Genomic DNA, 72,089 nt, shown 5'->3' with positions numbered 1-72,089 from the left:
AGACGTGAAAAAGAATAGAAAGGTTTCGTAGGCGCGGAAGCAGAGCCCTCTGGATCGAGAGGCTCTGATACCAACTTGAAAAAGGGTATTATGATATATTTTAGAATTGTGAAATAATATGATACAAAGAGGTCTCTATTTATAGAGACCAAAAAACCCTAATTCTTGACCTAATGGGCTTGGCCCAATACAACAAATACTAATAATAATAAAAGACCTAATATTTACAACATTATGTTATTCAGAATTTGCATTAGAATCTTTGAATTGTTATTTCTACTATTGATTTGCTCATCTATCCTGCAGATGTGGATCTTTGGTTAGTTATAAAAAGGGAACCATATTTTCCACTTGACGTTAGCCAAAGTTTGCCATAAATTATAGTTTCTCGTGTGAAAGCTCAAAAGAAGGAACAATTTTCCGCAAGTTCTAATAATTATTCACATTTTCTCAACTCTCTTTTCCCTGTGTTATGTTTGGTTATTCTCTTGAAAAAATCATGGGATCTTCATGATCATGGAACTATGTGTTGTGAGAATTTAAGTGCGAGTGGTGCAAGTAGTTAAAAATGAACTAAACGAGGACCATATAAGTAAAAGAATCCATCAACTTAACACCTTAAGGTTTAAAGTTGAGATATGTAAATATGTAAATGTAAAGCTGCGTATAAGGATTGCCCTCATCTCTATCCTCGCTAGTTGGGATTAAATGGGGATTGTTTTTTGTTTTTTTATTTATTTATTCTTCTTGTTGGGTGTTGAGGTGGGAGGGGGAGGGCAGTAGGTTATGAATAATGTCTCATAATATGGAAGTGAAATGTGCTGAACAAATGAACAACAGAGCATGTGTGCGCATACAAAATCACAGGTGTGACGACATATGCTAAAATGTTTCATAGTGTGCTGCACTAATGGAAAATGGGCACAACCCCTTAATAAATAAACTAACAGCAGATTACTCGCACTAAATAGACCAAATGGTTTCAATTAAAGCCTTCATACTTGCCAAGATAGTCAACAGTCATGCCTAACTTCCAACCCTGACCCATGCTTGTTTTCTTTCCCCACACACATACACCAACCTAAAAAACAAGAAAAAGAAAGAAAAATTGGACCCAATTACCCAACCCAGCTGATTCTTTTTCAACACCAATTTCCCAAAATAAGATTCATAATTGCTAGAAATATAAGCATCATGCAAAAGCATCAATCAAGAAAGATAGGGGAAATTAATTATTTTTCTCTCTTTACTCATTATTTTTCATTTTTATTTATTTAAGTGAAATTTTTTATATTTTGACCATTTTCATGGATAATATCAACCTCATCCCTGAATATTTTTTCAAATCTGAATTAAAAAAAAAAAAAAAACCTTAATGTATTTAAAGTACCAGTTTTTCCTTATACAAAAAATACCTTTGATGCTTTCATACATGAAACACAAATTCCACTAAGTAGTTGAATGAAAGGCTTGTAATAAAAAAAAAATTCATATTATTTAAACCCTTAAAAATTAATAATTTTGTGATATTTGAAAGCATATGTTAATCTCAAATATAAACTATATTACCATCAGCTATAAGCCAATGCTAGGAACAGTGATATTTTATCACGTTTGGACAAAAAAATTACCAGACTGCCACGCCAATAGTAAATTTTGTCAAAATGTCATGCGGCATAATTCGCTACACAGTTTAGCGAATTATGCATGCAAGTAATTCGCTACACAGTGTAGCGAAATATGCCACGTCAGAACCAAAAATGCCACATGTCAAATTTTGAGAAATTCGCTACCCTATGTAGCGAATTTCTCAAAATTTGACATGTAACATTTTTGGTTCTGTGCATTCTGACGTGGCTTATTTCGCTACACTGTGTAGCGAATTATGTCGCGTGGCATTTTGGCAAAATTTACTGTTGGCGTAGCAGTCTGGTAATTTTTTTGTCCAAGCGTGGCACTTTGGTTACAGCCCCCCAATGCTAGCTCTGATTGATAATGAGGCTTTTTCACCTTTTTGCCCCTCATTAATTATTTAATAACCATTTTGCCGCTTATTGCAAACTATCTACCCCTCTTTAATCGATTAAATCAAAAATTTAATCGATTAAATGATCAAATGAAGATTTAATCGATTAAATCTTCAACTTAATCGATTAAATCTCCCTCTTTATTAGAAGAACAACCTTATGTATGGGAGATTTAGTCAATTAAATAGGGAGATTTAATCGACTAAATCTTCAAGTCAACGATTTTTGCCTATTTTGATCATTTAATCGATTAAATTTTTGATTTCATCGATTAAAGAGGGACAAATTGGTAGATAGTTCTGAATAAGGGTTAAAATGATTAATAAATAATTAATGAGGGGGCAAAAGGGTGAAAAAGCCTTAATAATGAGGTGAACAATTATTGTCTATACTCTACTTTTTTTTCTTGTTAGTATCCATATCAGCAAGTGTTTTGGCATGCAGGGGGTTTGTGTCAAGAAATTTTTTACTATTGAATCTCAGAGTTAGACTTTTAAAAAATTGCAATATCTTTTTTCAAAAGAATGTAATATCTGATTAGAACAAAAATAAATAAATTAGGATGACAATTCTTTTTCGGCCATTTAGGATGACAATTAAAACATGACCATAATATATGGTCAGAGTTTTTTGTTTGTTAGGAAATTATTCTCTCATATAGTAAGAGAGAGTTATCTTATATTATAGATACATTGATAAACATGTCTTGTTATTTTTTATTTTATTTTTTTAACACATGATGAAACCCACCATGTCTTGGAGTCTATTGCATGAGAAGGAGTGTCTCTTATAACATGAGATTAGACGCTACCTTGTTTGTCAAGATATCATACTGGTGTGTTTAACTCCTTTCGATTATGGACCTTGTTTCTCTGTTCTGAAAGGACTATTAGTAGGAGATTTTAAAATATGAAGAGGAAAACTGGCAATGTGAAATGGGCCTCCTTCTGGACTCATTCATATCATAGTCTATCAATTTTAAGGCTACTACTTGGCCCAACTAAAAACTTAAAATGTGATTCTACTTATAATACTGTACGCAATTAATTAAGTTGCTGATTGTAAGATTAAGTAATTTCATTTAAACTTGTTTTTCAAGGTAAAGTATTTTAAACTTATTTTCAAACTCAAGTTACTTACTTGATTAACTAGTGAGAAATTCCTGTACTGATCATCTTTCAAAGTTGATATCTTCTAATCACCTTTTTGCTAATTACAAGCTCCTTCACATAATCTTGATGCAGTTAGTTGGTGATGTCATATTACCGGTATTAACTTTGGATAATGTTTTCTTCCTTTTACATGAAACAAGTAATTTTTCTACACAAACACAAAAATAGGCCCATCAATTCTTTTATTTTTCTTTTATTTTAAAAATAGTGGACCCCACAATTAGTTGTCTCTATGACATGACCTAAGAATTTTCTTACAACATAATATTTATTTTTCCCATTAAATTTTCTTTCTTTCTATTGTATATAAAAAAAATTAAAATATAAAAAAATGTTCAAAATTGATTCAGAGTTTAAAGACATGGTGCTGTTGTTTTATTACATCATTAAAGACATGAGAGATAATCTTGTATTTGAAACTCTCGCACAAATTTAAATTGGTGGCTAAGGCTACATTAATTGTTTTTATATATCTATAAAGGGTGCGCAGGTCCGCCTACTTGTGCTAAGAAACTCTACAAGACTTAATTAATTATTATTAAATGAGAGGTGGTGAAGATCGAATCTATGATACCAAAACTTTGATATAATGTAAAGAATTAATTTAACCCAAAAGTTTAAATTGTTAAGTAAAATTATATTAATAATTTTATACTTTTATAATACTCCTCATACTACGAGACTTGAAGGGTGAATAAACTTTGACAATGATATATTTAAGGGCAATGATTGTCTCCTTTTATAGGAGAGAAGAAATACTTTCTACACTCACATTGAATTTTGTGTCAAATATTTTTATTTTATTTTTTTTTAAAAAGAATGATGGCCCCACATCTTTGTTTGAGTAGGAGATAACTTATTTTTTCCTACAAAATGAGAAAAGTTTTTCTCTATATTTAAAAGGGTGAAATTTAGTGCCTAAACTAAAAATGGATGCTGTATCTAAATCAATATCCTGTAAGTCGCGGCATCAGTTTGTCGATTACCCTCCCATTGGACATGTTTAAAACCAACTTGTTCAATGATGCTTCTCAGTGACTGAATATTATGTGGTAGATTTCATAACTAAAAGCCACATGTGAATCTGACTCAATGATTATTCTTGAAAAACTACTCAAACAAGAATTAAAGCTAACCTAATGGCAGATATTCCATATGTCATGTTTATTGTCTTTTTGCTAAATTCATTTAATACTTTACAAAGAAGTGTGAGGCACCACCTTTGGGAGTTGAGACTTGAGACCATAGAATAGGTCTTTGTTTTAAGATTTGTCTCATATGCTAATGCACCTACCACTAGCACCTCACCAAACTTTGGACTTAGGATAGTAATGGGATAGAAAACCTACTTTCATTTTTTATTCCTATTATTTATATTTATAGGAATATAGTTTTTTACGTTACATGAGATAATTTTATACAATATAAAAAAAATTAATATGACTTACTTATTTTCTTTCTCTTTTTTTTTTTTGGTAGGTCTCACTTACTTTTTTTTAAATATTGTTTATCTAATATAAGATGAGAAGCAAATTTAATATGTTCCCAGCACACATAATCCATGAAAAGAGAGAGAGAAGAATTACTGAATTAATTTTCGAACATGAGAAATATATCCCCGTTATTTATTGGTGAATGAGGAAGATAAGGAACCTTTTGCTTTTCTATACCCATTACTCTTCCTTTTTCTTCTGTTTTTGTCCTTTTTTCATTGCATAATCAATCATTGATGTCATGTTTCCAGCCTATTTTCATCTCATTTAGCTTATTCAAGATTCTTTCTAAAAGAATTACGGAAAATATCATAAAGTTAGGCTTTTAATATTTCTAAAGTGAATGTAGATAAGTTATTTACATTCGCTCCTAAAACGACGTTATTTTGGATTGAAAATTTAAAAAATTATAATGAAAAAGACTATTATAACTTGAAATAAATTATAATTACAAAAATATCTTAATTTCTGCCTCAAAATAACGTCGTTTTGAGCTCAATGTAGATAAGTTATCTACATTGATTGACAGTAGAAAAATGAACCCTAAAAGTTATATCAAATTTGAAATTTTCACAAATGAACCATTTGATTTTTAATTTATTTTTATTTTTTTAGAAATATTTCAATCGGTCCATTGCTTCGCAACTAATCCGATTCGAGGTGGATCCAGGATTAAAGTTTTAAACCCCTCCCAAATGTGGTACTGAAGAGATTCAAACACATACTCTCACCTCCACTTACTTAGTTCTCATACGCCAACTGTGCTATCATTATTTGGTGATTTTTAATTTTTATTGACGTTCATAAAAGCATCTCAATATTCATTTTTTTATTCAATCAATCTTTACTACCACCCACATACTTGTTTTATCCAACCACTAACATTGACTAATTGATTCTCTGAGGCTGCGCATTATAAAAGACTAATCAGCGTATTCAACATGGAAATTGGATAATTGGGTGCTAGTCCTTTTCATTCAGAAGTTCAGTCACGACTTTCGATCCATATGACATATCAAGGGTTGTATCTGAAAGGTACATAATATTTCTAAAGGATCTGTTCGACAACACCACAATAATGGTATTGATGCTTTGCAGTTTGCAAGACCAAGCAACAAAAGATGGGTGAATGAAATTAGTAATTGAGGAATAATTATCTCAAGTTGCATGAAATAATTATCTCGTACAACAGAGACAAAAGAGTAAGTTCACTATTTTTTCTTTTTTTAAAAAAATGATGAACCCCACAATTTTATCTCTATTGCAACATGAGAGTAATAGATCTCTTAGTAATTTACCTTTTTCCTTTGTCATTGTAACAAACATGTGGTAGAAATTTTTGGCAATCCTTTTTGCTCTTAGTTACCAACAGCAGTAGCCTATACATAAAGTTGGGACATTCAAACACTTCAATGCTTGAGCAACTTTTTGTGGTAATTTTAACACATCTTAAAAAAATGAGAGAATCGTCCAACAGATAGTCATATAAAATGGGATGTGAAACAAGGATGGTGAGTCTAAATTGGATTGATGATCCAACTAAAATTTACCTTCATCTTTTAATCGCACCAATTATTGGATTAATGCTGTGATGTTGTTTTTATTCCATAGTTGCTCTTGTCTTTTTTGTTTTACTGCACCCAAGAATAGAAAAATCAAGGTCGTGGAAAATTTGGGTGATGTCATAAGTTCGTTTTGTCGTTGTAATAAAAAACTACAGAAATTAAAATGCTTTCAGAGACTGCTAGGACTTAAAGGTTAATAATAAGTTAATAACATAGGAATTATTCCATTTCTCTAATTTGTAAGGATGAACGGTCCTTTATTTAGTATGGAAAAAGTCGTGAGATGATTATTTTACTTTTTATATAATTTTATAATCAAATTAACAAAACAAACAAAAATAAACGAGATTTCATCCTTCCCTGTTTCTCTCCACATCTTAATTTTACTATTTAATTTAAAGCTTCAGTCTTCTCAGGTCTCAACCAAGAATATATACATTATTATCAATAGCACCTTTAACCCAAATTAATTAAGATAGGTGATAAATAAATTCAAATTAATCGGCGAAAAACATGGTTTAAATCATTAACGTAAAAAGCTCAATTTAAATATATTAGTAGTATAAATTTTAGCATTATGTTAACGTAAATAACTTATCTATATTGAGTCCAAAACGATATCGTTTTGAAACAAAAATCAAAAAAAAATTGTAATTATAATTTATTTAAGAATTATAATCATCTTTTTCATTATAATTTTTTAATTTTTTAATCTAAAACAACGTCGTTTTGAAAACGAACGTAGATTTATCTACGTTTACTTTAGAAACATTAAAGTCTGCTTTTTATCATAGAAAACTCTTCTAAATCATAGTATAAACGACGAAAATCCTTACTCAAATATTTCTAGTAAATAAGTCAAATAGCAACATCATAAAAAATAAAAATAAAAATGAACTCAGAATCTATTATTAGTGCAAAACTATTATTATTATAAAATTTTTTGCTTTAGCATGATCATAAGCTCACATAAAATCATTTAATTCCCGTGTAACTCATGTTTTTTTAATATGGCACATGCATTTAAAATAATACTAGCAAAATTTGTATTCATGCCTAGCCATTAGCTGAATCTAATTATTCCCGGATAATTAGGTCCGAATTGTCAGGTATGTGAATACTGGATTATAAGGATGAGAACTTTTTTTTTCATTTTTTCTTTTCTTTTGATATATTAAAGGTGGAGCCGTGGAGAGAAACACAAATTTGAGCTACCAAATCAGAATGCACACAGCCCCCGACCAAAGCCTTATTCAAACCCATTTGGTCTCATTGAAACCAATAGATTGCCTTGCTCATACCTGACCCACCCACCAGAACAGAAATTCTAGGAAAATCAAACACCTAAAGTTCCTTCCACCACAAATCTCAAAAGTCTAATAACAAAAATCCGAAAATGAAAATGAGAACCAATCAAGCCGATGCATAAAACAGTTTTTCTTTTCCCTAGATCTCATCACCCCTTGATTATCATCTCAGTACCTGTAGGCAGCAGGCTTGTAAGGACCCTCAACGGGCACACTGATATAATCAGCCTGTGATTGGGAAAGCTTTGTGAGCTTAGCACCAAGCTTGCCAAGGTGGAGTGCAGCCACCTTCTCATCAAGATGCTTAGGCAAAACATAAACCTTCTTTTCATACTTGCCAGTAGCCTTCTCCTTCCACAACTCAAGCTGAGCAATGACCTGGTTTGTGAAAGAGCATGACATGACAAAACTGGGATGCCCTGTGGCACAACCCAAGTTCATCAAACGACCCTCTGCCAAGACAATGATGCCAGTCTTGGTCTCAGGGAAAACCCACCTGTCGGTTTGAGGCTTGATGGTGATGCGCTTCACGCCAGGGTAATTCTCAAGCCCAAGCATGTCAATTTCATTGTCGAAGTGACCAATGTTGCAAACAATGGCATTGTTCTTCATTTTCCTCATGTCGTCAACCATGATAATGTCCTTGTTACCAGTGGTGGTAACAAAGATATCAGCATAAGCCACAACATCTTCAAGGGTCAGAACCTGAAGACCTTCCATGAGAGCCTGAAGGGCACAAATAGGATCAATCTCAGTCACAATCACACGAGCCCCAGCTTGCTTCAAGGCAGAAGCACAACCCTTGCCAACATCTCCGTACCCACAAACAACAGCAACCTTCCCAGCAATCATAACATCGGTGGCCCTCATCAACCCATCAGGGAGGGAGTGACGGCAGCCATACAAGTTGTCAAACTGTTACAAGCCATAGATCAAAAGATAAAAACACACAAACTTTATTGTCAGACCAGAAAATGACACACCAAGCAAATTCGAATCATAATCACCAGCAATCCCCACCAAGTAATATATATATAAATTCAATGACCCACTTGTTGTTTTCAAGAACCTAATCAACACTAATAACTACTACTTATTACACAACCTGAACCCCAGACATATCAATAGCACACCAAACCCAGTCATTAAGTAATACCCAACACTCCAAACTTCTCTCAAGACATAAATCAAACAGTTGACAGATTCAAAACCCAAAAGTCAAAATTTAACACATTCAACTAATGCTAAAAAAACCCACAACACAGGACAGATCTGAATCCAACCCAAAATCTTAACTAATAAAAATCAACAACTTATACCCAAAAATCAAACCAAAACCCCAGATCCAGAAACAGATCTAGCGAAAAAAAAAAAAAACTAACCTTGCTCTTGGTGACAGAGTCATTAACATTGATAGCAGCGAACAAGAGAGTTCCATTAGCTTGCATCTGATAAAGCCTCTTAACTCCAGTGGTAGTCTCTTCAGAAACCCCAACGAGCCTCTCCTTCATCTTACGGTACCTCTTAGGATCGGTCTTCAGCCCATCCCTGATGATGGTAAGCACGATCTGAAACTCAGCGTTATCCGTTGAAGCCGGGTCGGGCACCTGACCCGTTTTCTCGAAGAGCTCCTCGGCCTTAACACCCTCATGGATGAGCAACGTGGCGTCGCCTCCGTCGTCGACGATGAGGTCAGGTCCGCCGCCGGGACCCCAGTCAAGGGCGCGTTCGGTGCACCACCAGTACTCCTGGAGGGTCTCTCCCTTCCAGGCGAAGACGGCGGCGCTGTCGCGAGCTATGGCGGCGGCGGCGTGGTCCTGAGTGGAGAAGATGTTGCAGGAGCACCATCTAACCTCGGCGCCGAGCGCGGTTAGGGTTTCGATGAGGACGGCGGTTTGGATGGTCATGTGGAGTGAGCCGGTGATCCTGGCACCCTTGAAGGGCTGGGCCGGGCCAAACTCGGCCCGGCAGGCCATAAGGCCCGGCATCTCGACCTCAGCGAGCTCGATCTCAAGGCGACCAAAGTCGGCCTGAGAAAGGTCCTTGACCTTGTACTCACGGCCAGTTGTGGTTTTCTCTACCGACAAAGCCATGATGCTGATGAAGAAGAAGAAAGATACAAGGTAGAGAGAAAGAGAGAGAGAGAGTGTAGAGGGGATATAGTGATATGTGTGAGTGTGTGAAGAAGAAATGAGTGTGTTTAAATAGGGACTTTGGGAGTTGGTGGTGTGTGTGTTGTTGAATGTTGATTACTTATTTTCTCCACTAAACATAATTCAAATTATGTTCAACTCCTTATTTCTCTTTCTTTTTTCTTTTTTTCTTACTTCTTTCCTTAGTACTTTCAAAGAAAATCTAAAATTATTTATTATGCTAAGAAAATATATTTGATTTGGTATTCAAAACTTACCTACTCTATATACAAAAGGATAAAATATTAAATATTATGTAAGTTGTATTACAACTGAATTTTTTCCGACAAAGTTTTCTTAAAAAAAATAAACCTTTAAATATTTTTCTTAATAGTTAAAGAATTGTTAAATGAGATAAGAGACATGAATAAAAAAAAATCGAGTAAAATAAAGAATGATTAGAGACTCTCTTTTTTTTAACTGAAAGTCTTGAACTTGAGTAATATTAATAGAGAAAATTATTGGTGATAGAGTCACCGAGAAATTAAAAAAAAAAAAATCCTTCAAAACTAAACAATTTGTGAATGGTATCAATACTTATAAATAAGAAAAAACTTGAGCGATGATCGGTCCAATAGATATTGGGCTGGGATGACCAGCCACGGTTGAAGATGAAGGATATTGACGAAAAGAATGAACGTTGAATGGAGTCTTGCCGAGATGTTGGGTTGCTTGGCGAGATGGGAAATGCGCGAAATTGATGTTTGCATAATGTGGAGGAGACTGTGGGGGTTACATGTAAGGCACTCTGATGCTCAAGTCAGTTCAATATTCAATAGGGTTCGAGTATTCAAAGAGAGATATCATATATGATCTACATGCCTCTATATTTACAGTGTGGAGTGTCTTACTTCATGCCACCTTTTAGTGGTGGTGTCAATTCTCAATAGTATAAATGGGTGGCCTGTCACAGGCTATTCCTTGGTCTAGAAGCCTAGAGTCGGGGTAGTTCTCGTAGATGTGGTGGCAAGCTGGGGCTGCATTTCATTCATTGGTTTCAAGTGGTGGCCAAGTTACCCGAGCTGCCGATCTTGATGTTGATGTTTTCTTTCATGTTAAATCACTCTGGCTTGCTAGTCGACTAGGTGAGATTCCCACGGTTTGTACGTGGGATGGGTGAGTTGCCTTGTTGGTCAAGTTTGGAGTTTCCCGGGCCTTCTAGGCCTTTATTGGATTGGGCTTATAGCTTGTTGCTCACGCCACAGGCATAAGTAGCGAGATATATATTCATGTGAGATGTCAGTTTACTTGTGGCGAGATGTTGCTGGGGTGTTCATCAACCAATCCAAACCCTAAATCGCAGTGACTGAACCGAAAAATCAATAATCGAATTAACCGAAAGTCGAAAAAAAAAACCATAAATTGTAATTGGATTGGATCGGTTTTTGGTTTGTTTAGTGAAAATCGATCCAATCCAAATCGATCCAATTTATTAATCTCTCCTACCTACTTAGGCCAATTCCCCAATCATACTCCAAAAAATTCTGAACCCGAGACTCATTAACCATCAGCTAAATCCAAGAAAATTTATTGCCACATTCTAGCAATTTTTCATTACTACCGTCAATGTGACTTCAACCGTTGGATATGATACTACAAAACCATGATTTTTTTTGCTACATAAATATTGCATTTGTATTGAGTTAAGGATTTGTTTTATTTAGTTTTATAAATTTCACGTGAATATGATACTACTATAAAACTTATGTGCCAAAATTTGAAATAAAAAATTATTTTAAGATTTCTCTATATTAGTAATTGAGAATAAACTTCCTTACTTTGCCATTGTCCAATTTTCCTTCTTATACAACAAGTGATAAATACTTGAAATCGAGCTTATCCAGTTTCAAGTTTTTGTTATACTATATTGAAAATTAGATTATCATTTACTGATACTTCTAGATTGCACAAGAATCACTTTTACAAACTTTACAAAGCCAATACATACAAATGATATGTTATTTGCACAATAATCATCATAAAAATTTTTGGCTTTTCAAAAAATCAAAAACTGATCCAATCCAAATCGAATAAAATTTAATTGAATTGGATCGGATTTGAAAAAAAAATCAAACTGAATGGATGATTATATTATCAAACCAAAGGGATTGGATCAGATGATTTTTGCTTCCAAAACTGATCCAATCTAGACCACATACACCCCTAGATGTTGCCATGTATTCACTATGTCTTGCACTTGAGTGGATTTTGGTAATCAATCATTTCGCTGCTTAAAAAATGGTTGATGTGACGTTAATCCGTTAGTGGCATTAAACGCAACCTTCATTATGTGTGGGTTAACATATTAACCCTTTCGCCTCCTGCTGACACGCGTCCCTTCCATTTTCACCACCATTTCACTTTTTGGTGTGCTTTTACGCATATGCCCTCTGTGACTTTTTGAGTTTTAACCTCTCTTTCGTTTCTTCCATAATCATTCCCATTCTCCTTGTGAATTTACTTTCGTGACACGTTGATGGTTGTAATGCCCCGCAACTTGCAAGAATCAATGACTGTCCCCATAAACATGCACGAGACTTGTCAGCATGCTTTGTCCTCACTCACACACTTCCTAGGAAAACTTTTCAGGAGGTCACTCATCCCAGATTTGCTCAAAGTTAAGCACGCTTAACTATGTAGTCCTTCCATTCCGGTCTACCGAAGAGTAGATGCATCTTGTTAGTATAGGTAGTACCAATTAATTCATATAAGTTATCCCCAACTGTACTGTCATATACCAACACAGTCTTTGAAATTTATCTCTTTCAGGTGTTGATTTGATTCATTCATGTACGCCCCAGCTACAAGATTTGGCATGAGCAGCTTATTATCTGTGTCATTTTGCACTGGCTATCACTCTCTGCCCCTGCTAGCCCTTGGGATGTTACATGCCCACCAGCTTCCGTCTGGTTCGTCCTTGAACCGCGTCGTACTGGGAGAGAGGATCTGCTCTGATACCACTTGTAATGCCCGATCACTTGCAAAGATCAATGACTGTCTCCACAAACTAACACAAAATTTTCAGCGTGCTTTGTCCTCACTCACACACTTCCTGGGAAAACTTTCCAGGAGGTCACCCATCCCAGAATTGCTCCAAGTCAAGAACGCTTAACTATGAAGTTCTTCTGTTTCAAGCTACCGAAAAGTACATGCATCTTGTTAATATAGGTAATACCAATTAATTCTTACAACTTATCCCAAACTATACAGTCCTATACTAGCACAATCTTTGGAATCCCTCTCTTTCTGGTATTGATTCGATTTATTCATGTATCTCCAGCTGCAAGATTTGGCATGAGCCGTTCATTGTCCGTGCCCTTTCGCACTCCCAGCCCTTGAGATGTTACAATGGTGATTGGCTACTTGCTTCAAGCTCAGATTTCTGAAGAATTTTCAACTCTCTTCAACTATATATACAACATGTATTTCTCTTCTTGTATTTTTACCTTCATTGTGTTGCATTTCTAGAAATTTGCATGCTGGTATTGTCTGGGTAGGAGAATGTATTGTTGATAAACCCGGACCGATCCTGCCGGGTCGACCAGGGAACCGATAAACCAGTTATATTACCAGTCCGGGTGAAGCAACGGATCGGCCAAACATTGAAACTAATGCAACCCAGACAGTTTTGATGAAAACTGGTGACTTGACCTATTTCATAAAAAAAATATTATTTCCAAAATAAATTTTCATAAAGGATATCATTTTTGTAAATTCGCAAACGGTTTGTTTTCTTTTGAAACATTTGAGTGATCTGTTACTTTACTTATTGACTTACATAGGTTATGTACTTACAACACTAATATTATTCTGGTTATGAACTATGCAAAATTTTTGATTAACTTTATAGCTAGAGATGTCGTCTACAGAATGTGAAGCATCAGTATCACAAGCATTATATGTTTGTTTGATCCTTTATTGGATAATGATGTACATGTATTTGAGTATGTTTATATTTTTTTAATATAAATTATAGATTTACATATGCTTATTGGGTCATACAGTTAAACCAGTGACTCAATATTTCGATCGGGTACCTGGCCAATTTTAATAATATTAGTTGAATGTGTGTTTTTCGACATTACTTTTCCTTCATTCTCGTTAGTGAGCATTTTGTTTTTCTGGGCATTGTGTCTCTTGTTTCTGGGTTTATTAAGTATTTTTCCACCTATTTGCTAATATGTATTCTAAACAACAATCTTTTGCCTTTTTGGAATGGTTGAGAGATCCAACTCAGCCAGTCAAGAACCTAGGCTAGAACCCAATCATGTTAAGTCCTTCAACACCGATGAATGGTGGCTGATTGCAGAGGGAATATCTCTATGGGAGAAGGCTGAGATCCTGACGACCTTTCCTTTTGCATTTTGGCTTATGACATATATTACTTTTTCAGACAGCCAGATGGAAGATAGGGAGAAGAGGCTTGAGTTGATGAGAATGAAGAAACTCGCGGCTGGAGGTACCGAAACTTCAGGATTTATCTCGTCGACCACTTATGGTCGAGTCCCTCCGAGATCAACTACTCCTAACCTATCTTCCCCTGCCACAGTCTAGGATCAGACATTGAAGTAGAGGAAACAATTTATGAAGAGCCTGACGTTATTAGAAAGAGAAAGAACAGAAGAAATAGAAAAACTCAGCCTTTTGACCTTGGTGATGTGATTTTTAAAATGTATGACCGGAATAATCTGTCAATGAAATGAAATACCTGAGTAATGCATAACGACGCGGTGGAGGATGCACCGTTTTCAGACTCGTCTCGTTCCTAAACGCGATACATGCAACATGTACAATAATCGGAGCTGGGAGTGATGTGGGAAGTGATGTTGGAAGTGATGGAGCTGAACTGAAGTGATGGAACTGGAACGTGATTCTTTGACCACCGCGTCCCTGCTGTGTCAGATGCCCCCTGACGCGGTACCTGTCAAACCGCGAGCCGGCAGCCAATGGTGGTCCACCATCTCCTCTACTGTACGCGGTCTTCTGAGAGCCGCGTTCCTGAGGCGTTTCATTAGAGGCCGCGTCCAGCCTTCACCCTGGACCACTACTTATTCTCCCCCATCCCCGGCAGAACATCCCATTCTCTTCTAAGTAGAACGCGTTTGGTGCTTGTGGCTTGTGGGGCTTTCGGTTTGCCATTCTTTGTGTCATTTTCAAGTAAGTAGTATTATTAGATATTAGGTTTGTCATATGATTAAGATATTAGGTTTGTCATATTTGCAAGTAAGTAATATTATAATCTGGTCCACCATGTGTTAAAATCATATTATTAAGATTTTACATTTTCGAATGTTTTTTTTTTCTTTTTGTCTTAAAATTAGAATAGTGAATTTAATTGTGATTATTTGCTATTGTTTATAGTACTACTATTTTGTATTTAATTGCATGAAAAATTATTATTATTGTATTAATATTTATAAAATTTGTTAAATATGTTATATGCTATATTAGTATTTTAGGTTAATGGTGTTATATTTTATGCATAATTGTATTTTTATGTTCTTTAAAGGTCTCTTTATTTTTGGCTAAAAATATTAGGTTAGTATATTTAGTTTTTATAATTTGGTAGTAATTTTATTATTACTATTTTATATTTAATTGCATAAAACTTTATAATTATTCTATTAAAGTTGTTAAATATGTTATATTTATATTATTAAATTTGTTAAAAGTATAATATTATTATTATTAATATGTTACTGTTATTGGCCTTATATTTAATGCATAATTAAATTTTTAGTGTCTACACTGGTTCTACATTTTTTGTCTACAAATCTTAGGTTAGCCTATTTGTTTTTTATAATTTGCTATTATTTATGATTATGACTATTTTATATTATGCGCGTAAAATTTTATTAATATTATATTAATTATTCTATTAAATTTTTTAAATATGTTATATTTATATTATTAAATTTGTTAAAACAGTAATATTATTATTATGGATATGTTATGGTTATTTGCCTTATATTTTATGCATAATTAAATTTTTAGGGTCTTTAAAGGTCCTATATTTTTTGTCTAAAAAACTTAGGCTAGCCTATTTATTTTGTATAATTTGCTATTATTTATTATTATTACTGTTTTATATTCAATTGCATAAAATTGTATTATTATTGTATTAAATATTTTTGTAAAATACGTTAAATATGCTATATATAATTTTTTTAATTAAACTTGCATAACACAAGTTCATGGCATGTGAGGTGATTAATCCGGGTCCCGAAGATTACAGTGTGTTAAGAATTGATGTGCAAGAAACGCATGTGTCCCAAGCTGTATGGAACTCGGGATTGAAGAGGGTTCTCAAAGTTCGTAGAGCAACGCATGGGAAGGAGTCAGATCCGCACGATCCGGATAATATTCCGGAGCCAGTGGTGGAGCACCTTAGGCGTGCAGGCTTTTATCATGTCGCACGCATGCGTCATATGCCAGTTAGTTATTTAAAAGTGAGATGAATTATGTGCTTGTCCTTATTATAGGATAATGACTAATTTTATCCTTGTACAATGTCTTGCAGATCGATCATGCACTCATTAGTGCTCGGGTCGAGCGTTTGGCGCCCGGAAACACACACGTTTCACATGCCTCAGGGCGAAGTGACCATAACTCTTCAAGATGTGAATGCTATTCTTGGTTTGTCATCAGACGGGGAACCACTGATTGGACCGACATCCGCTAGTTGGAGTAATGTTGTACATCAAATGTTGGGACACCAACCTGAGCCACATGAGATCGAGGGAAGCTATTTGCAAATGTCCTTCATAGATCGACACTACGGACATTGGGTGCAGCACCAAGGCATGCCTCATAGTGAACTCCTCCATTCAAGGGCTTGTATATTGTGCCTCATTGGTGGATTTCTGTTTAGTGACAAGTCAGGGAATAAGATTGCCCTACGGTTTTTGCCATTTTTAAATAGGGATTTTTCGAGTATGACCACCTACAATTGGGGCGCAGCAGTGTTAGCATTCCTCTACAGGGAATTATGTATGGCGAGAAACCCAGCCCAAAATATTATGTCTGGTTGCCTGACCTTGTTGCAGATATGGGCATGGTTCAGATTCCCCCCCCCCATTGCACCGTTTATACCACCTGTGACCGATCCAAATGATCATTACGGAAGAAGATATGATGATATTTACGTATTTTACTGTGAAGTGAGTCGGAAAACAGTAAGACTTGGAGCCAAATGGCATTTTTCTTATTTTTTGGGTTTGTTTCCTTCAGATTTAACAATTTTGGAAGGCGGATACGGCCAAAGGATTTGATGCACTATAGATCGACACTTGACACTATAAGCAGAACCGATGTATAAGTTTGTACATGGCTTTAGTATTTGTCGGTTACATTATTTTACCATTATGTAATTAACATTTGTTGTTTTGTCGCAGATAATTTGGCAGCCGTATACTCATTATCACTTTCTTGGTGCATCTTTGGAGAGTCAAATGATGCGGAGATCCGTTACCCCACTTATTAGTTTCCATATTGTGGAAGCTCATCTGCCAGATAGGGTAATGCGTCAGTTTGGTTTAGAACCCTGCATCCAGTTGCACCAGCTAGACTTGGAGGCATTCATGATGTTATGTTACGCGGTAAACAGACTGAGAATTGGTTGGTTAAGTTGCAACCATTTATAGCCAAGTGGGAGACGCGAAACACAAGGGTTGTTGACGGCCAGAGTGGAGGCAGCAAATGCATATCACCTAATCATGAATACATGAAATGGTATCGGCCTCGTACTAGGCTATATATGACGTATAAGGCTGCCCGGACCGGACATATGGTTAGTTGTTGCATTAATTTTAATTTACCTTTATTCAAGTAATATATTGTTAATGTTATCCTATTTGCAATGTGTAGGTAGATGCAGCTGAGATGGCATGGTGGATGGCAGACGAGGATGACCCATCGACAAAAATTGATGTCCAAGAGGTTATCGACAGACTGCTTAATATTTTGCTCGAGTATGGTAGGGTCAATGAGCCTGACCCAGTGGCAGCAACTGTTCAATTACCAGAGGAAGCAGATACAAGTATTGAGGTCCCACCTAGGGCGAGGGAAGGACACGATATACCTCATCGTCGTGAACACATCCCTCCGGAGATATACAGTATTGATCCCCCGGGACCACGGATGCCTGGGACTTACAGACCACCTAGACAACCCACAGGTGCGTCAGTTCCTTTTGACTATTTTCCACAGGTTAGGCCACAGGCACAACCACAACCACATCAACCATTCTCCTTTCATTCATTTGGATAACCACAACATGCGTCAACCACACAGGAATAGGGTTATCCACCACCGACTCATGACAGCTCGACCGAGCCACCATGTTGGCCAACCCCTATGAACATGTCAGGCGGTGCATCTTCGAGCAGTCAGCAGCAGATAATTTGTTCCATATTTGGGGAGTTTATTGATCCATATGCCCATTTAACCAGTCATAATGATCAAGCAGAACAGCACACCACGGATATACCTGTTAGGTCATTTATCAGGGATGACACTGATCCATCAGATGACTTCTTTGTGGCGGCGACACAAGAATTTGACTACACAACCCAAATGGATCCAGAATCATTATTACCCCTGGCGCGTAGGCTTCCTAACAGGGACGCGAAGACGAGACAATGGCCTCCCAGATCGTAGATTTTTTATGTATTGGTATCTTTTATGAATGCACTATATGTATATAGTTTCATTGTATTTGAATGTGGTGATGTATTATGGACATTATTTTATCTTTCATCATTTGTGGGTGGTTTATGTTGTATCATATATATTGCCCTATATTTCGTACTACCAAGTAGCAACCATTAAATATCAGGGAGCGACAATACATACGTTTTAATAGCAAATCTAAATAGATCGTTAACAGACTGATAATATATGCGAAATGATGTAGACCCTATCTACGATACATTTCATTGGATATTTACACATGCAGGACATGATCGTCTATTATGCCCAATCCTTCCACAAACACCGCACTTAGTACGACTTGAACTGGATTCTACTTGATCCATCTCGTTATGAATGCGAGACCTCTTAGGACGTCCCTTTGCCCGCACACGGTGTGGATCTGGCAGAAGTATCGGTCCAGTATAAGGTGGGATCGCGTCCTCATTGCCGATCGAATACCGAGGTGATGCATACACCTTATTAATATTGAGGATGGAGTAGCATGGGTCCACAAAATTCTCATGAGTCATACCCACCTTCAAACAAACCGCCCTGACATGGCTGCATGGATATTTAAACGCTTCAAATTTTCCACACTGACACTTTCTTTCATTCAAGTACAAAGACAATAAATATCCCCCTTTCTGTGTTATTGGATTATATGGTTCTTCCACTTCAAATAAGGTAGATTCTCTATTAAATGCACGAACAATGTGTGATGAGGCAGCAACTGCTTCTCTCTCCATTCTAAGGTGGGCATTATGACAAAACTTAATACCGACAGCAACATCAAGACTAGCTTCGTGACCTCTCTTTACAAAGTAATGCACAAGCTTACTGTAGGTGTGCTTGACCAAAGCTGTGATTGGCATCCCTCGAGCCCCTTTAAAAATGCTATTTACGCATTCAGATAAATTTGTTGTCATATGACAATAATGCCGTCCATCCACATTATATGCACGACTCCATTTCTCCTTCGGGATAGCATCAATCCACGCCGCTACCTCTGGACTATTGCTCCGAAATTCCTCCAACTTAACATCAAAATTTACCTTCGATGGAGTATAACCTGCATTTAACAACCAATCAAAGCATTAATTTGTCGTATTCATAAAATATACACGGAGTAGTAAAGCTTATCGTGTCACCTAGATTCTTCAATTGATGTTTCCACTCCTCATTTTTGAATCTTTGGTTGAAGTTACTTCCAACATGTCTCAGGCAAAAGACATGGTACGCTTTTGGAGGCTGCCAATCAAGATATAGGTTTGCAACTGCCGATAATATGCCTCGATGTCGATATGATATTAGGCATATACCTGTCTTTTGAGTGACATACAAACGTATACAGGACAAAAAGTATTCCCATGACTCCTTTGTTTCACCTTCTACAACTGCAAAAGCCAATGATAATACCTCATTGTTTCCATCATGCGTTGTGGCAATCGGCAATGTACCTTTATACTTCCCATATAAATGAGTACCATCAACTTGTATAACCGGTTTGCAGAAGTTGAACGCGTCACAACATTGCTTAAAAGTCCAGAAAATTCTATGGAAAACCCTGTAACCATTGACAACACGGTGATTGACCACGTAGTCATTTGTGTGAATGAGATAGACAGAACCCTCAGAAAATTTAAGCATGTAATTAAACCATTTAGGCAAATAAGCATAAGATTGGTCCCAATCACCGTAGATTTTTGCCATGGCTTTTTGTTTATCCTTCCTAGCCTTCCTGTATGAAATAGTAAATCCATAATTGTTTTGGATTTTTTCTTGTATCAAACTGATTGATACATGAGGTTCTTCCTTCACCATATCTGCCAAAACAATATAATATATATAACATTACTAAATTGCTATTCAAGGATATAAAAATTGAGACAATACAAATTTCATTAGAAATAAACACTCACCTAATATAGTCGAAGCAATGAAGGCGAAATCAAGTTGTCTGTGATCTTAGGACAGATTGCAAGTGGCACAATTGTGAGGTCCTTCCCATCTACTCACAACCCACATTAATCCAATTTTTGGTTTCATTGCCCTCATTCGCCATGGACAACCAACCCATGGTTCTTGCATCTCAATACTAGCTTCATAGTCGTGCTCTCAACAACAGTTGCTTTCTTATTAATTTTCATACAATATGACTTGACCGCCATCTGCACTGATTCCTTAGCAACAACAGTTGCTTCCTTATTAATTTTCATACTAGCTTCATAGTCGTGCTCTCAACAACAGTTGCCTCCTTATTAATTTTCATACAGTATGGCTTGACCGCCATCTGCACTGATTCCTTAGATTCAAACTCTTGTTTAACAAATAACTCATCCCCAATGGTCCATGCACCATGACAATCTCTCTCGTTGTATTTTCGATCTTCATTCGGATACTCATAATTAATATATGAGTAATGTGGTATGCCATTCCAAAACGGAGTTACATTAGGGTTTACATTGGGAGTTACATTGTCACCTACATAACATACAAGCAACTAAATCGTTAGTTGAACTAGAAAAAAAGATTGTAATTTTTTTTTAGATAAATCACTTGTCAACTAACCTGCAACCACATTTTGATACCCAACGATACCCGTTGATGTGGATTCATTGACGTTGTTTTGAAAGCCTATCGGCACATCAGATGGATTACTATCGTCGTCATCTTCACTAGCTGATTCATCGTCATTAATGTCGGCTGCCAGGCACACATCCTCATCTTCTTCTTCTTCGTCATCGTCCTCGTCATTACGGTCATATGTTGGTAGGTCTTCAGCGTCAAATATCAAATTGTTGGGCGCTACTGGAAGTACAGAAGGTGATGCATTCCTATTTAAATTATCAGTGTCGGGTGCTATATTCAGATCAAGCGACCAAATCGGTATTGACAAAACATCGATATTTTCAAAATCTACATATATCTCCACAAACTTTCTAGCATTCGTATGATCAACACTTGTGTCAGCTTGTTCCACAAATATGTCTAATATAATATCAACATCATCATCATCCGTAATTGATATTGCTGTGTATTCATAATTGCCAGCAAGAGCTCTTATAGTGACTTGAGAAATACGTTGATTCCCTTTGAACCCCAATTTCTGATGAATGTTCGCTTTCAACTGCTCAAAGGTAGTACCGCGTGTAATACGCATTGGTCATTTTTCACCTTCAAATGTTACACCGCGACGACCTATAACCTTTCTACCATTATAGTATATAAGTGCACGAACTGTTTGTAAATTTGAACTCATTTTTCCTGCAAAAAGTTAAACAAAAGATATAAAAAAAAATTAATATGTAAAATAATTTAAATACATCATGGATAATTACAAGGATAAATTTTTACTGTAAAATAAATTCTAAATAAAGCAAAGCATACATGAAATAACAAATGAAAAACATGACTAAATATCAGTATAATATGACATTCAACACATTAATTTTTTCCATTATACAACAACACCTCAACTAAGGGTGTAAATGGACTAGGCCGGCTTACAGGGGCCTACGGCCTAATCTATATTAGGTCAGGCTTGGCCTATTATAAGTAGTAAAATAGAATAGGCCTAAGCTTTAAAAAAACCTATTTAGAAAACAGGCCATAGGCTTCTTTGTACATGACGGGCCTATAATCCTAGAGGTCGGCCTATATCATATTATTTATTTAAAATATAATAAATAAAATTATTATTTAATAATTTTGAATAATAAAATAATATTATTTTTGTTATTCATTTAATTGTTGAATGTTTAATAGGCTTAAATAGGCTAACAGGCCTAGGCCGAGGCTTTTATTTTTTGAATATAAGTCAGGCCAGACTTGTAATTTGGAGCCTACACAGATTAATAAGCCAGGCCATACCCAATGTTTCTATGCAGGCTTGGCCTATTTAAGCCAAAGCGTAGCCTAGCCTAGCCCATCCCATTTACACCCTTAACCTCAACTAGAGAACATGAAAATATGGAAAAACGCGGATAGCACAATGTTGAACACCGAGTGAAATGCAGAAGCAACTTGGTGAAATGGAAATGCGGAGGGGGATGGTTATATAGCACTGGACGCGGTGGGAGGTGAGCCATTTTCAAGACTTGGCTTCCAGTGCCGCGTTCCATGTAGAAATTTGATTGGTTGGTGGAACGCGTTTCAACCAGGGCCGTGTAATTTTTGAAGTGACTGATCGGAACGTGTTTGGGTATCAACCGCGTCTTGTGCATGGCGGAGTTGAGGTGACTTTCTGACAGGTCATGGATGCTCAATTGCGTCCTGTTGCAAATCATTTTGCAAGAGACGCGGCTCTCACAGTATCACGTCCCATGCCCACTGACAGAATTTGTACTGGACGTGACACCAAGGGTGTCATGTCTTAAACCGTCTGCCAACCAGTCGCGTCGTTATGCACTATTTAGGCAATACATTTGACCTGAAAATTGTTCCGGTCATACATTTTAATAATCACATCACCAAAGTCAAAAGGCCGAAAAACTCCTCATCTTTATACAGATTTCCGACTAAGTTTTTTTAAAAAAAAAATTAAATATTTTTCTTAGTAGTTAAAGAAATGTTAAATGAGATAAGAGACACAAAGAGTTTTTTTTTAAGTAAAATTAAGAATGATTAGAGATTTTTTTTACTGAAAGACTTGAACTTGAGTCATATTAATAGAGAAAACTATTATGTATCACAGAAAAAAATAGAGAAAATTATTAGTGAGAGAGTCAACAAATATACAGAACCCACATAACTCAAACCGGATCAACCAGATATAAACCGGTGAAGAAATTAAAAAAAAAAAACTTCAAAACTAAACAATTTGTGGAGGGTAACAGTACTTCTTAAGAAAAAATAAAAAACTTGAGTGAAGATCTTACCTCTTGTTATATAAGTGTATTTTTCACTCTTATATAATAAGTTAATGTATTTATTCTTAAAAAAGAGATAATTTATTTATGTACTCTAGTTTTTGGTTACATTATACATGCATGGCTTATTCGTTGAAAACCACTTGTGATACACCCAATCTATTTTTGGCTTCCCAATTTTTTCTCATCAATTAAAAATAAAATGTATTTAAATCTTGGGAATAACATCTGTCATTTTAAAGGATATAACCTTATATCATTTTAGATCATAACCGTTGATTTCTTTCTATCAACGGTTATAATTTATTATATCAAAATTATTAATTAATTAATAATAAATTTGGCCCGTTAAGTTTGACCCAATAGATTATAACTGTTGATGGACGGAAATCAACGGTTAAGATCTAAAATGATATAAGGTTATATCTTTTAAAAGGATAGATATTTTTCCCTTAAATCTTTTAATTTTTTTTATCAATTCCTTATTTATCGATCTGATATTCTTTGTTTTTCTGCTTAACCAAATGTTTTCTTATGTAAATAGTGATTGTATCATGTGTCACATATTTTCAAGAAATTCATATCTGTATATTAAATTTGAACATACTCCATCAAAAGTAAATTAATTTCTTAGTTTATTATCCTGTAAAAAATGATACATCCCATTTTTAACTTTTATTCTCTTAAATTTTAAATTCGAGTTTTTTGAATAAAATATATGTTTTTTAATGAATTTAATCATTTTTTTTGAATAACTAATTTTTTTGAATAAAATCAATTATATATATATATATATATATATATATATATATATATTATAATTTTAAAGTTTACCTAATTTAAAAATATACGTGTGATTAAATTAAACTCATTATGGCCAACAAAGATGGGCACAGTTGGCTAAGGGTTTGGTCCATACTCCTCAAGGGCGTGGGTTCAAACCCCGCTGGCCGATGTGAGGACTTTGTTGGTGGGTGATATGTAATCCCTCCCAGAAATCCTCAAAGAGGTTGGGGGGTCTTCTCTGACCCTAGTGGGATATCGGTGTCTAACCCCACTTAAACTTTCACGGTATTAAAAAATAAAAAATAAAAAATTAAACTCATTATTGATGGAGTTGACCAAGTTCACAGAAAGACCATGATTGTGTTGTGGCCACAAATAAATAAAAGAAAGAGGGTAGGACATGGGTATAATGATTTTATCAATAATCTATAGCAAAATTGTCTTTTGGCTATAGGCCAATGAAGAAAGTGAGAACCGACAGTGGATTGGTGGTCGTTCTACGCAACCACTAACCAGTAGACTAGTAGTGAGAGTATTTGCAGTACCCGTGTCTTTTGGCAGAGTGTGTGATTCAGCGAGTTGCGCTGCAGGCAGGGGCGGAGACAGGGAGAGGTTGGGCGGCCGCCCCCCTCTCCCAAAAAAGAATTGAAAAAATAAATTAATATAATTAAAGGCTAAATATAATACTATTAAATGTGCTTATTTCGGATATTTTGGTTTGAGATTCAAGTTGAAATCTATAACATTTTTTGCATTTTCTTTTTTATTTTTATATGCTATGTTTTGGTTAATAATTTTTTTGATTTTTTTGCCACCCTTTTGCTCTCTTTTCATTTGTATGGTTATGTTTCTCTTTATGTAGTGATTACATATAGAAAAAATGAATTTGCTCTAACTTAAAAGATTCACTTTTTGGGGCAATTTGGTTACAGCCTTTTTTTTTTTTAAAAAAAAAAATTGTAGTTAAAATTTTTGTTTTAGTTAAGGCACTTTTTTTAAAAAAAAATTATTGCTTTAAACTATTTTTTTATGTCTGTTGAACCCGGCCAATCGTACATTTTTTAGTCTTTGAAACATTGTTAAATATTAATATTTTGGTAAGAAATTATCTAAATAAGTTTCATAAAGATATGAGGTCAAAAAATAAAAAAAATATTAATATTATATAAGACAAAAATTAATTTTCGCCGTCCTCCACTCGCTGGAGGGTTTAGATTAAGCTATGCTCTGAATAGCAATGATACATAAATAGTAGCCGTAAATTATGATGCAAAGCTATTAGCATTCACCTCTAATTGCTCGGGAGCGGATATTTTAATGTTAAAATTTTAATCATATAAAATTTTAATAAGGGAGGATTAAAATTTACTTTTTTTTTTATTTACATGATTAAAATTTTTAAAAAAGTTACTCTTAGAAACTTTTAGCTTTTGCTCTCTTTTTTTATTAGAAATTTTTTTTATTATTATAAAAGCTTTTATAAAAATTTGTTTGACCTAACTTCTGTTTATAAGAAGAACAAAATTAAAAAAAAAATGAGAATCCAAACATATACTAAAACTCTGAATTCAAACTCAAGGATATTTATATTTTGAGAATCCATCGTTATTTAATATCACCCTATCATGTTATTTATGTAAGAAAATTATAATTATTCTTAAGAAAAATTAACAATGATGAGAAATGATAAAGCGAAAATATTTAAATAAAAAATAACAAAATTATCACCATTAATTTAATCATAAATCATTAGTGTACTCTTACATAACATCATTAGTAGAGCTGGCAAAACGGGCTCGGCTCGGCGAGCCAATCCGCCAAACAGGCGGGCGGACTGAGTTTTTCAACCCATCTCAAAAGTGGGGCGGGACGGGACGAGCTCATTTTTTGGCAGGTTGATGGCGGGCATAGGCGGGCTGAGGCGGGTCAGTGTAAAAAAAGCTTGGGCTGACGGGCCAACTCGCCTAACCCGCCAAACGAGGTAGGGCGAACTGAGTTTTTCAGCCCACTTTCAAAAATGGAACGGGACGGGCTGACTCATTTTTTGACGGAATGGGACGGGACGGGCCGCCCACTTTGCCACCTCTAATCATTAGTTTAAATAATCGCTCTCGCATGTTTTTATGCATCGAAGATAACAAACGATTCAACTCCCAAATATTTGCTATTATAATGGAAAGAGATATCTCATGCCAAGAAGGCTGGTAAGCAACCAACCCAACTGAGAGAATTTTTTGGATACCATTGTAGTACTTACATCCATGTTAAAAAGGAATTTTTTTTGAGATTTAAAGGAAAATATAAATAAAAATTTGGATTAAAATAAAAATAATAATTTTTCTATTTAAAAAAAGTGAGTACCGAGTTCAGTACTTCTACTATATTGAAAAAATTTCTCTCAGAACTTCCTTAGGGAATATAAAGTTTTCACAAGGCTGTTCTTAAATCTATGCACGAATACTTTTGTTTAAGAGAATATTTTTTGTAACTCAATAACTTAAGCTAATAAGTGATCGAAAAGCTCTACTACCATAATAAATAATCATTTCAACTCAAAAATTTAAATTAATAAATGATGAGTCTTCAATAATATTGTATTATATTTCTCTAGTATAAGTAGCTTCAATAATCCTTATAAGTAGCTTCTAGCTTAAAAATAAGAGGATCCAAACAGGCACTAAACAACACTCTCCTCAAGCATTGTGTTAGCTCGTATCTTATGCGTGTCAATGTGTCATGGGTGGATGTTCTACTGGAAAGTTTTGAAACTGAAAGAAATGAAGCGACAGACATATTTCATATATTTATATAACGTGTTTATTGCATAAATAAAAAATTATATTATATTATATAACATAACTTTCTTATACACAATTAAAAAGAAAAAAGAAATAAAAGAGAGAAGAAAGAAAAATCAAGGAATAAGATACACATAAAATTATGTGTATAAGAAAAGGGTAAAACATTTTTGCTACTGCAGAAGTATTCCCTTCATGTCATACACTCATCCAAATTTTCAATTTTTTTTTAAATTATGGATCACACCATATCTTTAGTCCGTTTGGATGGGCTTTTTTCCCTTCAAAAGTTGCTTTTTTTAAGAAAAAAAAAGCACTTCTCAAAAAAAGTCTGTTTGGATGCCAGCTTTTAAAAAAAGCAGAAGTTATAAAAAAAGTTAAAAATCTACTTTTTTCGGAAGCTAAAAATTTTAACTTTTAAAAAAAGCAAAAGTCAAAAGCCAAATATTTTTTTAAAAATCTAAATAGCTGTAACTTTTATAGAAAGTACTTTTAAAATAAGGAAGTAATAAAAGGGCTTTCTTAAAAAGCCAATACAAACGCACCCTATGGGACAACGAACTTCACTTGCATGTCAGCATTCATTGCAACCAAGTTCGCTACTCTGGGTAGCGAACTTGTGCACCACCAGGAACGTGACACATCACCAATCAAAGTTCGCCTCCTTGTCCAGCGAACTTGCCCTTGTGACAGTTGGGAAAAAAAAGTCAGTAGACGTGACATTTAGGTTAAAAAGAATGGAATTGTGGCAAAATGATCATTTTTTCATAACTTTTGATTTAGCCTATGTTTATTATTTGGTTTTTGTCATTTTGTATTATTCAGTTTTCTTAAAAGAATCTTTCTTTGACGATGATAAATGAAAGACGAAAAGCAAAGTGAATGATGCACGGCCAAAAAACATTGTGTAAAAAACAAACCAGCATACATAATTAACCCCGTGGTCCCTAGTCATAGAGCGTACATGTAACATATTGGAACAATCACAATTATAGATAAGATATTTTACCGAACCGGCACGACTCGGCGTATTGCAACCGCAAACCATTTATCATTTGAGTGTCACCTCACTCTCACAGTCTCACATACTATCATTCTTTTTCCCTTCATATCGCTCGACTTGGAGTCAAAAGTTTTTTTCTTTTATAAGGGAACCAAAACCTTAAGCGGCACGATTCGTTGCAAAATTAAATAGCCGGTGACAATGTAATACAATTGGTGTTGTTTGAGTTGAATTTTGTTATTAGTCATATATAACATTAGCGTTGAGGTGATTTTTCAGCTCACTAGTGGATAGATATGACTCAATTTCTTACCCTAAAATGCAGAACATTTGGGGGGCGTTTGGTACAAGAGAAATTTTTATTTGTCCGGGAATCTCGATTTTCAAAAATATGATTTTTGCATTCAGTTTACGATAATATCTGAAAATTTAAAATTTAGAAAAATTCAGTTTCTCGGGAATCCCTCAAAATCCAGCGTACCAAACGCCCCCTTGGTTCATTTGGGCGTTATTATCAATGAATAAACTTTTTTGTTTTTAAAATTTTCACCTATCTTAAACTCCATTCTATATCACATTAACTCTTTTTTGTTTTTGAGTTACCCAACCCTAATTATCTCTTTGAGACGAGTTGGCTCCCTCCGGTATCCCCACGAGTTTCGACTCTTTGAGCCGGCTATGGGACTAATCCGGAGTGCGGGGGAGCAGTGATGGCTAAAGGCTCAGCTCCCTCCCAAAGAATGCAGTGCGGTATCAACAGATTGTAAATTAAACATAAAACCTTAATGTTGTTTGTGAGAACCCCGTTGAAGGACACACTCAAGATTCTGAAAACGTTATACCTCAAGTCTCAGTAAAATCTATGTCGGTTCTGTTTTACCCTTTTAAAAGGAAAGCAATAAAAAATAACCAAAAAAAAGAGTGGCCCTTCCATGACATAAACTTTCATTGAATTATTGAGTCATAGACTCATAGCAAAAGAGTGAACGATCCAGAGAAATTATTATATAACTAGAAATTTTAATAATTATAATAATTAGTAATTCTTTTTAGAAAAGTACACTGACGGAAACGTGAGTATGTTCGTTGCATCAAAAGAATATTACCTATGTATCAAAAAGATAAAAATAAAAAATTACCCATGTGGAGGGCACGATTTTTTTCAAAGATCGTCTTAAATATGTAATGACAACAAGCATCATCCTAATTTTAATTTTTACAAAATACCATGGTAAGTTTGCTCTCTGATAATTGTTTATATAATTATTTTTAATTTGAATTTTCTTATTTATAAAAGGAGAAATTTTATCAGAGAAAAATATTCAAATCTTAACTCGTTTTTCTCTTTTACATATGCAAAAGGCCATCTTAATTTTTGTTACTTATTTATAACGAAATATGATTTATGCTTTTGAAGCAGACAATCACATAGATTTGATCATAAGTCGGGTATTGCTCAACTAAGCTTAATTATAGCCTAGATCTAGATGTAGTTTGTTCCCCGTTCTAATTAAATAAAATATGATGGAATTGTGAAGGCATTGGGGTTTTTTTTTCACTCTTTTGCCTCTCATTAATGATTTAATAACTATTTTGTCTCTTATTCAGAATTATCTACAAATCTGCCATTCTTTAATCGATTAAGCCAAAAATGTAATCGATTAAATGGTCAAAATAAGCAAAAATCGTTGACTTGAAGATTCAGTCGATTAAATCTTCCTATTTAATCGATTAAATCTCCCATGCATAAGGTTGTTCTTCTGATAAAGAAAAAGATTTAATCGATTAAATCTTCATTTGACCATTTAATCGATTAAATATTTAATTTAATTGATTAAAGAAGAACAGATTGGTAGATAATTTAAAATAAAGGACAAAATAATTATTAAATAATTAATGAAGGGCAAAAATATGAAAAAGCCGCACTAGGCACCATAAAATAAGTCGTAAATTAAATAGTCTTCCTTTGCCCATAAAAAAACTACTGGTAGGTACTTGATGGCTTAGTAGTAGGGAGCTTAGTAGTAGGGACGTGCCAACCGCATATAATGTACACGAATGAAAGCCTATTACAATTTAGGCTTTGTTAATGGGCAATTTAAAGTCAACCACAACATCAAGTCCGAAATTGGGAAGTATATGTTATAATCGAAGTGATATTCAGTGTAATACTTGCTTCTCGTTCTATATGAGAAATTTTAAATGATGATTTTATGGGCCAAGTTGGTCAAGTTGTTCTTGTATGCTGATATCCCTACAGAGTGGAGCGTCGATATATTTTAGAAGTAGGTGGCATGGATTTTAAAATAACTCGCAGAATAAAATATATGATGCCAGGGCTTATCGGAGTTGGTCTCAACTCTCAACTGTTCCGATTCCGAATCTAGACAAAAATGAAAGACAAATTAAAATGTAGACTGTAAAGTCGAGGGGTTAAAAAATATAATATAAAATTAGTGTAAATAATTAATAAGATAACAGACTAAAAGCTAAAGGATTCAAAACTACTAACTATATTAATTCATTTTAAAGGTGTATTGATACTGAAGGTTGGCTAATGTGACTACATAAATTTCAAGACAGGCGAACTTTAAAAAGAGTGTGGGTTTGAATATTAGAAAAAAAACCTTTGAAATCAGCACTTGATCTTGATTTGAAATTAACGGAAGACCTAACTAAATAATTAGGATTATGAAATAAAAAAAATAACACTAAATGGGACTTGATAAAAATCACCTTTAGTTTATCTTTCTTAAAGATATGAAATTATCTTTGGCTTGATGGACGAAGACAAGAGGTTGTTAGTGTGATTTTTGTTAATTAGTGGCTGGTGAATCTCGACTTTAATGTGAATTAAAGCTAATCAAAGACCTGTTGTATTATTTAAGCTTAATCCAATTTCATAAATCAAAATCTATGGGTTGGTTACAATAGTAAACAATATTTAGTAGTTCCCAGTCATATTCATAATAAACCCACAAACAATTCCCATATTAGTGAAGCAAGGTATGGGTTAAGGAAAAGCGTCAGCATCCGCGCAGTAGAGAGGGTTGGTGTGAATAAATTGGCTATATTACTCCCACCAACCAAATTGCCACCAACAACACAGAGAATCGAGAAAGAAACTCAAAACCAAACAGTGACATGCATAGTTAGGAAGTATTATTCAAATTTCTAGTCAAATATAGAACAATTGAATTTCTTTCTTTATCTTTTGCGAATTAAAGGAAGTATAGTTTATGATTGCAATTGCATGCCTTTGATGAAAGCGACTTCCAAAGCTCAATTTTACTTGAGTAACCTTTTCTTCAATGTGTAATTGTAGGTAAGAATTTCTAATAAAAAGGATTTACATAAAAAGCTATAAAATGATGCAAATAAAAAAGAAAAAAGAAAAAAAGAAGAAGTTGTGGTAACCATGCCACGAGCAGCACCACCTGAACAAAATGCAAGTAACTAACTAACCATAATAATAGGGTCCATTGGCATTTGGTTAGAAGAAACTGTTATAAACACTGACACAGAGAGAGAGAAGGCACATTCCAAACACTAACTAATAATAACTACTCTTTCTTCTTCTTCTTCTTCGCTCTTCATTTCTTTCAATGGATCCGGTAAGCGAGTGGGGAAACACGCCGTTGGCGACGGTGGATCCGGAGATCCACGACCTCATCGAGAAGGAGAAGCGACGCCAATGGCACGGCATCGAGCTCATCGCGTCTGAGAATTTCACATCATTCGCAGTTATAGAAGCCCTGGGCAGCGCCCTCACCAACAAGTACTCCGAGGGCATGCCCGGAAACCGTTACTACGGCGGCAACGAATTCATCGACGAAATCGAAAACCTTTGCCGCTCACGCGCCCTCGAGGCATTCCACCTCGAATCTCAATCGTGGGGCGTCAATGTGCAACCGTATTCCGGTTCCCCGGCGAATTTCGCGGCGTATACGGCGGTGCTGGAACCGCACGACCGTATCATGGGGTTGGATCTGCCGTCGGGTGGGCATTTGACCCATGGATACTACACTTCGGGTGGGAAGAAGATATCGGCGACTTCGATTTACTTCGAGAGCCTTCCTTATAAGGTGAATTCGAAGACGGGTTACATTGATTATGATAGGTTGGAGGAGAAGGCGTTGGATTTCAGGCCCAAGTTGATTATTTGTGGTGGGAGTGCCTACCCTAGGGATTGGGATTATGCTAGGTTTAGGGAGGTTGCTGATAAGTGTGGTTCCCTCTTGCTCTGTGATATGGCTCACTTTAGTGGCCTTGTTGCTGCTCAGGTTTCATTTCGCCCTTTCTTTCTGTTGGATTTATATTGATTTGGCTGGTCTTGAAATAAGATCTGCTAGCGTATCATATCATCTTGAATTAAATGAACAAATGAATCCGCATACATAAATAGATTATACTTTTCTTTTTTCTTTTTCTTTTTTTCTTTTGTTTTATAAGGTGCCATTTCAATAAATGCTTGACTTGTTAGTTTTGTTAAGGGCTCGTTTGGTAACATGATAGCATAAGAGTAGGATATGATATGAGGCTGATAAGGGTAAGATATGATATGGGGCTGATAAGCTTATATCATGTCCTGTGTTTGATGAGCACCGCACCTGATTAGCAATCTAATAACATTATGTAGAAGGAGAAAGGAGAAAGAAAAAATAAAATATAATGCAATAAATACAAATATATTGAATAGCGTGGGGATATATTGGGTATCCTATCTTGTTAAATCCTAACCCAGCTCTCCCCATAAGATAAGAAAACATGTATTGGATAGGATAAAATGAGATAATAGGATAAGCTAATCATATCTTAGTGACCCACCAAACAAGAGATAAAAGTAGGATATGATAAGTTATCCTATTCTATCTTCTTTATGAGGTGCTCCAAACAGACCCTAAAGAGATATAATATAAAACATAGCCTTCACTTTTTACCGGTCTCGACCTCGATCCTAATAATTAGAGATTATGGATTTTCTTAGCATTGGTAAGTCGGATCTGTATATTGTCCACCTTTCAAATCCAATAGGCTCTTGCGTAAAATGTAATATAAGACCGTGACCTTCATTTAAGAGCTTAAGCTTTTGGTGAATTGGTTCTTTACAAGTTTAATGATTTTTACTTTGGTACCATATGTTGCCAAAATGTAGTGGACAAGATTGGATTCTTGCATGTCTAGTTTAAAATGATAAGGAGAGAATGCATGAGGGTAAAGAGTGAGGAGAGGATAAGTTATTTATAAACAACTCGGATCGTCTCAAATGATATAAATCATGTGTTACCTAGGAATTTATCAAAAGACATTTTCATTTATGCCTCAAAGTTTGTTACAAATTATTTGGCTTGTTTGGTATGAATGATGACTTTTTTATTTTTGTGTGTGTGTGTATGCAGGAAGTTAATAATCCCTTTGAGTACTGTGACATAGTGACGACAACAACCCACAAGAGTTTGAGGGGTCCAAGGGCAGGTATGATCTTCTTCCGGAAGGGACCTAAACCACCAAAGAAGGGCCAGCCTGAGAATGCAGTTTACGATTTTGAGGACAAAATCAATTTTGCTGTCTTCCCCTCCCTTCAGGGTGGTCCTCACAATCACCAGATTGGTGCCCTTGCTGTTGCTTTGAAACAGGCCATGTCACCTGGGTTCAAGGCATATGCCAAGCAAGTTAAGGCCAATGCAGTTGCTCTTGGAAATTACTTGATGAGTAAGGGATACAGTCTCGTCACTGGTGGAACTGAGAACCATCTTGTCTTGTGGGATCTCCGCCCTCTTGGATTGACTGGTATAAAGGATAAAACTCACACCTAACTAACTTCAATAAAAATAAAATTACCAAACTCACCAGCTGGTTTAAATTGGCATCAATTTGTTTAAAACATATAACTAATTTCATCACTGCTCGATGTTCTTGCAGGCAATAAGGTGGAGAAACTTTGTGACCTCTGCAACATTACAGTGAACAAAAATGCTGTTTTTGGTGATAGCAGTGCCTTGGCTCCCGGTGGAGTACGAATTGGTAAGAAACTTCTGTATGTACTTGAGTTTGCTATGGGAATCTAATTTTTTAATGTATTGATAGAAGGCAGAAGGCATCTTAGAAAGTTGTTGTAGATTATTATTGGAATGAATATCATTGAGGATGTGTTTTTACTTTTTAGTGCTTCATCAAAGGTGAGCTTGCTGACCGGCCTTATTAAATATTTGGGAACATGTCATCTTTCTTTTCCCCTCAGGGGAAAGTCAACATTGGAAGTTGTTGTTTATGCCATGTGATTTACAAACCAATTATAACATACTGTTATTAAGTTTGTTTTTGTAATACTTTAAAAAATATATATATATTGATTTATTACCAAAATACTTATATTTAGTGATTTAGTATCAGACTGATACTAAGCTTTGATCTTGTTTCTGCATTTTTCTCATGTGTAAGTTAAATGTTTGCCTTCATTTTGCTTGAGTACCTGACAGGAGTTTCTGTTAACAGGTGCCCCAGCCATGACTTCTAGAGGCTTGGTTGAAAAGGACTTCGAGCAGATTGCAGAGTTCCTTCACCGTGCTGTGGCTCTCACACTGGAGATCCAGAAGGAGCATGGAAAACTTCTGAAGGATTTCAACAAGGGCTTGGTGAACAACAAGGATATTGAAGATCTAAAAGCTGATGTTGAGAAGTTCGCTACCTCATTTGATATGCCAGGCTTCCTGGTATCTGAGATGAAATACAAGGATTAGGTTTAATCATACAACTCTCCACTCAATGTCTTCGTTTTTCGGGTGTGTAGGTTTATCACGATGGTATTTCAATCCATAATTTGAAGTTTGTTTTGTCTTTGTTTTCATGTTTTCGTTAGCCTGATGATATCATTTTTTTAACAACAATCGAAATAATAAATGTATTATTTTCCTTTTCCTCGGAAGCTAGTATGTTTCGTCATTTCATCTACAAATATTGCTGCGCAAACAACTTGCGAGGCTGAATTTTGGCTGAGTTAACGGGAGAAAGTAGATTATGTATTGTCTTTTGAGGTGTTTATTTGTTGTAGGTTGTTCAAATTGCCTAACTGCTATCTGTTGGACTAATCTATCCATATTTAGCATCTCCCTTATAGTCTTATGTTTCAATGCTCTATAGCTAATTGGGTTAATATCCCTCAAGCAAATTATGAAGTTATTAGAATTGTGTAATGTATACAAGCGCTCCTTCACTCCCTCCAATAATTTTAATCACAGGTTCTATATAGTTCAGTAATTAGACTGATAGATTTTTATGTATATATTTTTTTACCGTCCATTTGAAGCATAAACCAAGAAATGTTTATTTTTTTTTACTAGCAACGATCTGACATAAGTGACTTTACAAACTACTAAACCAATAAAGTTTCGACAATTATTTGGTGTTTTTTCAGAGATTGTAAAATCTTCATTACAAACTTTTAAAATATAAATCTAGGGACAATTAACTTAATTTAACCATAGAATTTACAAAAAAATAAGCATAATAAAAATGAATCTGAACCTGCCATGCGTGTAAAAAACTCGAATAACGAAGTTTGTTTAATTTAGCTAGCTACTCAAGAGAAAGAGAATCTTACAATTGATTAATTGAAAAGGAAACGAAAAATAAGTGTTTTAAGGGCTAGCCGTTGCAACCATTTTTCTTTAATATACTTTCCCAACGGTCATATTGTAGCCCACCTATTCAATCAAGTCTATATTAACTGCACCCTCTCCTCTCATATATCAATTTCATATTCATATTCCTCATAGCACAATCTTAGTTTCACAACATACAGAAAATGGGCATCTCTATGAAGAGTGACTCGGCGACTAAAGAGTACCACATCCACAAGGTGTTTCTCTTTTGCAACTACATACTCTTGGGTGCAGCCTCAAGTTGCATATTCCTCACCCTCTCCCTTCGCCTCCTACCCTCACTCGGTGGCATGTTCTTGATTCTCCTCCACATATTCACCATTGCAGGGGCTATCTCAGGATGTGCAGCTGTCTCATCAGGGACTGGCCCATTGTATTCTGTTCACATGGTAGCCACCGTGCTCACTGCCATATTTCAGGGTTCAGTTTCTGTGTTGATTTTCACACGAACTGATAGTTTTCTTAGCCAGTTGAAATCTTACGTGAGAGAAGAGGATGCCTCTGTGATTCTCAAACTAGCTGGTGGACTCACTATTTTGATCTTTTGCTTAGAATGGGTGGTTTTGACCCTCGCTTTTTTCTTGAAGTATTACTCTTACGTTGAAGCTGATGGTGGTGCCAAGGTGCAGCCACAAGAGGATTTGAATGATTGGCCAAGGCCTTTCCAAGTTTAATTATGCGGTTCAGAACAGCACTTTTGTGTTGTGTTGTCAATCCTCAGTTCATCCTATTCATATATTATTCGTTAATTTTTTGGAATATTTTGATGTTTGATTGCTCTTTACTTTTCCTTCTTCTTAATATTATTATCATTACTTTGTAAGGCATGAAGTTCGCGGTTCTTGTTTTGCTTTACAATTGAAGGTTATATTATCACTTCTCAATTGTATTTTTTGTTTTTATGATTTTTCTTTTATATTAATGTTAATGTTATCATTAATCTAATAAAATCATTTTGTTAGGCAACAATTGAAGGTTTACAATCTGTTGCTTTTATGATTTAGCGTTGGTGTTAGCTAAGGTTTGAGACCTTAGCTAATAAAATGCTTTGAGACCCCTGTTGAGCTATGTAGCAAACATGGTCCATGAAAAATAGTCTAGATGTTACACTAGAGTTTACATGGTGAAGGACACATATAGCTGCAAATTAAGGAAAGGAATTTTGCCTGTATAGATTGTATTGGTAAAAGCTAAACAAATGAATCAATTATACACCAACTTGTTGAAGGATTTAATTAAGAGGAATACAAGGAATGCCGATTAATTTTTTTAATTTTTTTAATTTTTTTGGTATTGTGATGGAACATGTCGGTATCTGAAATTGTGCATATTCCGAATGCTAAGCTGATGAAGGGATTAGGATTTCACTTCGATGACTTTTGGAAGCTGTTCTAATGTTCATTCAGAATACTTTTATTTCTTTTAATTTTATGATTCATCAAATGTAAAATAAGTGCAAAGTTGTACGAGGTAGTGGCAGGTTGATAAGAACACAAAAAGGATGTAACCTAGCAAAACAGTGATAGTTAACAGAGTAGGGATTAAAAGGTGAGTATTTAGATAGGCTTGCGCCCTTTTTCTTTATTTTTTGGTACATTGCCAGGAGGTATTCCCATTCAACCTTCTCCGGGCACCATGCCCTCAGGGAATGGCTCGTTTGGGCTAGTCCCTCATTGTAACAGTGGGTTTGATCCCTGCACCGAGTAGTCCCTTAGGAGCTCAGCTGCCAACTGAGCTACCCTTGAGGGTGAGAGTTTTAATGAGAGTCAAACTCTTGTGGATAAGATAGTGTATAATATGCTGTAACGAAGTTAAACTAGTCTGTTGATTCTAGAAGCTGTTTGGGTCCATTGGGTGGGTTTATCACGAGATGTCATATACTCTGGTGAGTATAGTAAGTTGTCCATTGGGTGGGTTTATCACGAGATGTCATATACTCTGGTGAGTATAGTAAGTTGTCTGCTGCATAACTATAGTTGCTTAGAATTTATATGGATTATATTTATCTCATTCAACATAAGATAAATCAAATTCCTACACACATAACAAATGTGGGTCTCACCTCTAAAGAAAAACATTTCCCAATTTATATATACAACTGCAACCCATCGCGCTTTCTTTAAGTTCTACTTTAAAGGGAGATGATTTAATGTAATTTGCACTAACATGTATTCCATTGACCTTTGATAGTTTTGATCTCCAAAAAAAAATCTTGGGCTAAAGAGATTTGGGGGACCTAGAGCTAGCTACCATCCATATTGGGCCAGTCTTATTCAACTATCCACAAAATCAAGGACAAGGGGTTCAAAGGAACCCAAATATGGGGATGCTCGATGTCTCCGATGGCCTCCTTGATCGTAGTTTTGATTATTATTATTTTTCTTTATGTGGTTGGTTTCATATGTTGGATTTCAAACTGTTTATTGTAATGTGCAGAGATATATTCTAGCACATTGCTTTTATGTATTTCATACACCTATACATATCACAAACTGTTTTAATGTGAACTTCTATGTTACTAACAATCGTGGCAAAAAAATTAAAATAATGCATTTAAATTAAATAATTACGCATTTAATGTTGTTTTGTAAAAAATTACACATCTGTTGCACAATGAGACGCCCCCTTTGGGCGTCACATGTGACGCCCCAGTGAGGCGTCTCTCCCTTGGGAAAGACGCCCCATTGGGGCGTCTCATGTGCAACCTATATATACCTCACTTTCCTTTTTTTCACTCCTTACTCATTCACCTCTCTAACCTCTCTCTAACCGCGGTTCGTAGCGAAGCTCTGCCAACGTAGGTAAGGTCATAATACCTCATATGTATACATTTAAATTACAGTGCTAGTTAGTAATACATGTTAGGATTGATTGTATATTAGAGACTTGGAACATTAGGATAGTCACTTAGAAATTTTGTGGCATGCTATGAATGTTGTAATGATATAGTAATTTTATTATTACGTAGTTATTATTATTAATTTTTAATTATGCATTAGGGTTTAGCATATTAATTAGTGATTTATAAATAGTGTTAGGGAATGCGTAAATTTCGTATGTATGATGTTATTAATGCGGGAGTGCATAACTTTGTAGTTAGTAAGGTGTGATGATTAGTACGTATTGGACAAGTTGGTAGTGGATGTTCCTTGTAATAGACGGGAGGGACGCGGATTAGGACGTAGACGTGAGAGAGTTGCTGCTGAGCCTGACCCGATTATGGCACCGAGACCAGTGGTCGAGACTCAGGGATGATGTTACTAAGCTCTGCTCAGCATAAAGATCATTTGTTTGTATATGATAAAATGAACCTGGAGAAAAGCGAAGAATGTATTCGCACCACCTTGGCAAAAAAACATATGATTCCTCTCAATCACCGTAAATAATTGCCATCGTTTTCTGCTTCGCATACCACGCCTTTCTGTAGGAAACTTTAAAGCCATATTTAGCAGTTATCCTTTCTTGCACAAAGAGATTGACACAGATGGTTCTGACTTTATCATCCCTGCATTGAAGAGGATATCAGTGTCTCGATAACATCGAACGAATTTAATTACACGGGAGTACGTAAACATTGACATGTCAATACGATAAATAAATACGTACCTATGACGAGATCTGCAATAACGTCCGCATCGAGCTGTCTATGACCCTGGGAAATGTGCTCATTCACACATTCGCGTTTTCCACCCCATCTCGTAATCTTCCAATTTTCACGAAACACCGGTTTGATCGCCCTTACGCGCCACGAACAACCTTGATCATACGCACAACATTTCATGGACAACTTTGCAGGCGTGCTCTCAATTACAATGGCTTCTTGATGCTCCCTAATGAGGTTGTGCTTAAGTGCCATTTGGACATCTTTTTTGTCGCAAATTCTTGATTGACAAATAACATGTCACCCAGTTGCCACGGACCTTGTATTGAAGCCGATCCAGAGACCGAACCATCAGTACATGATTCTTGTTCGCTTTGATAACTCCAATCAATGTAGGAATAATGCGGAATTCCTTCCCAAAAAAGAATAGCATCTGTGTCACCTGCAATTGCGGATTATAATTTTTTAATACAAACTTACTAATTCAGGTATTAAATCAGCTATCTATTCAGCTATATACAAATGGGATCAATTACCTTCATGGTGAATACCGAACGGGGCAGACGCAACGTCATTCAACTGCGGCATTTGCGCGACGACTGGTTGATGGAATATTGGGATTTGAGACGCACCCATCTCACGGGATTCATCTCCTTCTGAAGCACTAGCATCCTCCGCCAGAAGATGTTCTTCCATTGCCATATTTTCATCGTCGTCATCGTCATCTTCGTCGTGCATTTCCCAAGTCGGATCATTTTCATCTCCCTCAGAAAAGTTACCAACTGGAGACGCATGAGCGGCAGGAGAAGCTGGAAGACAGGGAGAATTTAAATAAACTGACCTCACCGGTAAGGGAGCATTCTCAGTTGCGGCGATGTCGACATACAACTCTAGAAAATCTGTCATTGACTGGTTGCAAAATTCTTCCATTGTCATCTCCAAGTCTTCATCGTCAAGCACTTTCAAACTAATGTATTTATCACCTTGCCACACCTTGTCGTGATCTCAGTGATACATTGGTTGTCTTGAAGACTTAACTTCTGCCGAATTCTCTGATGCAGTTCGCCAATGGTTATGTTGCGTTGGATACATGTCGGCCTTTTTTCACCTTCGAAGATGACACCTCGTCGACCTTCTACCTTCCTACCATTGTAATATAACACAACACGAACAAAATCAGGATTTGATCTCATTTTTAAATAGAATAAGAAATAAAATTCAAATACTAAATTAAAGATAAAGGAATGTTAGTGGAGAAGAGAGATATGAAAAGTGAGAGAAGATGTGTGAATTGAATGGAGGGGGTGGGGGAACATATAGAGCACACATGTGATGTCACTTTTGGGCGTCATATGTGACGCCCAAAAGTGGCGTCACATTGTGCAGCATATGTGTAATTTTTTACAAAACAGCATTAAATGCGTAATTATTTAATTTAAATGCATTATTTTAATTTTTTTGCCTAACAATCGTACTTAACCAGATTATGTTATATGTAAATAAAAAAATGTTTATAAAGTGAGATAAAAAACGTTAATTATGAACAACATCATTGAGTAACGTAACGATAACAAAGGAAAGTACTAAACCCTAAAGAACAACAACATCATTGAATATTTAAATGTGCAGTACATATCGTCTGTTATGTCCGATTTGCTTACACATATCACTTACACCTCTTAGGTCGTCCCTTTGCATGCAACCGTTGTTTATTAGGGAAGAGTATCGGTCCAATATATGGTGGAATGATTTCCTTGTTCCCGATCAGATACCACCAAGGTGATGCATATACGTGATTAATATGGTGTAGCATGGATCCCCAAAATTATCATGTGTGATAGCCATATTCTGACAAACAGCCCTGACATGGCTATATGGATATTTAAACGCTTAAAACTTTACACACAGGCACTTCGTTTCATTCAAGTATAAAGACACTGAATAACCCTCTCTCTGTGTTAATGGGTTATATGGTTCTTCCACTTCAAAGAGGGTATAGTCTCTATTGAAGGTGCAGACAATGTGTGATGAGGCAATTGTTACTTCTCTTTTCATTTTAAGGTGGGCATTGTGACAATATTTAATACCAGCAACATCCAAGCTAGCTTCTTGGCCTCTCTTGACAAAGTAATATACAAGTTTACTATAAGTGTGCTTCATTAAAACAATGATTGGCATCCTTAGAGCTCCCTTAAAAATTTTATTTACGCATTCAGATAAATTAGTTGTCATATAACTATAACGACATTCGTTAACATGATATGCTCGACTCCATTTCTCCTTTGGGATGTTATCAATCCAAGCTGCCACCTCCGGACTATTTCTCCGAAATTCTTCCAACATAATATCAAATTTGACCTTGGAAGGAATATAACCTGCATGTACAATTGGATGAAACCATATCACTCCCCATATATAAGTGATATGCCTCCAGCATATGTATAAATCTAAGCCAAAAAGAGAAAGAATCTTGATCAATCCTGGATAAAAAGGGCTATAATAATTGATAATTTGATCAATCTCAATCAGAGATCACGCAACTGATTTCCTTTTGATTTTGTAGGAAAACAGGACAAAAAGAAGCCCAAGTGGAAGTTTCCAAGCTGAAGCCCCACGCTACTAGCGTGGAACTCACGCTAGTAGCGCCAGAATTAAATTTCATCCCGAGACATCCACGCTCACAGCGTGAAACTCATGCTAGTTGCGCCAGACTTTCTTGCAACCCACGCTCACAGCGTGGGAACCACGCTAGTTGCGTGAACTTCCAGTAACGTGAATAAAATTCCCACACTCACAGCGTGGGAGGTGCGGAACAAATCAGTAACAATTATAGGCTGAATCAGGACAGATTGGACCCAGATACAAGCTGTGATGTAAATCAAGATTTCTACACAAGGTCATAAACTCTATAAATAGAGACTCATACCTCAGAGACAAACAATCTTTGGCTGAAGAGAATTCTTGGAGGCTCACGCTGGAGATCAGGATTCCGACGGAGTTGAAGACCGAAGATCATTGATCTTTCTTCTTCTTCTCTTTCTTTTTCTTTATTGCTTTATGAATTCTTTTTATTATTTTAATTTGTTTGAGCCAGCTATGTCTGGCTAGTTTGTTTTTGTAGTTGGGATCACGGACCCGATGTGAATCCTTTATATTTTCTGTATTGATATTATGTAAGTTAATTAGTTAGTTTGTTTTATTCTACCTGATTTAATTTTTCATATCCTGTTTAGAACTGATCACTCTAAATTATATGGCTTTGATGGTTATGACTCACAATAGACATATTGAGGTTTTAGTCCGGACAAGGGTAGAATAACAATTTGTCTATGATCTAGACATAGGCTTACATAAATTGTAGACTCATAATTCATTTGCTTAATACTTAATTCAAGAGGAATTACTAAGACATTAGGATTCTAATTGGATTAAAGGGTTGAAATCGCTAAGACATTAGGGTTCAACTATTTTATAGGAAAATAATGAATTTTCTAAGCAAACGAATTAATAAATTATAAAATATAATATAGGAATATAAGAGAGGATCACAGGTGAAGTGCATCCTGGCTACATTCTTTTTATAAATTTTTCAGCAATATTTTCTCGCGTTTTTGATCTTTTCTTGCATGCGTTCAAAATTAATTGTTATTAATTTTCTGTTTTAAATTTAATTATTTTTAAATTCTGTTTTGAAATTCCAAAATCAGTTACTTTCACAACTCAACCCAATTTTATTTTCCAACTTAAAGGGAATAGTTAAAGTAGTACTTGGTGCATTAATCCTCGTGGGAACGATACTCTACTTATCACTTTATTACTTGAAACAAACAGTATACTTGCCTATTTCGCAACAATAAGTGTATGCTATCGGCTTGTATAACAATTTTGCAAAAGTTGAATGCATCATGAAATTTCTTGAAAGTCCAAAAAAATCCTACCGAAAACCCAATAACCATTAACAATCTCGTGATTTACCATATAGATATTTGTTTGAATGTGATAAATAGATCCCTCAAAAAATCGCAGCATGTAATCAAATCGTGCAAATAAGCATAGGATGGTCCCAATCGCCGAAAATCTCCCATGCCTTCATTTGCCATAGCTTTTTGTTTAACCTTCCATGTCTTATTGTAAGAAACACTGAATCCAAAATTTCCTCGGATTCTTTCTTACCCACTAATACACGTGGTTCTTCCTTTACCATATCTATCATAACTATCTATATATATGTATAAATTAAAACTAATGAGACATAACACAGACAATACAACTTTAATTAAAAATTTATCACTCACCTAATATAGCTGAAGCAATTCCTGCAGAATCAAGTTATTTGTGATCTTGGGACAAGTTACCCTAAACCCAAAAGGATGCGGCGCGTTTGGCTTTGTCACGTTGAAGCACATCATCCTATATTATAAGATTAAGAGTAAATATCTTTTTTAGTCTTCAGCAAATTTCACGATACCCGCTTTAGTCCCTAGCAAATAAAAAGGACCGTCGTGGTCCTTAAGAAATTCAAAATGGATCCATTTTAGTCCTTTTAGAGATTAATATGGGTCTTTTTTGAATTTGTGAGAGACTACGATTTCAACTAAATGGGTCCATTTTGAATTTTTTAAGAATCACGATAGATTTTTTTATTTGTTAGGGATTAAAATGAATATCGTGAAATTTGCTGAGAACTAAAAAAAAATATTTACTCTAAGATTAATCATATCAAACGTTTTGGGAATTGCGCTAGTACGTTCAAAAAGCAACGAAACGAACACAGCAGGGAATTCTCAATAATCATGAAGTCAGACTTGTGAATTATTTCGTTTCCAAAAAATAAAAATATAAAAGTAAAAGACTTGTCACTTGTGCATTATTTCCCTTTGCGGAATCTGGAAAATGACACTATATATATGTGTCACGTGGTTGGGTCCCTTATTGAAATGAAAGCCCCTCCTTTTTATCACCCACTTCTTCTTCTTTTTAAGTTATTTTATCGTCCACTTCAATTAACAAATAACAGTTGTCATCTGGACAAGTTGCTAAAACTAATTATAAAACACTAAAGATATTTATTTACTCTCTTTTTTTATCAGAATAATGAGTTATCTTTTCAATTTTAAATATTCATTTTATTATATCCAATAATTTTAATTTATATGTCATTTTAAATAACATAAATTATGTCATTTCATAAACACAAAGAGGTGTGAATCTCATTGAAAAATAAAGACAAGAAATTTAAAGTGTGGTTCTCACCTCTTTATGTCATTTAAAATAAGAAAAAGTATTTGTCATTTTAAATGACATAAAATTATGTCATTTTAAGAGAGAGATAGATACAAAATAATATTTTTTATTTAAAATTTAAATTTAAAAAAAAACATCCACTTTCTCTCCTATGATTTTCATTTTTATGTCTATTTCTCTCATAAAATGACATAACTTATGTCATTTAAAATGATAAACATCAAACTCTTTAAAATAATATACATTTGTTTAAAAAAATACACATTTTTCTCTTTTAATTTATGAAATATATTACGGTTCATTATATACTTAATAAATTAAAATTGTCAAATATAAATAAAATAAATAATTAAAATTAAGAATGTACTTATTTTAAAATATCCATGCATGTGGCAGGGGCAGAATCCGTGAAAGAAGCGATGTGTCACTTGATGATTGAATTGCTTGGGGTTTGCAAAGAAAATATAAAAAAATAAAATGAAAGAGGGAGATTAAATGCTACCTATCTAAATAACGGAGTAAAGTTGTTTTTTGTTTTTTTTCGATTTGTTAAATCCTAAATCCTAATAAATCTACCTAAATGCTGGTTTTCGTAGTGTTTTCTCGGCCGTTTAACACCGGAAGAGAGAAAAATATGGCAGAAATTTTTTGTTAAGTGAAGTATTATCTTTTTAAGAATTATTATCCTTTAAAATGAGAAGCACTTTACCCATAAAAATCCAAGATTGCTTGTTTTTTTTTTTTAATGTAGCCCAACTTTGCTTTTTGAGTTATGTTATGTCGGTAGGGGCCAAATATTTTTTGCTTGTTAATTTGTGAGAATATTGCGAGAAAATGATATTTTTGAGGCAGAAAAAAGAGCTCTCTGGCAGTCTCTCTCATATAATCCGATTTTCTCTCCCATGCAAGTGTTTGCCCTCGCATCTGATGCAAATTACATAATTATATAATATATACCTTTTTACGTGCAACAAAGTGAAAAAGAAAAGAACAATATTACGTATATCATCCAGTCCACACCTGGTAATCAAGGGAGGTGAAGAACAATATGTTATGTGGATATTAATGCATTTATGATTTATGTACTTGAAATGAATGAGAATTGACTTTAGAAATTAAAGATGACAATGCTGCTCTAAATTGACAAATGTACTTGATCTTTTTCACATGGAAATTGTTTGGATCTGGAACGGTGACTCAATATCATTACCATGATGTAGCTATTGAAACAGAAATTCAATAAACCAAATCATTACGCTTTGTATGCAATCTTGTCAATAAACCAAAATATGAACCATGTCCAAAACATCATTGTCAAGGCACATCAATGATGCAATTTATTTGTTTGCTTAGTTTTACTTATTTACTACTTGTCTTTCCATAAGTTATTTCAGATTTTTTTTTTTTTTTTACTTGAGAAGAAAATTTTCTCATAGGCTATTTTATATTTAATATATTCTATCCAAAAAAATTTATTGGATAAGAAAATTTTGTGTATGTACTTAATTAATTTTACTAAAGCACTAGTATTATTATTATTTAAGTTTTAGTATTATATTCTTAGCTTTAATGTTTCTACAGTGAATGCATATAAGTTATGTATATTTATTCTCAAAACAACGTCTTTTTTGGTTGAAAGATTAAAAAATTATATTGATAAGATTATTATAATCCTGAAATAAATTATAATTACAAAACACCTTGATTTTTGCCTCAAAAAATGTCATTTTAGGCTTAATGCATAACTTATCTGCTTTCACTGCATATTTTTTATTTTAAAAGTGAACATAAAGTTATTTTATAGTTATATTTATCAAAATGGTTTCTTTTTTTCGAGACAATTTTACCATATACTATCACTGCTATTCAATTATTTTTTATCAACATTTATTGCTTTCTTTTTAATTTCTCTATTATTATTATTTTCGGATTATACATAACATACACTGGCGGACCTATATAGTTCAACGTGTGCATGTGCAGACACAAAAAAATAATTTTGTTTGAAATAGCAAAGCTTGATATATGTGAATAGTGGGTGAGCCACCTCTACTACCGCAGGATTTGCTATGTGAATAGCTTAAAATAATTTGAAGAGTAAAGTACATTTTGGGTCCTCAACAAAAATCACGGAGCCCATTTTAATTCTTTAGAAAAAAAGTCGACTTATGATCTCTCTGAAATTCAAAATAGACACAATTAGTTGAAATTGTGGTCCATCTGAAATTAAAAAAAAAAACCCTCGTTAGACCCTCAAAAAGACTAAATGAGTCTATTTTGAATTTTAGAAGGACCACGAGTCAAATTTTTTTTAAGGGATTAAATTGAGTCCTGTGATATTTGTTGAGGACCCAAAAAGTACTTTACTCTAGCTTGAAATAGCATTTACTAAAAAATGAGATATACGTTAAATAGCTAAGCTTGATATATGTGAATAGTTTTCTTTTCTCTTCTTGTTTATATTCTTTTATTTTTTTAGTGCATTTAAAATTTTCTTTAATTTTTTTTCCTAGAGCTGCTCCCGAACCCTGCCACTTAGTGTGCAGACATAAATAAAATTTTCTGGTCGTTAACATAGTTGGTTTTCTTAATTTCACCATTTCATTCATCTATTTCCAAATTAACAAGCATTTATTTTAATGGGTTTTCAAGGCAACTTTACTATATAAATTTTCACATCTACTCTTCAATTATATGGGAAAGTTCAAATCACCTCTTTATGACATATTTTATAATCATTTATTCCTTCTGATTCCTTTTTATCACTTATTTCTTCTATAGCTTTTTTTTTTTTTTTTTGCCATAGTTCACCTAATTGCCATTAAAAATTGTTAAAGGTGGTAGTATAAAAATTTGTGTTTTTGGTTATAGTGATATTAGTAAAATACAAAATTGCAAGCAGTCATAGAAAATCAAAATGTAAAATGCAAGGTTTAAAAGTTTAAGAAAATCAAACTCGAACCCAGTGTTAGATCTTGTGTCCTTAAGACAATTTTGTTTCCTCAACGATGCCTAAGGTTTAAGGTTCGTGGACAAATGCCTTCCAGAATAAAATGGGTTATCTCTGTTTCAATGGTGACACTACCAAAAGAAACAACATCGGTGGACACAACGAACGCTGATCAATCGCAGACAAAAGCATTATGTGAGGATTAATTTTGGCAGAGTTTTAGAAAGAAGTCAGGAAAAGCTTGGTAGTTATTGTTTACAGGCCACTGGTATTTATAGAGATGAATGGTCACAAGATGAAAAAGACATGACTATTCAGAAACGAACAGGCGTGACTGTTCACTTGCAAAGAGGCACGACTCTTCGCAAGCGAAGAGACGCGACTATTTGAAATGAAAAGACACGACTCTTCCAACTTCTTATTCATAACTCATTTATACAACATAAATGGTTCATTTTGTTTATATGAACAATAAACCTTTCCTGCGATTTTGATTTCTTTCTTTTCTTGTAATAGCTTGCTCCCTTCTTCCATTCATAATTCCCCTTTGATTCCTCTCTTTTTCGTACCATATGAGTATTTAAAAAAGTGCCAAGGAAATTTTCACTTGTTGACTATTATACTTGAAAATTGATCATATTAAGGAATTTCAATTTTCATTTTATGATTCAAGCGTTAGATTGTTAGAAGCATAATTTCATATCAGCATTGAATTTTTGGTAATAGAAAAATGAAAAGAAATTAGATATAAAAGAAGATCAGAAGGTAGATATAAAGGATAAAAAAAGGAAAAGGTGGTTCCAAATACACTTACATATATATACTGAGATGAGCAGATTTACTAAATAGTTTAATTGGCAATCATCATCCCATGAACACTTTGCCGTATTTGATCTTTTTTCCAAAATGAAATCAAAGAGTGAAGGAGTATTTTGCACATAGTTTATTATTCATGGGAGCAAAATAAACAATTTTGTATAATTTTTTAACGACATTTAGATGTATTTAAATCGGAAAAAACACGATATTTGTTAAAAAAAAATATTATCCTTTAATCACTTATACTTTTAATTAACTGTAGAGATAAATCATATAAGATCCATGTTGGAGTTAAATCTCGCATTACCTGAAAGGCTGAGACAAATATCAAGACTCGAATTAGAAAACTATTAAAAATATTCTAAATATACCATATGCACGTTTGATCTAAGTCAGGAAAACAAGAACACCATTGTTATGTTATGTTTTTTTGAAAAAAAAAAAAAAAAAAAAGGACAACAAATAAACCGAGGATGTGATATATTCCTTTAGATGCCAACACACAAGAAAAATAAATATTAGAAAATTATAGCGGAGACACGTTATACGACACATGTGCCTCCCATAAATATGTAAAATAATAACCCCAAAAGAAAAAGTACCGTACAAGAGTATAGTACATTAGTACCTTACAAAGACAAAGATTACTGACCAACATTTTATTGCTATAATATATAGCCGAAATAATTAGATAATAATATATTCTAATATACATAATCACGTGTTACCTTAGAAGAAAAAAAAAACTTCCAAAGATTACGAGGAAACTTATCTCGTACATCTATAGAAAATAAAGTGATGCATTGTCATCAAAAAAAAAAAAAAGTGATGCATTAGGAGGATTTTTTAACTCCAAACAATAAAATTAAAAAGTCTTATTCTTTAATTCAGCTGTTCATTTTTAATATTATAGTTATAATTTATTGAGTTATAATAATTAATTAATAATTATAAATAAAAGCTTTAATATTTCTAAAGTGAATGTAGATAACTTATCTACATTCGTTCCCAAAACGACGTCATTTTGGGTTGAAAATTTAAAAAATTATAATGAAAAAGACTATTACAACCTTGAAATAAATTATAATTACAAAAATACCTTGATTTTTGTCTCAAAACTACGTCGTTTTGGACTCAATATAAATAAGTTATCTACATTGACTATAGAAAAAGCAAACCCATAAATAAATTATAATTATTAAATAAATGTAAATCAATGAGTGAAATGTGGAATAATTTTTTTTAAAATTTTACACGGTAGTTAAAAGATCCTTCCTACTAATATATATATTACGATTTATAAATTAATGGCCGTATCAACTTCGCTTTTGAGTTTATCGTCATATAACTATTTTTTTTATTTAATCTTCAAAGAAAATTCATTCAAAAGAAGCATCGGATTATACAAATTTTACAATCGAGTTTAGCGGGTCTTCAATCCGAACACAAGATATGCTAGTAAGATGAAGATCTAGCATAATTGGAAAAGAACATAGCCTCGCGTTACAAGTTTAAGGTATAAAGCCAGAATCACACCTAGCTATCAAATCAATATATTTGCAATAAGAAAAACATCTCTAAAAATAGTACTTATAGGAAAGATCATTCATGTAAATACCTTAAACTTGGATACTCCGGCTGTAAATACATTCATGTCAAAGGGAGAAAAATTTTAGGACTTAAAAAAATTATAAAAAAAAGCACGAGTTAAAATAAAATAAAAAAATTTCTTTTTAATAAAAGGTAATATCAAGTTGAATACTCCCGTAATATAGAAAAAAATTTTCCTAATACAGGCATAGACATTTTACAGGCACCCTAAAATTTGTGGGCATCCTCCCTTGGCTGCAATGAGCTCACCTAAATTTGTGGGCCGGGTAATAAGTCTAAGTGACAAGAAGTTTAAAGAAAGTTATGAATATTTTGAATTTGGAAAAGTTAAAAAGTATTTTAAAGTTAAAATTGTATTAGCATTTAATAGAAGTAAATATCAAGATAAGCGAGTAATTAATGATAAAATATGGCTTTAATATCCTGATATGACTAATACGATGGCTTTAAAATGTTAAAAAAAGAATTTTAAATGAAAAAGTGATTGCATTTAATATTTTAAATATATCAACTCTTGATAGCTACAAGGAAAATCATATACTCATATTACACGAGAGATTGATTTCAAAAAAAATATACCTCTTTTTTTCAATAAAATAAATAAATTAATGGATCCCAATTAATTTATTGTATCTCAACATTAGTTACGAGAGAGAGGATATTCTTACAACCAAATTTTTTTATTACTAATTTACTATCTATCTAATCATCATTGAATCAAAGAAAGAATACTAAAAAAATTTTAAAAAAAAATAAAATATTAATTCAATGGTGATTAGAGAGATAATAAAAATATCCACTTCTAGTTATAATACCACAATTGAAGAAGGTATATTACCTTTACAATATGTCTCAATTCAAGTGGGCAATTTACATGCATATTTCTGCACTTTCCATCTGTGTGATAGTGAGTTTAAGATGAAAAAGAAAGTGGTCTCCCACCCATTTCTCTCTCTCTCTCTGTCCTCCTTCTTTATATTAATCTTTTTCACAACCCTGCCAAGTTCAGAGCTCAAGCTCAATTCAGCTCTCACCCAACACAGCACACACTTTCGGAGACCATTTTTTCAGCTTCCATATGTTGTTCTCTCCAAAACAGCAAAAGTAACAACATAAACCAACAACTACTTAATTACTACACAGTACTTAAACCTCAAAATTCTCAACCAAAAAAGAAGCATGGCATCTCCACCAGACACGAGCAAAACCATAAAACTAGATCGTTACAACAGCTACCTCCGAAGGTTGAACAGCAACAAGCTCCTAAATGCATCCTCCAAGGTCTTCTTCCGCGCCACCTTCCTCGTTGCCCTAATCCTCATCTTCTTATTCACACTCAACTACCCTCCACTCTCAACAACCGACACTAACAGTAACAACCACCTCTACGCCCACACCACAAACTTCCTCTCCTCCGCCTTCCACGGCGGAGGAGGCAGCGGCGCTTCATGGGAGAAGCAAGTCCGCCTCTCCTCCACCCCCCGCCGCTCCAACGGCATGTCGGTCCTCGTCACCGGCGCCGCCGGCTTCATCGGAGCACACTGCTCCCTCGCCCTGAAGAAGCGCGGCGACGGCGTCCTCGGGTTCGACAACTTCAACAGCTACTACGACCCGTCGTTGAAGCGCGCAAGACAAGACCTTCTCTCGAAGCACCAAATCTTCATCGTCGAAGGAGACCTAAACGACGCGCCGTTGCTCACTAAACTCTTCGACGTCGTTTCGTTCACACATATTCTCCACTTAGCGGCACAAGCGGGAGTCCGTTACGCCATGCAGAATCCCCAATCCTACGTGGCATCCAACATCGCCGGGTTCGTGAACCTTCTAGAAGTTTCGAAAAACGCGAACCCTCAACCGTCCATCGTGTGGGCCTCATCAAGCTCCGTCTACGGTCTCAACACGGAGAACCCATTCTCGGAGCTCCACCGCACGGACCAGCCGGCGAGCCTCTACGCCGCCACGAAGAAAGCCGGCGAGGAAATCGCACACACTTACAACCACATCTACGGTCTCTCCCTCACAGGGTTGAGATTCTTCACCGTGTACGGTCCATGGGGGAGACCCGACATGGCTTACTTCTTCTTCACGAAGGACATCCTTCAGGGGAAGACCATCGATGTTTACCAGACGCAGGAGGATAAGGAGGTGGCGCGTGACTTCACCTACATCGATGATGTAGTCAAGGGATGCCTCGGCGCACTCGACACGGCGGAGAAGAGCACCGGAAGCGGCGGGAAGAAGCGTGGACCGGCTCAGCTTAGGGTTTACAACCTCGGGAACACGTCGCCGGTGCCGGTGGGGAAGTTGGTTGCGATTTTGGAAGGGTTGCTGCACGTGAGGGCCAAGAAGCACGTGATCAAAATGCCGCGAAACGGCGACGTTCCTTACACGCATGCCAATGTGAGCTTAGCTCACAGGGACTTTGGGTACAAACCAACCACCGACCTCGCCACTGGTCTCAGAAAGTTCGTCAAGTGGTATGTTGGTTATTATGGGATTCAGTTGGGGGCAAAAAAGGGAAATCACGTCGGCAATTCTTCTTAATTATTAATCACATGGTTTTTTTATTTTTGTTGTGAATTATTATCATTTATCATTATCTGTTTTTTTTTTTTTGGATTGGAAAGGGTGGTGAAGTTAATGTTGTGGTCCATGTCATGTGTGAATGAATGCATGAATGCATGAATGATGGTGGAGGAAAGAATGAATATACATAGGCATATATAGAAATGTGGTATAGAAGGAGGACAAATGTCTAAGTAAAAGCAAGCAAGCAAGCACGACAAGGGAAAGTTAGAGGCAATTATATATGTATCTGTATCTGAGCTGGACGTGTAATAATATGGGTGGGGTCTACTTCAAGGCTTGTGGGTCTCTCATCCATTTACAAAAAATTTAAATTGTGAATATAATTTTATTTTATTTTTGGTACATTGTGAATATAATTTTATGTCATATGTTGTTATGCCCTCAATTTAACTTTAATCGACTATATGGACACAATCATCATCCCAATTTGATGTGTGTATGTTTTTTTTTCTTTTCTTGCAAGTTCAATCTCTTTTGATTTAAAACTAAGGGTTCGCTTTTTCTGTAGTTACTTATCTGTAGTAAGCTAATACGACGTCGTTTTGGGACGAAAATCATAGTATTTTTGTAATTTTAATTTATTTTAGGGTTATAATAGTCTTTATATTTATAACTTTTTAAGATTTAAATATCAAAATGACGTTGTTTTGGAAATAAATGCAGATAACTTCTCTGCATTAACTGTGGAAACATTTTTTCCCTAAAACTAATTTTCATTTAAGTACTCGTGAGATTCCCTCTTTTGTAAGTATTTATGCTTAATCCCTTGATACTATGTACGAAAGCTCTTTAATTAATTAGTTTAAAGTTATTCATCACTTAATTTACTTATTAAAGGTGAAGTATGTTCTTTAATCTTATTAATTAGATGCATAATTTTTCTAACAACCTTTTATCATATAATAGAGATCATCTCTAACACGTTGAGCCGGGTGAAGATGTGACTTACATGCAGGAACAACGACCGGAATTTAAGATTAACACCAACCAATCAAAGCCACTAGACAGAGGTTGATTGCAATTTAAGATGTGACTTACATGTTGGATTTCTCTTACCTTTATCTGTTTAGCTCTTATATATAAATTGAGCAATTATTATTCGCATTTTTTCAAAAGCACTTTTTTTACTGATATACTTTTTTTATATCTCTAACAAAAGAATTATAATTGGAATTATTTTTTATTTTATGATGTATTTAAAAATATCACTTATCTTAGTTTGGAGTGTATATATTTTAATATGATTTATATTAAAATAGATATATCAAATTAAATTTATTTGAGATTTATATTACCATATAATAAAAATAACGATTTATAATTTTACATACAATACAAACACCCATATAACATACTGTGAATATGTGAAAATTTACTCATTTAATTCTTTTAATAATTATTATTACTTACACTTTATTGTTCAAAATATACCCTTCACTTTAAAGCGGCATCTTCTAGCATACACCTAAAAGATCGAAGCATCAATATACCCACCCATTTCTCCACGTAAGCAAAGACATTTAGAAGAGAGAGTAAATTCAGTTTTTTTATTTTTACTTTTACTTTTTCAATCTCTGTTGCTCTTTGGGTTTCAATAGTTTTAATTTTCGAAAATTTGATTTCAAGATCACTCGTTTGGGTTACGAAAATTTTATTTACACTTCAATTTCATTACATCATTCTTACATTATTTTCTTTTTGGCAAAGGCAGAGAGAAGTGGGGAAATTATTATGCCATGGTTGCTCCAACTTTTTAAATTTATGTTTGTATTCCTTCATATATAGTTGATAGCCTTGACAAAATAAATTAAATTTTCATATAAAGACTTTAATTATTAAAAAAAATTGTATGAATGATATAATATTTACTATCAAACAACATTATTTATCGATAAAAAAAGAAAGAAAAAAGAATGTAAAAAAAAAAAAAAAACTTAAAAAAAACCCTTCATATTCTGCTCTTACTTTTTGGGTAATAAATCAAGAAAAACACATTTTTCAATACATACTCTTTCTTTATTTTCTTTTCCCAAATAAGTTGGTAAAACATAATACGTAAAAAAAAAAATAGTTTGCAAGAAATATTTTTCTTTAATTTACACACGAGTCTGATATGTAATCAATATTTCAATATATCGTACGTAACGGAAATAGTTAGCAATGTAATCTCAAGTCAGTTGACCTTAACACGATATATGGTATACCCTTGAAAAAAATTAGTTGCAAATTGAAATGACGCCAAACTTTACTCCTTTTAGTCATTCTAAATCCATATTAGGTATAAAAAAAAAATGACAACGTCTATCTCTTTCGTTGAACTTGTTAAGAGTCAAGACGCTGAACTCCAAGTTCCAAAAGAGAGAAATGATATAACATATTTGTCCATTCAGTTATATATGTCGTTATAACTTATGCATCTTATTTTATGTATGTTAACGTACGGATAAAAGGTTAATTAAGAAGTGAATAGACAATATAGACACGTTTATCTTTAATTTCCACTAAAGCAACACAAGGTTATTTGATAGCATACAATTATATATATATAGATAATATGAATAGAATGAATGGAACATAACCTTTCACCAAAGAATGTGAAATTGTTATTGATTGGTAAGCTGTTGGGTCTGTAAGATTGTGACGTTCATGTAAGTGGACCAGCTAGAAGCCTAGAACAGGACAAAGACACCCAAACCGACAACCACGTTATGGAAGTGCAATCTCAGTAGCTTTTGTTATGACTTGAGTGAGTACAAAGGCATATGACCCTACGTTTGGGTGATATCTCACTTCAAAACGGAAAAAAAGGATCGTCGGCAATCCAGGAAAAAAACTGCACCTCATGCTATCACGCATTTAATGCTTGCCACTTGTTTAACAACTTTTATTGTTTATTTTGCAATAAAAAAAAAAAGAAATATATTTATCATGTTGAATAGACAATTCTGTGTCGTGCATATAAAAAAAATATGCAACAAAGAAAAATATATTCTCCTAAAAAAAATTGTAATGGTAGAGATTATGTACAGTTTTCTTCAAAACTGTAGTCTGTAGACAATGTGAATCCCTTCAAAACTTTGAACAGTATGACATCATACTGTTTGACCAATTTAAGAAATTTATGACCTCTCTCGCCAACCGTTTCATCCGTTAATTTTTAATTTTTAACGAAAAATTCGCATAGATGTTGTGTTGTATATGTCAATTCGCAAAACACGAAATTGGCCTAGTTAATCTTCTTACAAATGTATTGTGTGTATATTATTCGTGTTTTATCGTGTCGTGTCAACTCATAATAAATAATATTTCGAGATTTAGGTTGGAACACACTTTGAGGTTTATTTGTGTCATGTCTTATCAACTTGTAAAATAAGCGGGTCATGTTCGTGTCAGAAGTTTAACTCATTTTCAAATTCATGTCACACTCATATTGAATGTATTTATATTCATATCATATCGTGTCAACTAGAATTGCGATCTGTACAAATCAAATGATGGTAGCTCAGTTGGTATATGAGAGCATGTGTTTGATCTTGCTCACTAATATTTTTCGGAGGAATTTAAAACATTGCACCCGAACAGGATTGTCTCCCATAAAAGATAATTGTATTATCCTACATAACACAACGAAGATTGAAATGGGGGGGGGGGTGTTTATAATACATTATAAAATTTAAAAAAAAAAAGTGAGTAGAAAAGAATTCTTCGTCTTTTTCTTGGCATTTTGCATTGTGATTCGTGTTTTCTACTATGATTCAGGCATCATAGATCTCGCAGTAGTGTTTAGAAACGACTGCTTTGGTGCAAAAATATCCCCAAGTTCATTTTTGAATAACATGTATTTGGATATTAGTTGCTCATACCACCAATGTGAGACTATATATCTATATATCTCAACACGCTCCCTCATACAAGAGCCCATTGAGCTTGAAGAGTGGATGATGCAAGGCTCAGCCTACCTGTGCTAAGAAACTCCACAAGAGAAAGTGGGGGGGCGGCGTGGCTCTGATACCATGTAAAGAATCTTGGGATACACCACCTCAAAAGCTAGCTCAAAGGGTGAGAGTGTCCAAAGCCTTATAAACTCCATATTAGTTGCTCATACAACCAATATGAGACAATATATCTCAACAGACGCTGGTCGTAGGTAAACAACTTCAGAGCGATGAAACAAAAAGTCGAGCATGCTATTTCACAATTGACAATTCAAGAAAAAGTGGCATCGTGATACTTTGTCATAGAGGTATCTAAATTTATATGGACTTCTTACATAAAAACTCAGCGTGCTAACATAGTAAGAGTGGAAACAGCTACATGAAAAATACAGAAACCAAATTATGGAACATATCTAAGTCTAAAATTCTACAATTGTATTGTCTGCATATACATTATCAATTTTCCCTCCTACTTTAATTTTTGAGAAATGCTTTTCTCCTTTCACATGAGACAACATTTCATTCCTACACATACATCGACTTCCGTGTCAAGCTTTTATTTTTGTTTTTTTTTTTTTTTAAATTGCTGGTCCCACTTTTTTGTTTCAGTAGGAGACAACTCTTTTCTCCTTTTAAAGGAGAAAAGTATTCCCCTTAATTTTATCATATCCATCCCTCCCACAAGCCCCGGGGTGCCAAAAATGTAATTGTAATATACAATATGTTTATGCGAGTTATAATTTTATGAAGAAATGCATTAGGATGTCCAAATCTTAGACCCGTGAGATTTACAATTTACGAGAGTTTGAAAATTGGTCAAGGCAAAGAACCTCACTCAACAACCCACATCTAGGAAGGCTTTTTCTGTACACCCGTAATATGTGCACTTTTCATTAAAAATGTGACATTCGAATTAAAAAACCATTTTCTTCTCTCTTCCGTACACATCACAATCATTGCACAATTTTGATTGCCTCGTCGCAATGAGCAACCGGAGTACCGTAATAATTTCACACATTTAGACCATGCATTCAATGATTTTATCAGGAAAGACATGAAACAAGGATATTGATGATGCCAAGACATTTTCTAATACAACAATAGCTTTGAGATATGTTTAACACTTAAACCATTCTCTTGTGGGTATTAATTGTACATGAAATTGCCTAGAAAATAACATTAACAATTAAATTATCATTCAAAAGTTGAATGGTTATGGAATTACTTATTAGGACTTAGAATATGCACTACTCACAAGCTACTAAAACCGGAGTGAGTAGCAGTACTGACCAGAAAGAGTTAAAGCGCTAACTCCACATTATATAGTGGCATATGTCAGGCAATGCTCTAGAGTGCATTTCCTGTTCTTGATTGAATAGGAACTATATACAAAATGGTCACTAAAATTATTTCCACACATTGCAAATAGTTGAATTATATATGAAATTTGCAAACGAAATTGAAAATTATATAAACGTACATAGTAATGTTCTTTCTTATTGCAGTTCATAAAACGAAGTACACATAAAAGTCAGGATTAAAAACATTATTTGATCCATGTCAGTGTATACAAAATTGTATATGCGCTACTGATATAGCCAACAAACATGAAGGAACAGACTTAAAAGGCTGGGCCACCAAAATCATCATCCCTACGATAACCACCAGATCGAGGTCCAGCAGGCCTATCATTTGCATAGCTCACCCGAATGCTTCGTTGATTTAACTCCTAAAGAACAAGAGCATGTCAGTCAACTAGCAATAATTAGTATTAGAGTATGTTGTAAAGCTTTAAAGCTTTACAACATACTCTAATAATTAGGGACAACACTTTGTTTAAGGATTTTGGGGAGGAGGGGGTAGTTTTTTCATAAAATAAATAAACTAGATTTTAAATTATTTTATTTTATTTTTCAGAAAAGAAAAGAAAATAATATTTTCCTTTTGGCCCCCCTTACTACATTAGCTTAGCTCTGCCCCTGGCAATGACAATAATGTTAAATAACAGAAAAGCATTCCAATAATCCTACCTTCCCATCCATTGCAGAGAGTGCTGCACCTGCTGACTCCACATTGTTGAAGTTGACAAATCCAAATCCCTTTGACCTTCCAGTGTCCCTATCAGTGATAACCTTTGCTGTACAACACAACCAAATTAATTATGAGTTTGCTTAAACTACAACAAGACCAGGAGATTCAGGCAGACTTCTCTTAAGAACATGCATAAGATCCCACCTCTTCTAATGTTTTTTCCAGTTTTAAAATACTAAAAAACAAGAGAAATGAAGCATTTACTTGAATATGCCAGCTCAAATACACACATTATGACCCAAGAATATAATTTTCATAACTCTTACACCATAAAAACACACCACAATCTCTGCTATGATTAAAGAATCATATCCAGGTGAATTCCCAAAAACAGAATGGCAGAATAACTTCTTACAAGCAACAAATATCTAATAGTGCATCAGCATCTGAACGCCAATACTTATTCTAATGATAACAGAGTAAAGTGGGAAACGTGGTACTATATCCAACCAGGCAAAAATATTGAACCACAGATGAAGTGTATTATTAATAAAAGACCCAATATAGTTTTGCAACTTGAAGCAAACTGAAATTTAAAAGGAAAAAAAGAAATAGCTACTAGGGGAAATGATGAAATTGACATCCTTGCACAAGCATGATGTTTATAGGTAAGTAAAGGTGTAGTAGTAGTAGTAACAAGAGCAAGAGACCTAATTATGATTGGTATGAAACCTAAATACTCAAAATATCATAAAATTTAGGCATTTCAGATGCATCCGTTCATGACGGGACTTGTGTTTTACACCACACCTGCTAATTGGTTTTTAACAATGTATGTTTGAGTATATGCCCGTATGCAACCTAAAAGGAAATCGCATTATACTCAAACCTAGAAACAAAAATGAATCACTTCTCTGAAGTACAAATAGAATAATACATGCTATTATGCTAAAACTACATTGCTTCTTTATTTTTATTATACAAACTACGCTGCTTCTTTGTAACTTTGCAATATCCATTTATTTCCATTGTCAACACCAGAGTACAAAAATACAGCAAACTGAACTCACCCTCGACCACATCACCAAAGCTTGAAAATGCATCCCTAAGAGACTGCTCATCAACACCATATGAAAGACCTAAAATAGAAAAAGTTAAAATAATAAATATTTATAAAAATGCCAAAATATATGGTTTGCACCCATAATACTTTCAACAATAGTCATTACCTCCAATGAATAGCTTAGTTGAAGACATGCAGCGAACATAATTAAGCATAGATGCAGCAGGTGCTTGTCTGCTCTGAGTAGCACTCTGCCTCAAGAGATTTCTGAGGTTATTACACAATGCCATTATGATTTTCAGCTGTTAGGCCTCACAAGTACCTGACACCACCAACAAGATCGATATTTATTATAAACACTTTAATCATGCTTAGATGCTTACAACAAGAAGAACTGAATAAAAATTATAAGTAGGAACCACATCATGAGAAAATTTTAAATACTTTTCCCTAAAAACACACTAACAACCCATTTGAGCAGGCATCACTATAGGGTTAAGCCATAAAGGATACTGCAGGGCAGTGGCGGAGCCCGGAAATAATTTTAGCCAGTGCCAAAAAACCCAGCCAGTGTCAAGGTTGTACCATTTTTGAAAACTCAACCAGTAACCATAATATTTAAAGAAAACATGTATCCTTTTTTAAAACCAGCCATACCAAGGCCCCAACTGGTCTCAATGTGGCTCCTCCATTGCTGCAAGGTCAGATTCACCTTAATAGGGATAGAAAACCAAAACAACTTCTGCCTTTATATTTTATGGGCATTGCCATCAGCATGTGGGAGACAAACAAAACACAAAACAATGGCAAGAGATTGACAACACAAACGCGCAAGAACAAGGAAAATCAAATCCCAGACTGAATAAAGAAATAGCAACATCAGCAAAAAGTACTTAATCGTGGCAGAAAATAAATTCTGATATTAAATCACCTCTCTCCCTGCCACTGACCCAGTACAATAAAAAATGCCTAGTAGGAAAGACGGGCATCAACGCAAATTACAAAATCAGTTCAAATACATATGTGGGTATGCACAAATTGCACTTCTAAAGTTACAATATCAGAATCAACCAAAACTAACAGATAAAAATAAGTTCCATTATTTCTCACTAACACAATCCACTTCAGAATCCAAATACCACTCAAAACATAACAACGTTATTGTACAAAGGGAAAAAAACATACTTACATTTCATTTCGAGAAAACAAGTCTACAAATTAGCGAGGGAATTACAAAGACAGAGAAAGATAAATAGAAATGAAAACTCTAGGAAACCCAAAATGCCCAAAGAAACCAATGAATGCTCAAGAAACGGTTCAAAAAAAATTGAAGAGAAAAAATAGATCAATTGATATAATAAAAAAAACAGATAAATGCATTGAAATAACATATAATATATATTGAGATTTGAGAGATTACCTTAAAGAAGACGAGAAGCACTGAACAGCAGCGGCTAGGGTTTAAGGATTGAGGTTGAGGGTATAAGATTTTTTGGGTCATTTAAATGATCTTGCCTTTTATAAGGTGAGTGGAAATGAGTGATGGAATCACCTGCGTGTTACCTTTGTTGAAACTTACGACCACTTACTTCGGTTGTATTGTATCCAATCAATTTGATTACTTTTTATTAAGTCATTGTGCGATTACTTTCAATATTGGCGGATGTATATCTGGACAAAATTGATTTCTAATAAAAATTGACTTTTCTCACTGTAAATTTATTTCTTTTTACTCAAAATTAACCAAACACGTTCGGTTACACTTTAAGTCCAATTTTTGACAACGAAAAGTGATTTCTGCTAAAAGTTAAAACAAAACTGACGTGCATAATAATATTTGTATGTTGAGAATTAATATAAGTTTTATCAAAATTTAATTATGATTTTAAATAATATTAATTTGTCAAAACTTTTAGTGAAAATTTTGTGGCTCTCTAAGACTTTTTTGGCTTAAGAGATTAAATGAAATATTAATCGGATAATCAATGATAAATAAAAAATAAATTATTAAAAAATATAGTTTTATGAATTAAACTAATAATTAATTGCTAACCAAATAAGTTACGCGTGTATCTTAAAAGGAAAAAACTTACGTGAGCATTAGTACGTTATGGATGTCTTCCAATAAACAAGATAAATGTTTAATTTATTTTCTAATTAAAAAATTTGACAATTTACATGCGCTCTATATATATATATATATATATAAAAGGTAAGATTTTTGATACTGGTATCAAATTTTGAAATTTGACACAAAATTCTCACATTTAATTTTCGTCAATCAACGGTTATCATTTATTGAAAATCAAATTTATTAATATTAATTCTCAATAAATGATAATCGTTGATTGACGAAAATCAAAGATTGAAATTTGATATCAAATTTTAAAATTTAACATCGATATAATCCCTTTTAATATTCTCAAAATATATAATAATTTCTGTTCTTTATTTTTTCTAAAAGCAATTTTTTTAAGTAATATGGGAGAATACTAACAATTGTTTTAAAACACAAATAGTAATTTGGAATTTCATGGCAGTACGATTGAATAATATGTCAGTTGCATGTTCACGTTACGATCCAATTAATATATGTAAATTCACCCTCGTGGATTATGAAAAAATGGAGGTAATAACAAGGTTCGAATTTTAACTTCCTAGCCCTAAAAGCTAAAGATAACATGCCAAGGATTAAACTATGATCTAATTGAGAATAAATTTTTAAATTGATCCTCAAATATTAAACGTGTTATTATATTAATTATTTAAAAAAAATTCGTTACGAAATTACTATCCCATAAACATAAAATATCTATCAATTCCATTTTTTATGTTACTAATTTAATTTTTCACAAAAACAAATGCGATAATGTTTTATATCTTTAAGAATTTCGTAAAAATACTATTAGCCCATCAACATTTACTCTCTCAGTGAAGTAACTCGAGACTAACATTTGAAGAATCTATTTAACGCGTAAGTCGCACACCTCACGGACATTCTGTCACGGTTACAAGTATAGAAGACAAACACACGCATCTTAGTGAGTTGTTAAGCTTGAAACTGTCTCTACTCTCTAGAAGTCAATAATGTCAGTGTAATTACTGGAGATCAATTCTTAAGTATTCGTCTAATCCCTATACTAATTCATTATTTCAAATAAATATTGACTTGTGCACTGGAGTATTGCAGTTACACATCCCATCTATTCCTTGCAGAACTTGAACATCATGTCAACTCAGTCAACTCAAAAGAAGGAAACTCCAATCTAAAAAAAAGTTACCTACCTAGTGACGTTAATTGAAACTGATCAAAATGTATAACTAGCCTCGTAAATTCTTGAGCTAATAATCACTAATTAGAGAGAGAGAGAAAAATTATATATATATATATGGAAAAAATATTTCTGCAGTTAATGCAGATAAGTTATCTGCATTTATTTCCAAAACGACATTGTTTTAGTATTGAAATCTTAAAAATTTAGAGTAAATATCATTTTTCGTCCCTGACAAATTTCACGAAGTCCTTTTTGGTCTTCAACAATTAAAAAGGGACATTGTGCTCCCTGAAATTGTAAAAAACAAGCCACGTTAGTCCTTCTGTTAGTGGGGCTCTAACGTCGTTACAAACGGTGCTGATGTGTACCGTTAAGTTGCTGACTCACCATGGAAAAAGCCACATGGACAAAAAAACGACGTCGTTTGATAGCTTTTCACTTTTTTTTTCCTTCTTCTTCTCCTCTCTCCAATACGGTTCAGGGACCTCCCATGTTCTGATATCCATTGTTCATGGCTTGAACACTATTCTTGTTTCCTCCACCTCCACCTCCACCATTTCTAGCCTGTGGTGCCCCACCTCCATTTTTGCCACCATTGTTTTTGTTACCTCCACCCTGATTCTGAATGTTTCCTCCTCCTCCTCCACCTCCACCTTCTTTTTTTTCCTCCATTGTCATTCACTTGCACAGGCACAGGTACTCCACGTTCAAACCTTTTTCAAGAATTGAGGAGACAGCAACTCATCAAGGAGTGCCCCATCCTTTCTAATATTGAGCCAAAACACATCAAAGTTTGGTTTCAAAATTGCAGGTAAAGTGTTGAATCATGCAAGGTTTCACACCTCAGGTGTCAAAATCCTTTTCTTCTTCTTCTTTTTTCTTAAAAATTTCCTTCACCTTTTAGCTACTTTTATTTTTATCTCAATGAAAGAAAGAAACGTTTTGTTTGTTTTAATCTCTAGTTTTATTCACACTCCCTCTTCTCTTCTTGTCCGTTCCTTATCAATGAATCGTTTATAAAGTATATCTTGTTTCCAACTTTTTACCTGGGGAGAAACAAATTTTTGTCCTGATGAACATTAATAACTCATCCTATTTTGCTAAGTCTGGCCTAGGAAAAGTAGATGGGGAACAATGCTTTTCTTTTGGTTAACAATCTTGAGTCTAGACGTGTTGGTTTGTAACCCTTTTTCTATTTTGTTGTTGTGTTTCATTGTAAAGTGTATTTGTTCATCCTTAAGTGGTTGAAGAACAGAATGAGTAGTTTATATCATGTTGTTTATAGTGGTAAATGCAGTTTCTGCACACAAACTTCAAAGTTATTTCCTTTGTTTTTTTTTCTTACTAGATGTAGCATTAATAGGAAATAATGATTTGTTGAGAGTCTGCATTGAAGGCACTATATAATTTGCTTCTAAACATATAGCATTCATTTAACAGAGCAGGGGCTGGAGATTGCAGTTCATGTTGTGTGGGTGTTATGCTGGAACTTGCTCGTGGAATTTCTCAGTGGGCTCATGGATTGAAGAAAGCTGTTATATTCTTATTTAATACTGGCGAGAAGGAGGGTTTTAATGGTGCTCATAGCTTCATAACCCAGGTATGGAAATATTTGTTAATGCATCCTTAAATTAATTAATTAGTTTTCTTGCTTGTTTCTCAGCTGGTTTGAAGATGTGATATTTTTTCACTGCTTATAAGACTAATGTTGGGATTCGAAGAAATATAAATTATAAATATTTAAGGGATAAATCTATTAGAAAGAAGTTCACGGACTACATCCCAATTTTCAATTTGAACCCTTCCTCCATTGGAGTACCTGTGCCTGTGCAAATGAATGGCAATAGAGGAAAAAAAGAGAGGTGGAGGTGGAGGTGGTGGAGGAGGAGGAAACATTCAGAATCAGGGTGGTAACAAAAACAATGGTGGCAAAAATGGAGGTGGGGCACCACAGGCTAGAAATGGTGGAGGTGGAGGAAACAAGAATGGTGTTCAAGCCATGAACAATGGATATCAGAACATGGGTGGTCCCTGAACCGTATTGGAGAGAAGAGAAGAAGAAGGAAAAAAAGAAGTGAAAAGCTATCAAATGACGTCGTTTTTTTGTCCAGGTGGCTTTTTCCACAGTGAGTCAGCAACTTAACAGTACACATCAGCACCGTTAGTAACGACGTTAGAGCCCCACTAACAGAAGGACTAACGTGGCTTATTTTTTACAATTTCAAGGACCACGATGTCCCTTTTTAATTGTTGAGGACCGAAAAGGACTTCATGGAATTTGTCAGGGACGAAAAAGGGTATTTATTCAAAAAATTATAAATATAAAGACTATTATAACCCTGAAATAAATAAAAATTACAAAAATATTATGATTTTTGCTCCAAAATGACGTCGTATTAGCTTACTGCAGATAATTTTTCTGCAGTAACTGCAGAAAAAGCGAACCCTATATATATATATATATATATATATATATATATATATATATATATATATATCACACACATTTTTATGTGTGTACATGAGATCATTTTATCTCCTGTAACATGAAAGAGATTAAATCATATGTTAGAGAATAAAATATAAAGTATTAAAAAGACCATCACCTATCGCCTTAAGATTTTGGGTTGAAGTGACGTTTATCATGGTATCAGAGCTTTAGTGACCACGAAGTTGCGAGTTCAATCCTCATCGCCCCCACTTTCAGGTGGAATTAAGAAAAAGCACAAGGCAGACCAAAAAAATGTGCTTGTGCAGCACAAGGCAGGCCAATAATGGACTTCTGTCATATCCACGCTTCAAGCCCAAATGGCTCTTGCGTGAATATGAAATATTAAAAAGACCATCACCTATCGCCTTAAAGTTTTGGGTTGAAGTGGCGTTTATCATGGTATCAGAGCTTCCGTGACCACAAGGTCACGAGTTCGATACTCACCACCCCCACTTTCAGGTGGAATTAAAAAAAGCACAAGGCAGATCAAAAATGGACTTGTGTCATATCCACGCTTCAAGCGCAGAGGGCTCTTATATGAGGGGGGTGTTAGAGAGATATAAAATAATTAATTTAGCCTCACTCAATACCTTAAGGTTTTGAGCTGAAGTGGTTCTTATCACCATAAATGAAATTATAAAATTTCTATTACACCCAAGCTATTATATGTATTAACTAATTCAATTACAACTTGGTCGAACTTTATAGGATATAGTTCTCCAAAGACCACATTGATAAAATAAAAAAAACTTTTAAACTATAAGAACATGTTGAAACATAGTAAAATTCAACCTAGCCTAAATTCATTTAATTGTCGTCGGAATGAATATTTATTTGATTGTAATGGTCACTTTATTGGAATGCTCTCTCTCTCGTTAGCGTATCGTTGGGTAATTATGGTAGCAGGAGTTATGCCATTAAGGGCATGTTTGGTGCATAGTATAGGATAAGGTCTGATAGTATAAGACCTGATAATATAAGGCCTGATTAAATTTTAATACTATCCAGCGTTTGGTACGGTATTGTATAAAATAATATATTGTATAAGATAATATCATCTAGTATTTGATAATGCATTGTATAATACTATATAGGATAAAAATAAATTTTTAATAAAAATATCCTTTAATAAAAAATTTATATTAATTCTTCAAAAAAATGTCACATGATATTAATTTTTATAAAAATTTATTGATCAGTGTGTCCAAAACATAAATTAATTTTTATAAAAAAAAATATTCAATATTTTAAAAATTAATATATTAAAAAATTATTTTTATTTTAATATATTAATATTAAAATAATATATTAATTTTTTAGAATTACACTAGTTAACGATGTTAATACACCAACCTCTTATCAGGCTTTATCCCTCCCCCTTAGGCCGGATTAAGTTATACATCATTTTGATGTATTAAGGGATCATGCTGTATAAGCTTATACTATACGATGGTCACACCAAACAACTGAAAATGTCATAACGTATAGTATAAGCTTATACTATCAGGTCTTATACGTCACATCAAACATGAATGGGCTAAGTGACAGTATAGTGGAATTAATATTATATCTCAACCCAAAATATTAAGGTATTCAATTTATAAGTCTTTCTACTTATATAATCCTCACTTAGCATATTTCCATCTAATATAAAACTTTACTACTCACACTTAGATCTGAACACGTATTACTCAAATGCATAAGAAAACTGGTTCTACTATGGATTAAGCTATTGATGTTGGATTCTTTGAATGTGGAGGCTGCGAAGGATCTACACTCTACAGTTAATTTTAAGGATCTTGTACATGCTCTTTTGCCTCTTGAATGGGAGGAAGAATGTTATACACAAAGTTGCTTCAAGATAATGATTGGTAATTGTTGTAATAGTTGCTTTATGACTACGATTTTTTGGTTCATTTTCCTTATAAGAGTAGCATCGTTATTGCTACTGTAGCAAAAGGGTCGTAACTCATAAAGAACAACGTTGTTATTTAACGTACGATAGATTTGCAAGCCTAGGGATTAAAGCATTAATTAGTGAAAGATCTATATTCCTCTCCCCAATTAGTCTGAACAGCTTTGATTGGAAGCTGAAATTGGGTGGTTATCATAGAATGAAAATGTTTAAATGTTTCAAGGGCATCTGATTAAGGGGGTATAGCCAAGTGTATCTAGTATTGGTATCAACAAAGGAAATATAATACTTATATCCCAAAACTGATGTAAAAGGAGTTGGCCCCCAAAGGTAACTATATATGAGTTCAAAAGGTGAGTTATATTATGTTAATGATGGTGTTGATGGAAATCTATGAGCTTTCCTAATACAACAAGAGGCACACAAATCAGTCACACTTTTATTAATAATGGGTATATAACAAGTACAAAGTACATTCCTCAATGTTGCACGACTAGGGTGACCTAAATGACAATGCCACAAATGATATGTAGAATTTTGAGGAATACAAGACTAACTAACAAAATCAGACACACTTTGAACATTATTACAATCAGAAGACACATTGAGAGGAATACTACTGTGATTTGAAATAAAAGCAGGAGTTGGAGCATGAGTGGAATCCTGGTGTAAAGAGATGTCTAAGAAACAATACAGATCATCAGTGCCAAGAACTCCACGAAGAAGGACATTATGGAATTCTTGCGATTTGACAAGGCACACATTTGGACGAATTTCGAAATAAATATATTTATCACGTGCAAACTGACTAACACTCATTAGATTCTTCATGATAGATGGAATTAACAGTAAGTTTATAAGGTGCAAATGTTTACTTGAGACATAAGGTGATAGAAATTTAGATGAGCCAACAACTTTTAATAGCCAAACCTTGTCTGTTGCCAATCAGAAGTTGGTCTGTGTTGAGATATTCAAGTGTGATGAGTCCCACATTGGTTGGTAATGGGCTAAGTGAAGAGTATATACGTGGAAGGACCCATGAACCCAATGCCTTAAGGTTTTGGGTTGAGACATGGTATCATATCTACTTGGTGTACTTGGAGTAACTTAGCTCATTGGTGGTGACCCCCGCCACGGGCTTCCCCTGGACCCGCCTGACAGTGGTATCAGAGCCGGGTTGTGCTCGAGCTAGCCATGTGATTGGCTAGGAGGCAGGTCGAGTACTTTACGCTTCGGGTACTCGGTTGAGGGGGAGCATACCAATAGTGAGTTTCACACTTGAGGGGGAGATTGTTGAGATATTCAAGTGTGATGAGTCCCACATTGATTGGTAATGAGCTAAGTGAAGAGTATATAAGTGGAAGGACCCATGAACCCGATGTCTTAAGATTTTGGGTTGAGATGTGGTGTCGGACCCACTTGGTGTACTTGGAGTAACTTGCTCATTGGTGGTGGCCCCCGCCACGGGCTTCCCCTGGACCCGCCTGACAGTTTGAACCACTCAACTGCTGACTTTGCATCAAATTTACAAGATTAGCAGTGACATGATAAGAGGCACCTGAGTTGGAAACCATTCAATAGCTGGAGCAGTTGTGGGTGTAGGCAGTAACGCTAGTTGTGCTGCAATCCTGGCTTGAGGTGCCGCAGTAGCAGGTCTGATATACTGATAAGGTCTTGGTTGATTCTATGATTGTTGTGTCAGCACAAAATTTTGATTATTAGTTGATATTTCTAATGGAGGAAAGTTTCACACAAAGTCCTCATCAAATCATTGCCAACATGTCATAACGTCATGACCATATTTAAAGCTGGCAATAAACTTTCTGCCTTGTACCACAACCTCTTCCTCTATTTGTTCTTCCATGGAAGCATCCACGTCCTCTATTAGAGTTGTTAGATTCATTAAATGCTCCATAACCTGATTGTTCAGGTTGTTGCGTCATGCTTTGTTCTTGGTTACCTAAAACAAGGGCAAATATAGTATTTTGCGCAGTATTGTTGTTTTGCCTCTATACGTTCTGTGAGTGCTGAGCAACATTAGCAGTCACTAATTCTCCAAGAAGTGCTTTGTTTTACTTCAAAAGCATTTGTTCATCCGTCATTAGCTCAATAGTTAGATCTTCAATCGAATAAGGATTTTTCCTACCATGAACAGTAGTATTGAAAGCATTGTACTCTAGTGGAAGTCCTTCTAGTATATAATATGTTAGATCTTCATTAGTCACTGGATTTCATATTTAAGCGAATCACACAAACTTTTTATATGAGTCAAGAACTTTTTTTCAGATCTGGTACCTTTATTGATCGATATAAGTTCAAAATGTAACTACGCACTTTGGACTTCGTAGCTCCATGAAAGAGTTTGTGTATCTTGTCTCATGCTTCGTGTACGTACTTTACTCCGAGAATCTCATTCACAACAGATTTTAAAATAGTGGACAACGACCACGATAACAACATTGAGTCTTATATGACCCATTCAACATAAGCTGGATTTTGGACCTCATTCTGTCGATTCTCTTCAGACTCGTATTGAATTGGACTTTTTTGATTCACTAGATGTCGATGAAGCTGATGTGAAGTGATAATTGACTTAATAATTTAATTCCAGAACAAATAGTTATTTTCAGTAAGCTTCACGGTACCTTGATGATTGAAGAGGAATGGTGTTCGATTCTCCACAGACGTCGAAGCTTTGTTCAAACTAGAAGAAACTAGAGCGTTGTTGTCAGAGTTTGATGCGAAAGACACAACAAACTAGGAATATAGGTGAAGCCCTCAGAAATAGAGCTCTAATACCATATTAGAGTCATAAGAAGAAATCATGGCAGAGAGAAAGAGAGATAAAGGGAAAGAGTATTCTAGATCTGATATTGAATAAATAGAAAAATGAATATTGCACTTCTGATACACTAAGACATTATATATATAGGGAACAATGATCAAAATGCCAATGTTCACTGATTTTTTTTACCTAAATACCACGTGAACAGTGTTATTTCCCAATATGCCACGCGGGCAAGTTCGCTACAGTGCCCAGTGAACTTGGTTTGTTGACGTGGCACGTTTATGGTGGACAACAAGTTCGCTACTCCTAGGGGTGTTAACGGGCCGAGCCGAGCCGAACTTTGATCTTAAAAGGTTAAGCCTGTGTTTAAATGTGTCAGCCTGACCAAGCCTGTTACCTGTTATAGATATTATTATTGACCTGTGGCTTGGCTTATTTACAAAAAATAAAAGCCTGATTTAGCATGTTTAGAAAAATAAAATAATAAAAATTTATCCAAACAAAATATACAATCAACAACACTAGTAATTTCATAAATATCATAAATTCAATATATATCCAAACAACATAATATAGAAAAAAATCATTCAAAAAGTCTATTTAACCAATAAAATGGGATGAAATGGATTGAGGAGAAAAAGAGGCTATTACAAGTAGTATAAATAAAATAAAATAATATACTAGGTCAGCATGAGAGGCTCTAAGGCTGAGCTTTTGAATTGGAGCCTGAGACCTTTTTATTAAACGAGCTTTTATACAAGTTCAAGTCTGGTGCCAACAATCAATTTTAGGCATGTAAGCTCAGGCTTTCATGAGCCGAGTCAAATGCTCCTGAAAGGCCCCTGGCTCATTTAGCACCCCGCCTACTCCCACTAGCGAACTATGTTGCAATAAATGCTGACACATTGGAGAAGTTCGCTGCCACATGCAGTGAACTAGGTGTGCCACGTGGCATAATCAGAATTAATGTATCAATCACAATAAAACACACAAAATGAAGGAAAATGGCAATTTAATTAATGTGCCAATCAAAATTAATGTGCCAATTAGCAATCACAATTAATGTGTCAATCACAATTAGCGTACAGATAGGATTAACTTTTGATTGCACCAATAACAATTAATGTACCAATCACTTCGGAGAGCCATAACTTTTGATTCGGATATCCAAATTAGAAATTTTTTTATTTTATTTCATATAAATTTTCGAGATCTACCCAATGACACCTCATTTGACATATTTTATCTTTCACAAACATCGTTCAAATTTGTAACAATAATATCACAAATAATTAATGTATCGATCAAAATTAATTGTAATGGATACATTAATTGTGATTGGTGATTGGTATATTAATTATGATCAAAATTAATTGTGAATGGTGATCAATATATTAATTGTGATTGTTGATTGGTACATTAATTGTGATTAATACATTAATTACAATTAATTGTCACTTTCCTTCTTTTTCTGTTTTTTTATTGTGATTGGAACATAAATTCTGATCAGGCAATGAGATTGTGTCACCTAGCACACCAAGTTCGCTACCCCTGGCAGCGAACTTCGTCCAATCAGCTTTTCTTGCAAAAGTGTGCCACGTGTCACGAAATCATTGGCTACCAAGTTCGCTACCATTCGTAGTGAACTTGGACACGTGACAGTCAACTTTTCCTGCCAAAATGTGCCACATGTAACAAAATCATTAGCTACCAAGTTCGCTGGGCACTGTAGCGAACTTGCCCGCGTGGCATATTGGAAAATTGCACTGTTAGCGTGGTATTTAAAAAAATAAGTTGTGGAACAGTGGCACTTTGGTAACTGTTCCTATATATAGTGCTATAGGAGAATGACTCGTGCTGAGTTAGACTAAAATTGACTAACAAACATTATAACATAATACTGGTCAATGATCCCATACATGCAAGCTTAGATAAAACAGCTAACAAAACAACAACTAAGCTACTAATAGAAAGCTAAATGGTTTCTTCTCATAACTCTGACATGGTATCAGAGCATATTAGAGTTCTGCGAAGAAACCATGGAGGAGAGAGAAAGAGAGAAAAAAAAGATAGAAAAGGAGATAACATTCTAGATAAGATATTGAATGAATGGAAAAATGAATGATACAATTCCGATACACTAAAACCTGATATATATAGAACTGTAGGAAAATGACTTATGCTGAGTCGGACTAAAACTGACTAACAAATACT

General features: G+C 34.5%; 7 protein-coding genes across 10 annotated transcripts; 4 read left to right on the top strand and 3 right to left on the bottom strand.

Moving 5' to 3' along the window:
• Positions 1 to 7,452: 7,452 nt before the first annotated feature.
• On the bottom strand, positions 7,453 to 9,726 carry LOC133315397 (adenosylhomocysteinase-like). Of its 2 annotated transcripts, XM_061517007.1 has the most exons (3): positions 9,346 to 9,726; positions 8,947 to 9,210; positions 7,453 to 8,479 (listed from the first exon to the last, which is right to left on the bottom strand). In XM_061517007.1, the coding sequence occupies exons 1-3, from the start codon at positions 9,655 to 9,657 to the stop codon at positions 7,733 to 7,735; spliced, it is 1,323 nt and encodes a 440-aa protein (XP_061372991.1). In that variant the 5' UTR covers positions 9,658 to 9,726; the 3' UTR covers positions 7,453 to 7,732. The 2 variants fall into 2 exon arrangements, with proteins under 2 accessions (XP_061372991.1, XP_061372990.1); XM_061517006.1 differs by having other exon boundaries at positions 8,947 to 9,726.
• An 8,963-nt stretch (positions 9,727 to 18,689) lies between these two features.
• Positions 18,690 to 21,607, bottom strand: LOC133315423 (uncharacterized). Its single transcript, XM_061517053.1, has 4 exons — positions 21,016 to 21,607; positions 20,719 to 20,928; positions 19,767 to 20,270; positions 18,690 to 19,516 (listed from the first exon to the last, which is right to left on the bottom strand). The coding sequence occupies exons 1-4, from the start codon at positions 21,605 to 21,607 to the stop codon at positions 18,690 to 18,692; spliced, it is 2,133 nt and encodes a 710-aa protein (XP_061373037.1).
• Positions 21,608 to 31,422: 9,815 nt separating this feature from the next.
• On the top strand, positions 31,423 to 34,698 carry LOC133315434 (serine hydroxymethyltransferase 4-like). 2 transcript variants are annotated; one of them, XM_061517066.1, is made up of 5 exons: positions 31,423 to 32,185; positions 33,302 to 33,692; positions 33,825 to 33,943; position 34,069; positions 34,398 to 34,698. In XM_061517066.1, exons 1-5 carry the CDS (start codon positions 31,508 to 31,510, stop codon positions 34,640 to 34,642), a joined length of 1,434 nt encoding a protein of 477 aa, XP_061373050.1. In that variant the 5' UTR covers positions 31,423 to 31,507; the 3' UTR covers positions 34,643 to 34,698. The 2 variants fall into 2 exon arrangements, with proteins under 2 accessions (XP_061373050.1, XP_061373049.1); XM_061517065.1 differs by lacking the exon at position 34,069 and having other exon boundaries at positions 31,425 to 32,185; positions 33,825 to 33,926; positions 34,398 to 34,697.
• Positions 34,699 to 35,706: 1,008 nt separating this feature from the next.
• On the top strand, positions 35,707 to 36,237 carry LOC133315433 (uncharacterized). Its single transcript, XM_061517064.1, has one exon. The coding sequence runs from the start codon at positions 35,707 to 35,709 to the stop codon at positions 36,235 to 36,237; it is 531 nt and encodes a 176-aa protein (XP_061373048.1).
• A 14,680-nt stretch (positions 36,238 to 50,917) lies between these two features.
• LOC133315408 (UDP-glucuronate 4-epimerase 6-like) lies at positions 50,918 to 52,504 on the top strand. Of its 2 annotated transcripts, XM_061517031.1 has the most exons (2): positions 50,919 to 51,160; positions 51,224 to 52,504. In XM_061517031.1, exons 1-2 carry the CDS (start codon positions 50,968 to 50,970, stop codon positions 52,330 to 52,332), a joined length of 1,302 nt encoding a protein of 433 aa, XP_061373015.1. In that variant the 5' UTR covers positions 50,919 to 50,967; the 3' UTR covers positions 52,333 to 52,504. The 2 variants fall into 2 exon arrangements, with proteins under 2 accessions (XP_061373014.1, XP_061373015.1); XM_061517030.1 differs by having other exon boundaries at positions 50,918 to 52,504.
• A 5,287-nt stretch (positions 52,505 to 57,791) lies between these two features.
• LOC133315428 (glycine-rich RNA-binding protein 2, mitochondrial-like) lies at positions 57,792 to 60,960 on the bottom strand. The gene is made up of 5 exons (XM_061517059.1): positions 60,827 to 60,960; positions 59,573 to 59,728; positions 59,414 to 59,482; positions 58,343 to 58,449; positions 57,792 to 58,041 (listed from the first exon to the last, which is right to left on the bottom strand). The coding sequence occupies exons 2-5, from the start codon at positions 59,694 to 59,696 to the stop codon at positions 57,934 to 57,936; spliced, it is 408 nt and encodes a 135-aa protein (XP_061373043.1). The 5' UTR covers positions 59,697 to 59,728; positions 60,827 to 60,960; the 3' UTR covers positions 57,792 to 57,933.
• Positions 60,961 to 63,805: 2,845 nt separating this feature from the next.
• On the top strand, positions 63,806 to 64,716 carry LOC133315422 (uncharacterized). The gene is made up of 3 exons (XM_061517051.1): positions 63,806 to 63,861; positions 64,122 to 64,281; positions 64,531 to 64,716. The coding sequence occupies exons 1-3, from the start codon at positions 63,806 to 63,808 to the stop codon at positions 64,714 to 64,716; spliced, it is 402 nt and encodes a 133-aa protein (XP_061373035.1).
• Positions 64,717 to 72,089: the final 7,373 nt, after the last annotated feature.

This window comes from Gastrolobium bilobum, unplaced genomic scaffold (assembly GCF_033153095.1).
Source record: "Gastrolobium bilobum isolate Gb01-03AN ecotype WA unplaced genomic scaffold, APGP_CSIRO_Gbil_v1 utg21167, whole genome shotgun sequence".
Lineage (NCBI taxonomy): Eukaryota > Viridiplantae > Streptophyta > Magnoliopsida > Fabales > Fabaceae > Gastrolobium > Gastrolobium bilobum.
Note: the sequence above shows the minus strand (reverse complement) of the source record. Positions and strands in the feature narration are given on the sequence as shown.

Coding starts and splice junctions, on each gene's coding strand:
- LOC133315434 (XM_061517066.1), top strand. CDS start 31,508: ATGGATCCGGTAAGCGAGTGGGGAAACACGCCGTTGGCGACGGTGGAT. Junction 32,186..33,301: donor GTGGCCTTGTTGCTGCTCAG/GTTTCATTTCGC, acceptor GTGTGTATGCAG/GAAGTTAATAATCCCTTTGA. Junction 33,693..33,824: donor CCGCCCTCTTGGATTGACTG/GTATAAAGGATA, acceptor ATGTTCTTGCAG/GCAATAAGGTGGAGAAACTT.
- LOC133315422 (XM_061517051.1), top strand. CDS start 63,806: ATGGGGAACAATGCTTTTCTTTTGGTTAACAATCTTGAGTCTAGACGT. Junction 63,862..64,121: donor GAGTCTAGACGTGTTGGTTT/GTAACCCTTTTT, acceptor TTCATTTAACAG/AGCAGGGGCTGGAGATTGCA. Junction 64,282..64,530: donor CTCATAGCTTCATAACCCAG/GTATGGAAATAT, acceptor ATGGCAATAGAG/GAAAAAAAGAGAGGTGGAGG.
- LOC133315397 (XM_061517006.1), bottom strand. CDS start 9,657: ATGGCTTTGTCGGTAGAGAAAACCACAACTGGCCGTGAGTACAAGGTC. Junction 8,480..8,946: donor ACTCTGTCACCAAGAGCAAG/GTTAGTTTTTTT, acceptor GGCTTGTAACAG/TTTGACAACTTGTATGGCTG.
- LOC133315433 (XM_061517064.1), top strand. CDS start 35,707: ATGGGCATCTCTATGAAGAGTGACTCGGCGACTAAAGAGTACCACATC.
- LOC133315428 (XM_061517059.1), bottom strand. CDS start 59,696: ATGGCATTGTGTAATAACCTCAGAAATCTCTTGAGGCAGAGTGCTACT. Junction 59,483..59,572: donor AACTAAGCTATTCATTGGAG/GTAATGACTATT, acceptor TTTCTATTTTAG/GTCTTTCATATGGTGTTGAT. Junction 58,450..59,413: donor CTTTGGTGATGTGGTCGAGG/GTGAGTTCAGTT, acceptor TGTGTTGTACAG/CAAAGGTTATCACTGATAGG.
- LOC133315423 (XM_061517053.1), bottom strand. CDS start 21,607: ATGCGTATTACACGCGGTACTACCTTTGAGCAGTTGAAAGCGAACATT. Junction 20,929..21,015: donor GTATCAAAATGTGGTTGCAG/GTTAGTTGACAA, acceptor TATGTTATGTAG/GTGACAATGTAACTCCCAAT. Junction 20,271..20,718: donor GATGGCGGTCAAGCCATACT/GTATGAAAATTA, acceptor TTGTTTTGGCAG/ATATGGTGAAGGAAGAACCT.
- LOC133315408 (XM_061517030.1), top strand. CDS start 50,968: ATGGCATCTCCACCAGACACGAGCAAAACCATAAAACTAGATCGTTAC.